A 72089-nucleotide genomic window follows, 5' to 3' on the forward strand; every position below is an offset into this window, starting at 1 on the left:
CATGAAATGGCTTGAGTTGGAAGGGACCTTAAAGATCATGTAGTTCCAACCCCTCCACCATAGGCAGGCATGCCACCCACTAGATCTTGTTGCTCAGGGTCTTATGCAACTTGGCCTTGAACGCTTCCAGGGACAGGGCATCCACAACTTCTCTGGGCAACCTGTTCCAGTGCCTCATCACCCTCAGAGTAAAGAATTTATTGAACCCATTTGCCCTTGTCCTACCACTATCTGCCTGTGTAAAAAGTCACTGTCCTTTTTTATAAGCTACCTATAAGTACTGGAAGGCTGCAATGAGGTCTTCCTGGAGCCTTCTATTCAGGGTGAACAACCCCAACTCTTTCAGCCTGTCTTCATAGGAGAGGTGTTCCAGCCCTCCAATCATCCTTGTGGCCTTCCTCTGGACCCACTCTAACAGGTCCACATCTTTTTTGTGCTGAGGATTCCAGACCTGGACACAGTACTCCAGGTGGGGTCTCACTAGGGCAGAGTAGAGGTGGAGAATCACCTCCCTCAACTGGGTGGCCATGCTTCTTTTGATGTAGGCCAGGATGCGGTTAGTATTCTGGGCTGCAAGCAAACTACTGGCTCATGCCCAGCTTTTCATCCACCTTTCAAGTCCTTCTCCATAGGCCTGCTCTCAATGAATTAATCTCCCAGTCTCTACTCATGTCTGTGACTGCCCCAACTCAGGTGCAGGACCTTGCACCTGCACTTCTTGAACTTCATGAAGTTCCCATGGGCCCACTTCTCATGTTTGTCCAGGTCCCCTCGATGGCATCCTATCCTGTTGTGTCAACTGCACTGCTCAGTTTAGTGCCATTTGCAAACTTGCTGAGGGTGCACTCAATCTCACTATCCATGTCATTGATAAGGTGTCATGGTTTGACACTGGTGCAATGCCAGTGCCCCCATGAAAATATATTCTCCCCCGTGGCTGCTGTGAGATGTGACCAGAAAGAGAGCAAAGGAGGCTCAAGGAAAAAAACTTTATTAACCTACAACTATATGTAAAAAGGAACACACTCATAACTCAGAATGAAAACTTTCCAAAACATTCCTCCTCCTCCCCCCCCAATTTCCACCACAGCTTGAAATGAAACCTTATATTCTCAATCCAGTTACCACCCCTTTAGATGATCAACTCCCAGTTCATCACCACTCCTCAGATAATCAACTCTTAGTTCATCAAGGAGAGAGGAGTCCCTCTTGTACCATAGGCTTCCCAAGGAAACACAGTTGAAAACTCTTGTGTTTCCATGTCACACGTGGCACCGCCCAGAGAACATTTGCCCTCGTGACCTCTTCCTTCCATGTCCAGTGCTCTCACCACTGCGCATGGACCAGAACTGCTTCTAGGGTTTCCCTTTTAAGGATGCTTTGTCCAGTTCCAAAAAAGCAACAGTCTCTCACTTTTGGGACACCAGTTCCCCCCAAATTCACCCCCTGGGGCCGAGGGGTTTCAAGAACAGAGATCTTCTTCTTCTTCACTGAAGACAGAGGGCACCACCACACCCTCCTCACCCATCGTCTCTGTTCATGCCACTCCTTCACATAACATCACTGCATTCTCTTGGCTCCAAGACATCACCTCTCCCCAAATGCAGTCTCTGTGTTACAGGAAAAAAAAAAGAGGTTATGTCCATGGCTATACAAGAAAAGTCCAGCCAAAGGCCACTCCATCATCTCCTCTCACCTAGGATTCTTCCCCATCTTCTTCTGACATCCTTAATTTGTTCAGACCTCCAGCACACTCACCCATTTCCTTCTTGTCGCAGACATCTTTTGTGAAAAATCTTTTCTTGGGATTTTTCTCCCTTCCGAGAAGCTGGGGCTTCAGAAACAAGATGTAAACAATGGTTATCTGCTGCCGTGGAATGCAACAGGTGGATTTTTGATTGGGCCATCTTGAATGTTTATAATTAATGGCCAATCAAGACGGAGCTATCTCAGACAGAGTCCAAGAGAGCTGCCTTTTGTTGTCATTCTTTTCTTTTCTATTCTTAGCTAGCTTCTGAGGAAACCTTTTCTTCTATTCCTTTTTAGTATAGTTATAATGTAATATATATATCATAAAATAATCAAGCCTTCTGAACACGGAGTCAACATTCTCATCTCTCCCCTCATTCAAGAACCCCTGTGACCACTGTCACACCTTCTATTTCATGTCTGTCTCTCTTCTTGTTCAAATTAAGGAGGACTAGTGTTTTGTAAAGTTTTCGTTGTCCCAGGAAAGGGTTAAAATCTCGGGCTCTGCTGGCCCAGAACTCCCCCCTTCTCCTTCTTGGCCGGCTGTGCTGCCAGCACATGATATCAAATTTCAAGGTAGCATAGGCACAGGTTCTCTCTCCCTCTCTCTTTACCGAAAGTGGGGGGGGGTTGGGGGCTGCCTGATGCCTCTCAGTGTTCCTCCACGCTTCCATCCTGCAGGGGCCTTCATCCCCCTTCTCTGTCCAAGGCCCAACCTACTTCAGCCCTGGCCACATGGTTTCCCCTCCCCCACCCAGCCTGTGGCTGGGCAGGGGAGATCAACCTCCAACCTACTGGAACCAAGAGTTCCCCTGGGAGTTCTCTCCTTTTAACCCCCTGTGTTCTCAGAGGCGTATCCATGTCTTCAGTGGCCACACCAGGTGCCAATATTCAAATCTGAGCACTGATTGGTTTGACCACAACCTCCCAAAAAACTCACTTCCTTATCAAACCAGGACCTAAGGATATTAAGGAGTGCTGGTCCCAAGACAGAGGCCTGAGGGACACCACTCATCACCAGCCTCCATCTGGATATAGAGCCATTGACCAGAACTCTGGCTACATCCAGCCAACCAATTCCTTATTCACTGGATAGCCCACCCTTAAAATTCATGTGTATTTAATTTAGAAATAAGGATGTCTGTTGCAGACAGGTAAAGAGATTATAAAAGGGAGCCTTGTGGAGTCAGAGCTTGGGCCTGTTACTTCTTCTAAGTACAGATAAGCATCTAGCAATAGCTTTCAAGTTCCCAAGTGAAACAATCTTGGGAATGAAAGTCAGTTAATAACAAACTATTCCTGTGTGAAAAACAGGTTGCACCTGTATTAGCAAAAGATCTGTTCCCTGAGAATCAGTAGAAAAAGTATGTAAGCTAACTAAAAATAAAGCTTGACAGCTATGCAAAATACCATGTACCAACCAATGAACTAAGTGTGACTGTATTGCTAACCAATTAGATCTGATGCAGTGCCTTCTGATAATCCTATAAAATATGTCCTAAACTGTTGTTGTTCTATTTCTAGAGTCCCATACCTCCTTGGTGTGTTCTTATAGCTGCAGATCTTCACAGTACAGACTCCTTCTTCTGCATATTGTTCTCTCTCAGTTCAGTACTCCTTCAAGGCTCTCCCTGACTGGCTAACCCGCCCCCTTTTTATCCCAGTTATCTTCATTGGCCACAGCTGCAGCCCAATTAAGGACATCGCAGCTGCAGCCCATCAAGGACAACCAGGACCTCCCAGGGCAAAGCCTACATACAGATATTCAAGTACAATACATTTCCTCTACTATACTATACAATAAAGATTTGGCTTTTTTGCATGAGAAAATGGAGTCCTGGCTGATCTATTACAACAGATGTCATGTAAGACCATGTCAATCACCTTACAGAATTATAGGTAGATGACATCAGTTGGTGTACCCTTGTCAACCATTGCAGTCACTCCATCATAGAAGGCCACCAGATTGGTCAGGCATGACTTGCCCTTAGTGAAGCCATGCTGGCTGTCTCAGATCACCTCCTTGTCTTGTATGTTCCTTAACATTTCTTCCAGGAGGATCTGTTCCATTATCTTCCCAGACACAGAAATGAGGCTCACCAGTCTATAGTTCCCCAAATCTTCCTTTCTCCCCTTTTTAACAACAGGAGTGATGTTTCCCTTTTTCCAGTCACTGGAGACTTTACCTGACTGCCATGACTTTTCAAATATGATGGAGAATGGCTTGGCAACAATATCAGCCAGTTACCTCAGGACCCTGGGATGCATCTCATTGGGTCCCATAGACTTGTGGCTATTCAGTTTCATCAAGTGGTCTCACCTGCTCTTTGCTTAGTGTGTGAGAGATTTTGTTCCGCCAACCCCCACCTAGAGGTTCAGGGATGTGAGCCTGACTGCCAGCGAAGACTGAGGCAAAGAAGTCATTGAGGACCTCAGCCTTCTCCATATCTATTAATACAAGTTCTCCTTTCTTGTTTATTGGGGCTGGTGGTGGTGGTGTACACTCTCCTTGGCCTTTCTTTTCTGGCCTATGTGCTTATCGTGGCAGGACATCCCCCCCTACCACAAAAGAGCTTATCTGCTCTGTCCATCAGCTGGTGCGATAGCTCTGGACATTCTCCCCCTCATCTCTGGTACCAGGGGTAGAATTCCCAACAAACAACTGGGCTTGAGAACAAGATGTGGAGAGATAAGCTGGAATTCTTGACTGAGAGACACTACAAACTATAAAAGGTACACAAACTTTCACAGAGGCAGAAGCTTCCTACACACACCCTGAAAACGTGTAGGACTTTTCCCCGGAATTTGGATGCAAATTCCATGGATACATTCTTGAGAACTGAGTGAAAGAATTCTATGTGTATTCCATCACGAATTCGGTGGTAAGTTACACTGAATCCTAATCTGTACTATTTCTTTGCTAGCTGTAATATAGGTACCTTTATTGTGCACTGTATTTTTATCTACTAGTAGTTCTTTTTGTTTTATCCTGTGTAGTAAGTAGTCTATTTAAAGTCTTCCATCTGTTAATTTTGTGTCTATTCAATAAATAATTCATTTATAATAGACCTAATTGGCCATTATTAAGAACTTGCGAGCGAGAGCAATCTGGGGCACAGGTCGCCTCAAACAGAGCTACTGTCAGAAATCTGAGTCAAAGGCAGGACTTGCCCAAGCTCTCCTGTGGCGTATGAATGCGAGACTCACAAGCAGAGAGCAAAATGAATCTGTTTATTGCAGAGTTAAGACAGTACTTATACACTTAGTATGAGAATCTTTGTTCAGTCCTTTGCATGCAACCCGGTGGCAGGCCTGTAATAAATCTGTCAGCCTGACAGTTTGTTTGCTTTCTCAAGGTTTGCAGGCTTTCGAAGAAACAGGACACCTTTCCTGTTCTCAGATAATGTATTATCAAAATTCTTCTGTGCTTCCCAGGAATTTTCTGAATTTTCTGCAGTGCCAGGCTTTGCTGTTTCCTCACATCTCCCCCCTTTATTTTAATTTGGGTCATAGATAAGGCTAAGGTAACCATGACTTGTTTTTGCATGCTTTTAATAGCTCTGATTATGTTATAAAGGACAAGACAGAAGATTAAAAAGAATATCATTGCCAGACAACTCAGTCCAATGAAAACCCAGACTTGTAAATTTATCCCAGAGAACCAATTTTTCAGATTTAGCCAAGACAGACCATTTTTCAGATCTGTCAACACCTTTTGTTCCTGCAGTTTGTAAAGTTCTGAGTTGATCCTTTACTTGAGCATGAAGTGACTGTATATTTTGTTGTAAGGATTTATCAAAGGCCCCTTGGAGGTGGTTTTTAACCGCCTCCCAATTCTGTTCCGTGTCATTCCATGGAAAGGGTGTGACACACAAGGAATTATGAATTTGTTCCAAATCACAGTGCAGGGATAGACAATTTCTTGGGCCTCAACTCTCTTGCCTACCCATATAAGAGCAATTTCCAAGGCATCTAATCTAGCAATTATTTCTTTATCAATGTTTGTAATTCTTTTGTGATATTAGTTAAAGCCTGTTCCACAGTATGGGCAGTTTGAATGGAATGAGTTAGGGCAACGACAGCCACAGAGGCTGTGGTTAATATTATTACGGCAGAAACAACAGCAAAGATTAACCAACACAAATTTGTGAACTTGTTTTTGGAAGGAGAAGGAATTGCAAGCAACCTCACCCCTGATGAGTCACAGCTGTGCTAATTACCAAAGAGGAGGAACAGCCTTGCCCTTAATGGGACACAGCTATGTCCAATGAGGATGGGTGTTATAAACAGTAGGTTAGCTAGTCAAGAGAGGACATTCAGAGAAGGTGCAAAGAAGAGGCACACACAGAGATGGTATAGAGGCTTTTGGTTTTTTTTTATTGGTCCCGCTGTGAGGGGCTGCTGTTGGAGCCTGCTGGAGTAAGAGTGCTAGGAAAAGCCTGCAGTCAGAGTCTGTGGGGAGTTGGAGCCTGCTGGCAGTGCTATCTATTGCAACAGTTTTTTACTCGTTTGGATTTCCTCTTGGACTATTCAAGTCACTTGTGAGAGACCATCTTGTCCTTCCCAGGCCTGAGTACAGTTTACAGGTACCCAAATTTCAGATCTTCTTTTAAATGGAAGAAGGACAGAATAGTCATGCATGTCTCCATAGGTTATACCTGATTTGAAAACAAAAGAATCAGCAGATAAAAAATACAAACCACTTCTATAATCTAACGAAAAATCATTAGCTAAAGTAAAAACATATGGGTGTGAAGTACAAGTTATTAGTAATTGTTCTTGCAGTGTTAAAGTAGCAATTGTAGCATTCTTATCTAATTTTACTTGGTACGTCTTATTGCCAAAAGCAGGTAACAACATTTTCCACAACTGTTTGTGCACACGGGACTGATTATTACCTAAATGATATTGAATTTATGATCCAGCCATTCCACCATCATGCCAAACAATACTGTGGTTTGCCTTTTGGGATGGGAGAATGGTTGTATTGGTCCCACTTTCTTTAAAGATACCATGCGGTCCCCAATCACTTACCCTCCCATACTGGAAGAATTGTTGTTGTGGCTGTTGTCCTATATGTGATGTCTATTCCAAATGCTGTATATTGGAGATAGGTGTAAAGTAACAGTTCAGGAAATTGGGTGGAGAGGCATCCACAGATTTGTTGGTGGTAGACAGAATAACTGGCAGTGTAATAGCAGTTAATTTTCTTGCATTGTCTGAGTGTACATATATTAAATGTAATTGCATAGAAAAGTTAGCACAAGGTAAAAAGGTACTTGTTTGATTCCATATTAAGCATATAGGCAGTATATCAGTAACAAAAGTAGTGTTAGTTCTATATGTATCTACAATATCCCAATCCAGGGGAGGAAGCCAAGTTCCTCCTACCCATTCCATTCACATTGTTGGTGAGGGGTGGGTCTGGATCCCACCAAGTCAGAGACTGAAACAGTGGATGTTGAATGATGTGGGCCCAGTAGATTCTCCCTTCCACCATTTGATGACAGTACAGCAGAAGAAAGACAACAAGGTTCATTGTTGTCGTCCTTGGCTGGGTTTGATGTATCTCGCTGGGAGCCAATATGGTCCTGCAGGTAACGAAACACATCCATAACCTCTCCTCCAAGCTAACAGTAGAACTGGACCTTTCCACTGACCACTATGTACATCCTTGTATGTAACTTCTGGGTAAACTCCTTCTCCATCAGCAGTCTGACCCAAGAGCCTTTTATGTGTGGTTAAGTAATAAAGCCTCTGATCGGCCTTATCATAAAGCAGAGCAATAGGGCTCAGGAGCTCAGTCCCTGAGTAGGGACTGGGTGCCCGAAGCTAGCTCGCTCATGCCAACGCCACGGGGCTACCATCTAGCAAGCATGGTGATTTTCAGCTCTATAGTGATTAGCAAGCTCTCAGGATTTCAGCTTTGCTTGCTAGGTAGTGGTGCCCCGGGCTTGAGGCTGCAGCAGATGGAGAGAGAGGAGAAGGTGCAGGCTGTTCCACGGAGATGGCTTTATTTGGGGAGGTTTCTGAAGGGTCTCTGCTCTTCTAACTAATGGGGTACAGTATGCTTCTTTTATAGGGTTGGAAAGGATCCAAGCTTGACCAATGGTAAGGGGTTAACATGACATTGCCTTATAGGGTTACAGAGATAGGTTAAGGGTGGAGGACAGGGAAACAGGAATTTTCTTTTGCTGTTTCAGCATTCCTATTGTTCATATTCTCCATGGTGCTTTTCCCAAACTTATGGGGTTTACTACAGTTAAGTCATCTCTACTGGAGAGGTTAAAACAACTTAAAATACACATTGCTTTGTCAAGCTGCTCTTGAGGGAGCATGCTTATTGGATTTCCCCTCTTTTGTTTTTGTAGCATGCTTTCCAACATGTAATGTGCCCTTTTGACTATAGCTTGCCCTGTTGGGAAATGGGCAATACCTGTGACGTGTTTGATACCCCAAGAGTGGAAGAATTCTTGTGTTTTATGAGATGTATCTGTGGGTCCATTATCTGTTGGGACACTCCCATTGTGCTGAAGGTACGGAGCCAATGTTGGGTGGCATCTCTTGATTTCTCACCCTTGTGTGTTGTTGCTACTATGAATCCTGAAAAGGTATCAATAGAAACATGGACATATTTAAAAGTCCCAAACCTCAATGTGTGTTATATCTGTTTGCCAAATGTCATTAGGTTTCAATCCTCGTGGGTTTGTACCTAATGTTTGTGGCAAAGAAAGAGTCTGCTGACATTGTGAGCAAGTATTCACTACATCCTGTGCTTGTGGCAAAGTCAGAGCAAATTGTTTTGCCAGTGCTCAGGCATTTTGATGGTAAAAATCATGAGAAAGTTTTGCCTGCCCTAACTTTTGTGGTATAGTGACTGTCATGGTGAGGGTATCCGCCCTTGCATTACCTTCCACTATAGGTCCAGGCAGAGTGGTGTGTGACCTAAGGTGCAGAATGTAATATTCATGAGACCTGTGAAGTAAAAAGTTGTACAGAGTGGTTAATAACGCAAAAAGATCTTTGTTAGAGAATTCCCTCAGGAATGAGTGCTCAATTCTCTCGACAATTCCTGTAACATAAGGAGAATCACAAACAATGCTGATAAGTTCCTGTGAAAAAAGGTGAAATGCTTCTACCACAGCTGCCAGTTCTACTACCTGGGTAGATCCAGGTTGAAAGGTTATCAAATGTTCCCACTGTCCCTTATCATTTCTCCACAGGGTGACAGCTTTTTGTGTCTTTGCTGATCTCTCAGTGAAAATAGTTTTTGCATCAAGGATTGGAGTTTTTGCTTGCAGTCGTCGTTATTGAAAGTGGAGTTCCTTGAAGGATTGTAGCAGGGTATGTTGAGGCATTGTGTGAAAAAATTGTCCATTAAAGTCTGCAAGAGCAATTTGAAATGACAGTGAATCCCTGAAAAGATTCTCTAATTCCGCTGCAGCAATAGGGAGATGTGCGACTGCAAAATCATATCCTGTCGGGTTCTGGCCACTTCCAGCTGCTGGGCTATTGCAGCAGCAATCAGTTCTGCTTTGAATTGTCCCGAGCCAATATCAGCACATTTTGATATAATGAGAAAGTTCCACATCAGCACGATTATGAATTGGATCCAGGGCTTTTTTACAGTCACTGTTAGCATTTTCATAAGCAAGAGATTTTAAGACAGCATAAGCTGCTTCCTGCATATCAATTTGCCATCTAACAGTAGATTGTAATCAATCAATAAAGGTAATATATGGTTCATGAGGCCCCTGCCTCACAGCAGCAAAACCAGACTCCAACTTTTTTTTTATCAGGTATCTTTTGTAGTGCCCTCACAGCAATAACAGTAGACTGATCCCACGCTTGGGGGGAAAGTCTTAACTGAGCCTGAGCAGTAGCAAATGCATCTGTGCCAGAGAGCTGTGACACAGTGATATTAATGGATGGTTGTGACTGTGGTCACAAGGGTTTTCAGGATGAAGAAGAGACGAGAATGTTGACTCCATGATCAGAAGGCTTGATTTATTATTTTATGATATATGTTACATTAAGACTATACTAAAAAGAAATAGAAAGGAAAAGGTTTCTTCAGCAGCTAGCTAAGCTAAGAATAGAAAAGAATGAATAACAAAGATCTGTGTCTCAGAGCAAGAGCCAGCTCTGCCATGAGTGGTCAGGAAATCCAAACATCTACAGGAGACCAATCACAGGTCTACCTGTTGCATTCCACAGCAGCAGATAACCATTGTTTACTTTTGGTTGCTGAAACTGCAGCTTCTCACAAGGAAAAATCCTAAGAAAGGATTTTTCATGAAAGATGTCTGCGACAGATGGTCACTGATTACCATTATTCAATGCCTGAGTCTGAGCCAAATCTACAAATTCCATCCACCAGACAGAGTATTGTCTTCCTGTCAAAATTGTCTTTAAAAGAGATTTCCAATCCACTGGTAACATAGTATGTCCTTCTGCAATTGCCTCCAATAAATTCATAGTAAAGGAGGAATGCAAACCATTTTCTTTCACCGATCTCCTCAATTCCTTTACCATCTCATATGACAATTGTTTGTAATGTGGGTTTTGATTATGATATACAACAGGCATTGCTTGAAAAAATTCAATATCACCCTCCTCCAGTGCTCACCTCCAGCATCTTTGTATAAACCTTTCTGGCTCAGGTCCTATAGGTGGTATTCTTTCATCATCATAGTCACTAGAGGAATGAGGCAAGGTATAAGAAGGTGGTCAAATTTGTGAAATATTTACTTTTTGCACGCTGTTTGTAGTATTTCTTCTGTGCTGGGAGCAGCTGCTGCCATAGCACATACTGGGGCTAAAGGAGGATATAGATCTGTTTTTTGTCCAGGTTCAATAGGACCCAGATCAAACGGATTCTTTTTCTCTGGATCATTATCCTCAGATGATGTTTCATTAATAAAAATATCAGAATCTGACAGCGATGCAGGTGGAGCATCTGCAAGGACGCGACCTGCTTCCTTAAATTGTTGCAAAGCTGAGTATACCACACGCGAAGTACTAATGTCATCAGGGTGGACATTGTGATGAGAAATTTGTCGGGTTTGTAAACTTTCACCGACCTTTTGCCAGTGAGTAAGATCACAGGAACCATCTGATGGATACCAGGGACAAAGAAGTTTGACCCATATAAGTAATTGGATGAGGCTTTGGGGTTGGAGTTTATAACTCTGTCCCCTGGTGATGCACAACAGACAGTCTTTATGCAGTTTTTGGAATTTTGTTGCGCCTTGCCCCATTATAAAAATGCTGCCCGACCGTTTGCAAAAAGCTAACCTGTTCTATAGCTAGCAATGAGAGGAGCTCCTTTGAGATCAGCTGAACACACACACGCTTAATTTGGTCAGGGTATGCCACCGGACTGGATCACATCAGTAGTAATGAAGGCCCTGTAGAATCAGGAGACATTTGTGGCGTATGAATGCAAGACTCACAAGCAGAGAGCAAAATGAATCTGTTTATTGCAGAGTTAAGACAGTACTTATACACTTAGTATGAGAATCTTTGTTCAGTCCTTTGCACGCAACCCGTTTGCGGGTTTGTAATAAATCCGTCAGCCTGACAGTTTGTTCATTTTCTCAAGGTTTGCAGGCTTTCGAAGAAACAGGATGCCTTTCCTGTTCTCAGATAGTGTGTTATCGAAGTTCTTCCATGCTTCCCAGGAATTTTCCCAGGCTTTGCTGTTTCCTCACATCTCTCCTCTCATTCCTAACACTTATAGAATCCTTTCTTATTTTTCACATCCCTTGCCAAGTCCCATTTCATCCATGCCTTAGCTTTCCTGATCCCATCCCTACAAATGCAGACTGCTTTCCTGTACTCTTCCCAGGACACATGTTCCTGCTTCCACTGGCTGTTTATCTCCTTCTTACTCCTCAATTTGAGGAACAGGTCTTTGCTCAGCCATGCTGGTTTCCTGCCTGCCTTGCCTGATTTCTTACACACCAGGATGGAGAGCTCTTGCAGTCTAGGAAAAGTGTCCTTAAAGAGTTGCCAGTTCTAGTCAGCTCCTCTGTCCCTAAGGACAGTTTCCCAGGGGATCTCATTCACTAACTCATAAACATCTGGAAGGAGACTCTTCCAAAGTTCAGGGTCCTGACTTTGCTCTTTGCCAGGGTCCCATTCCTCGAGACCACAAACTCAAACAGGGCATCGTCACAACAGCCCAGGCTGCCTCCAATCTTAACCTCCTTAATGACTTGTCCTAGGTTACAATATAAAGATGTATTCTATCCCCATCTTCAAGAGCTGTTGAAACCAGGAGGTGCATTGTTTTTCCTTATCTCCTGTTAATGGACCCATCAATGCCTTGCCACATGACTCAGAGATAACTCCCTTCAGGAGCCATTTCTGTTTAATGGGCAATCAAGGACCCACCGCATGACTCATAGAATGATATCAGCCCATTGTGAGATGCTCCACCCGGGGGGGGGGGAGCTAAGCATCCCCACCTGGATATAATCTGGGGTTTGGGACAGAGCAAGCTGCCCTTACCCACTGGTTTCCAGAGGACAAGAGCTACCAGATCTTTTCTATAGGATCACCACTTCAACAAGACAATTTCATCTGGACTGCTACCACCACCCTAACTAGCAGGGTGTCAGGTTGTATTCTGACTTTGTCAGTGGTTTTTCTTTTGTATTATTGCATGTATTTTGGTGGGTTTTTTTTTTTTCCTTTTCTTAATAAATTGTATTTCTGACTTGGAGTCTCTCACTGGTTTTGCTTTCAAACCAGAACACCCTTTCCTGGTGAGCTTGTGTGTGTGAACTTTCTAGGTGCAGGGAACGGTATTCCCTGTGAGACCTGGTGTTTGAGTATAACCAGTCTCTCATCAGCACTTTGTGTTTGGGTTTTAACTGATGCTTTACCTGCGAGACTTGGGAGGCAAGGGACAGACGCTGTAACATGGTGCCTTTGTGATCCTTCTCCTTGTGGAGCTTGTAAAGTTGCTCTGTTAGAACTGTAGTAGAGACATCTTGCTATAGTTGACTCTCGTGAATTTGAGATGGGGGGTGGGTCTGTGTTTGGGGGCATATCAGAGTTTTTACTGTAACAGGGACAGCCTTTTGCAAGGCAGCAAAGTGAGTGTCAGTGGAAACAATGCTTTAATTGAAAACTGGATTGTGTGGGAAGATAACTGGAGAAGACTGAGATTTTGTAAAGCAGAGTTTAGGTGGAGGAGACCAAGACAGGCACTTTGCCATTTGTGTTATTCTAAAGAAACATAGGCTACTCAGAGAGCTATAAGGATTTTAGTAGCAACCGGTCACAAGAAGCAAAGAAGTAATAGGGTGTTTGAATTATTAGACAAGAGAGTTTCAAGTAATTTAAGAAACCCAGCAGAAGTAATTAAAGCTGAGTGTGCTCAGCCTATTTTTTATACCTCAAGATTTTTGAATTAAGACAAAGAGTTGGGATGGAGTAGAAAAATGGGGACTAAGAAAATGGAATTTTTAGTAGACACAGGGGCAACATACTCAGTGTTAAATAAAGTCTCAATGCCTATAACAGATGATTATGTTATGGTAAGGAGGCAACTAGCCAATCTGAAAAAGCATACTTTGCAAACCATCAAAATATTCATAGGTTTTTGTATCTGCCCAACTCTCCAAAGGCAGTGTGGGGTAGGGATTTGTTGGAGCAGCTGGAAGCAAAGATCACATTTAAAGATGGGGAGATTATTTTGGAGGTAAAGGATCAACAATATGTAGACATACTAAGCTTAATTTTGACAATTAGTGAGATCAAAATTGAAAATAAGGATGAAATTAATGGATCGGGTGTTTTCTGCGGTATGGACCTCTAACATACCAGGGAGGGCAAAGAACGCACCTCCTGTGCAAGTTAAGGAAAACAACCAGTTAGGGTCAGACAGTAAAAGCCTGATCTGCAACCAGTGGTGGCAAATCCATGCACATTGCTAACATGTTTGACACCTGAACTAACCTGGTTTAACGTTTTAGATTTGAAGGATGCCTTCTTTTGCCTCCCTGTCCATTGAAGCCAGACAGAAGATTTTTGCTTTCGAATGGGAGAATCCCAAGAGTGGGCGTAAAACTCAGCTCACATAGATGGTATTGCCCCAAAGTTTAACAATAGCCCCAAGATATTCAGAGAACAACCTGCAAGAGATCTATAGTCCTGGGAAGCTCCATCAGAGGAAGGACAGCTGCTGCAGTTACAGACAACATCCTGATAACTACCTGAACCCAAGAGGCATGTGTGGATTAGACGGTAAGCCTCCTGAACTTTTTTTGGGTTTACAAGGGTATAGAGTACCTCAGAAAAAGGTTCAGACAGTGAATCCAACAATCACCTATCTGGGTTATGAGATCAATGCTAGGCAAAGGACTCTAAGGCAAGACCAAAATGAAGGACGCAAGTTCACCCTAGGCCAGAAGATGACTCTGCTAGGGTCCCATACAGTGTCTGCAGTGCTGGAAGTAAAAGGCGGACACTGGCTTTCCCCACAAAGGTTCCTGAAGTACCAAGCCATAATGGTAGAACAAGATGATGTAGAGATTATAGTTACTAATTTTGTGAACCCAACTTCTTTTCTCACTGGGATACAGGAGAACCAGTGATTCATAATTGCCTGGAAGCTATCAAGGCCACCTAATCCAACCGTCTGGATTTGAAGGATACCCCCTTTGATAATGCAGAGACCTGGTTCACCGATGGGAGTAGTTATGTCATCAGCGGAAAGAAACATGTTAGGTATGCTGTCACCACTTGCAGAGAGGTAACAGAGTCTAGACTGCTATCAACAAACACCTCTGCACAAAAGAGAACTGGCAAACTCAAGGTGTGCATTTGAGGTTGTACATGCACACGGAGCAATTTGGATGCACAAGAAAGAATAAAACTGTTAGAAGCTGTCCAGCTACCTGAGAATGCATATCAAGGCATACCAGAAAGTGAGCTTGGAATTGGAGGAAGGAAATGGTCTGGCAGACAGAGAGGCAAAAGAAGCAGCGAAAGGTGAGATTCCCACTGAGGGAGCCCTAATTCCAGATGACCCTTGAAGGTAAGCCAGAATAAAAACAGAAAGTTAATCCAAGATCAAGAAGGGATATATGACAAAGAGGGGTGGGCTACTATTAACAAGAAGCTAGTAATCCCTTTCCATTTGTTGTGGTCACTAATAAGGGAGAAGCACCAGAAAGTACACTGGGGAGTTGATGCCCTGAACACCTATCTGATTGAAAGAATCGTTACCAGGAATTTATATGCCACTATTACTCAAGTGACACAACAGTGTGATCTTTGCCTCCAGACTAACCCCAAGAATACCCCCACGCCAAAACTTGGTCAGATTGGGAAGGGCCATGGACTGGGACAGCAGTGGTAAATTGACTTTTCAGAACTCCCAAGGAAAGGGGGGTATCGGTATTTATTAGTATTGACAGATACATTTTCAGGGTGGCCAGAAGCATTCCCCACCAGGACTACCAAGGCTCGGGAGGTAACCAGGGTATTATCACAAGAAATAATACTATGCTTCAGAGTTCCAGCCATGATGTCCTCAGATAGAGGATCACATTTCATTTCCAAAATAGTGCAACAAATTAGAAGGCATCTAGGCATGGATTGAGAACTTCAAACTCCATACCACCCCCAATCGAGTGGCCAGGTGGAAAAAATGAACCATTTGATTAAGCAACAAATTGGCCCCAAGCTCTTCCACTGGCATTGTTGTGAATTCAAACTAAACCTAGAGCCAAAGAAAGGTTGAGTCCCTTTAAAATGCTTTATGGAAGACTATATGGTATACAAAAGGGGATGTCTACACACATCAGAGAGGTGACATTGGCCACATACATGGTGGCTTTAAGTAAAATTGAAAAACATGTGGCTGGAACTCGGAGCAGGGAGCTAGATGGACCAGTATATAACATACAACCTGGAGATTATGTATATGCTAAGTTTCTTACAGAAAAGACTTTGGAACCACAGTGGGAAGGGCCATTCCAGGTGCTTCTCACCATTTTCACCACGATTAAGATCAAGGAGCAGACTGCCTGGATCCACTACTCTCGAGTGAAGAAGGCCCCAGAAGCCCCTTGGAAAGTGACGCTGGGAGACAATGAACTGAAACTGAAACTTACTTGGGCAAAATGAGTATATTGCGGCCAGGAGTAATTTCATTTGCAGAATTGTTCTGTGTGTAATTGCAATTGAAGTCTTAGAATTAGAAGGTACCTCTATCCAAAACAATGTTGAATAGCCTTGGTTCCAAGCTTTTATTTGGTACACTAGATCCATGTGAAAACATTCTGATGTAAGAGATTTAAACCTATCAACTGTGGTAATGCATGGGAGTCGGGTATATGGGGGAAGCAGGAGTAGCAAGAATGGAGACTGTGAACACTTCAAGGGGTCAAAGGAAAAGAAATCAGGGTAGGATGCCAGATGATCAATGGGACCATAAGAGAGCAAATCAAATTAGTGTTTCAGCTTTTCCTACATGCATACATAAACCAAGAGGTTTATAATGGCCCAAGTAAATCAGGCTGTTGGTATAATTTCACATTAATACAGCCTGTAGAGGTGACCTGTCTCTGGGCTCATAATATTATTGGGCTCTCATTCAAATTTAAAATAGATGAGATTAAAAATAGATTAAGATCTCTTACAACAACAGAACCTTATACAACTCACACCAGTACTCAAGCAACTCAAACCCAAACCAAACTTGAAACTAACGTCTATGAAATAGGCCCATACATAATAAAGAATATGGGTCAACAACAACTGTTGTTTAATCCAGAGTGGTCTCTCAAACATGTCAAATTACTGATACAAATCAACATATCAGAAATCCAACCATCCTGTTCCTCTTTCCTGAGTGTGGAGAGCTTTGTGGATAATTGGCTAGCTGAGAAAGGCCACTTTGATGTGATACCGTTGGATAAGGTTAGGAGAAACAAGCTGGGGATTAAGTAGTCAGTGTCCAATCACTGACAAGGGTCATGGTGACCTTTGCTGCAACATGAAGATGGGGAGAAAATCTTTTGCCAGAAAAATGAAGATAGCCTAGGTAGAATAGCCACAGGAATGTAAACATAGAAACAAAATAATCATTAGAGCATAGAAGCAGGTGTGGTTGATTTAGGTGTGTTTTAACCAATAATGAGCTCAGCTTTTGCAATATGTATAAGCTTCATTAACACCAATATAAATATGTGTGAGCTATCAATAAACTTTGAGATTTGTTGTTCGCGCATATTGTGTGCTGCAATTCTTCCGCCGATCCTGACACCTGAGGACATCCTTTGAGGGCTGGACAATGAGGTTACAAATACCCCTCAGGAACAGAATAAGAAGGGATTTAACTGAGATATTATAGACAGGATTGGGAGTTTTAAACAGAATTTACTCAGAAATATTAATGAACAAGCTGGCCACTGCAACAAGTGATCTAACAAAACTAAAACAGCCCCTGCAGTCATCTTTATTGGCATTAGGAACTAGTCAGTGGCAAATTTCAAAAGTGCTACCAAAATGAGAAAAGGATAGGGACCAAGACCACAAGTTGATAGTAGAGGCACTTAGTATAGTTCAAGATAACATGTCTTTAGCTTTCAGTTGTATACAAGCACAGTTATGGATGCAAGCAACAGCAGCCTTGATCATATGGGAAGAGGGTGAAGGTGATTTTCCAGTTGAGATCCGAAATATTGTTTGGGATAATGTGATTAATTTTGAAAGAAAGTTCCAATCTTGGTGGACTATGGTAAATTTTACCTACGATTCTGCTTCTAATGTAGCCACTGCCTTTGTACTTACTCTACATAATGCCACCGTTTATGTTATTCACCCCATCGTTGCACTAGGATTAAACCATGAGAAAATGGTGATTTATCCTTCGGAACATAGAGTGTGGGCATGAAAGATGAATAAGAAGTGGCAAACAGTAAACTTAAAATCTTGTGTTACCCGGGAACAACTAGGATTCATCTGTGAAAGCAACACTATTGATGCTCAAGATGTGTGTCTTGACACTGAACAAAGTATTTGCCACTTCAAGATTCATCCAGTCACTAATCAGAAAACTGTGTTTGTATACACTGGTAAAAGTTGTGTATGCTTAAGGACTGCTTGTACTTTTGTAGAAATCGATAACAACAGTGTAGTTTTACCTAGTAAAAATCATTCTAGTTTTTGTATTTGTAATTTTGTTAAGATTATCAGGTGTGATTTTTCATATTTGGCACCAGTGAAATCCCACCAGCTGATCAGAAACAATTACACAATGTATCACAGGCTATCACCTACTCCTATTGGAATGGACCTTACATTAGTAAGACAATTAATTAAACACCAAGACCTAATTGAGACTTTGAAGAAGATCCAGAAAAGCAGAGAAAATACTCTAATTACAGTCTATCATAAGGCAAAAGAAAAAAGCAGAATTCTGCAAAAAATAAAACAAGATGCAGATCATAATTGGTGGGATGTAATCTTTGGATGGTCACCAACTGCAACTGGGATTTTCAATACGTTGTGCCACCCCATTGTAGTTTTACTGATATTAGCTGGGGTGAGTTTATAGTGCTAATTTGGAATTGGAGAATGCTACAACAAATAGCGGTGTTGACGTCCTTATCAAATGTACATGGCAAAGCATTAAGAGACATCTATTATCGTAGAAATTTGTACTAAGTAGATTTTGGATTTTTTTTGTTTAGTCTTTTACCTTGGGTGCTCACAAAAAGGCCTGCAGAGAGAACAAAGGAGATGCAAGGCTACTTGAAAGGAATGCAACCATCCAAGCTGAAGAGAGATAAGAAGCCCCTCCCGCCCCCTGCCTCTCGCTGACCTCGAGACTGAAGCAGACAGAAAAACTGAATCTGGGTTATAAACACCACATTACAACTACGTGACTGAAGAACTGCACAGGCTCATAAAATTTATAAGACAGTTTAATGCATATGTCTTTTATGCGTATGCAACAGGTTAGGGGATAAAGTAGTGTCACAATCCGTCCTTACAAACGGGTTTCGTGATGGTTCGTGGGGTGATCTCAGGGTGCAAAAGAACCGACACGGTACAAGGGGGTTTGCAGTGATAATCAAAACAAATGCACCTTTATTGAAATAACCACAGCAAAAATGTGTTGGGGAGGAATCGGGGAAAAAGGGAGAAAATAAGGGAAAAGAGGGAGGAAAAAGAATGGGTATATAGCTACCAAAAGTAGTACGCCGGAGTCCTTCGGTGTCCAGCCAATGGAGTTCACCAGGCCACGTCTGGGGAGATCTCAGAGGCGCAGTTCATCTGGACCCCAATTATACTCTTTTTTGATGGGGGAAGGGGGAATGGATTTTGCAACCGAATCAAAGGTAGTTATTGTATCTTCGGGAGGAAAGAATGGTCTTTGGAAAAGGGGTACACACAGTCCATGTTTTGCAGTGGGCGAGAGCTTTAGGTCTGGGACTGTGCGAAATAACAGTCGGGGCCACTAGTTCCCGCGGCTACCCCACCCCACGTGGGCACTGTGAAAAATGTTTTTGTGATTCGTGTCAATTGGCAATGGAATCAGCAAATTCTTGTATCTGTTGTGTCGAAAGTGGACACATTCCCTGGGATAACTACAAAGAACAGTTTTGAAACTTTCTGACCGAAAAGCCAAATAAAGCATTGAACAAAAAAAAAAAAGTATAGTAGAGTCAAGAGATGAGGTGGCAAAAACGACTAATGCTTAGAATAAAATAGAGGAAGCTGTGGTAAAGCTAAGGGATATTGCGACAAAGTGACTAAATGCTTATGTATAACAAAAAGCTTGATGCACTTGTACGAGACTAAAATTATTTAGCAGACACTGGTGAAGGGCCTCCCTCCAGACTACAAGCAGGACCGGAAGCCAACAACCACCTGGAAAGATTATGAAATTGCTGATCCCAGCTTATTGATATTTGCTGATTTGGACTAACACAAGCACACTGGAAAATGCTTTGTAGGCTTAAAAACAGTATATATACTTTACCGAACTTGTAAGTGGTGTGTGCCGTGAGTGGAGCGGTGACTCCCCGGCCACCTAGCGCTGTTTGCTTGCTTTCTTTAAAATAAAAGATATAGAAATAAAATTCGGTTTGGCTGTTGAAATTTTATATCAGCACTACCTGCTCCCCTGCGAAGAGAGCTAGCGACACGGAAGCGGGCCGATCCTAGGGGAAGTAGCCCCCCTGCCCCCTCCCCCCGCCGTTCCCAGGCCCAACCCGGCTGGCTGCGGCGCCTCACGGCAACGTCACCCACCCCCAACGGCCGCTACCCACCCGCAGCCATACGGTGCTGACACACGCACACATCCCATACTACAACTCTCAGGATGCTCCGAGCAATCGAACCACGTCCCTCACTACCTGCGCACCCCGTCGTGTGAAAGGTGGCCCTATCGTCACTTCCGCACGCTGTGCAAGCCGGGAATGCGAGTAGCGATTGGCCGGCGCCTGCCCTGCTTTTCACCGTGTAGGGGAGCAGGAAGCGGTAACGGCAAAGCAAGCGCGGCAGGGTGAGGGGCTCCTTACGGTGAGTTACCCAGCAGAACTGCCTCCAGAGTGTGACCCAGCCGGGAATTGAAAAGGAATCGATTTAATGCGCCCTTTGATGACGTAATAACGACTAATGAGGTGGCGGTGTGCTAAACGCATGGTTCGGGCCGGCACTGGTTGGGTCTCTTCTTCAGGGGAGCCCTTGTGGGATACTTGCGCCTGCCGGTGGTTGCGCACACCTCTCTCTGAATGCCCGTGCCCGTGCCCGGCAGGCACTTAGCACCGATTAGGCCTTCTGCCGCTTCTGTGACTCGGCGGACGCACATTTGCTTCTCCGCCTGAGGCGGGCTCTGCTGCCGCCTTACGATTGGCGGGGTTCGCGCAGACTACTGTCAGCGCCCGCCAGTGGGGCTGCGGCGGTCCGCGGGGCTGTGAGGGGCTTTGACAGGGCTGGGCCTCGGCCTCGCTTTCGAGAGTTTCGCGCTGACTCGAGCCAGCGGGAACTACAAGGGGTTTTGGCGGCGGGTCGCAGTTCTGCCTCTCAGCTGCTATGGACAACGTGAGGCTTCTGCCCGTTGAAAGTGCGACACCCCAATGTATGCCCTGCCCTACTTGTCAGGGCGTGGGTGCCTTGGTCACCTCTGTCTTAGCGATAGCGAGGCCTTGTATGTGATTGAGAGGGAACTGAGGGGCTGGCTTGTGTCCTTGCTCTGTGGTTGCTATCTTTGAAGAAAAATAAATAGAAAAGCGCACAAGAAATTCTCATGTCTGTGTTATTTTCAAGCAACTACTGCTGTTACCGACCAAACACCCCTCATTTTCTTTTCCTGATGTGGCTACAATGAGATGGCAGGGGTTTGGCCAGTGCTCAGTCTGCTGTTCTGTGTTGTCTGCTTTGCCTGCCTGCATTTGCATACAATACATATAAACAAAGAAAACAAATATCTTGTGCCTGGAATAAGAGGAATTCCTGTTGAAGTCCAGGAGGGTGGAAGTAATAAGATGGCTTTATTGAGGTAGATTTATAAGAAAAAAATTGCTAATTGTGTGCATATTGTGAGATGCATCTAGTGTCAGAAGTTAATAAGGTTAAGTCAGTAGTCAACTGGGTCTACTGAAAAATCCACGTAAATAATGGAATTAATCCAGTTTTCATCACTCATAAATGAATCTGCATCTAAGTGTCTACTTGGATCGCTTCTGTCTGCCTTCCTTGGTATCTTGTTTTTTCACTGAGGACTGCATTTCATTTCTTGCTCCAAAGTAGTCATGCTCTCATTGAACATATGCTGTTCTGTTGGGCTTTCTTCTGCAATACCACTGAGTTTGAAATGAGAAGATTCAATGAATGCTGCAACTGTATTTAGATGGGCAATAAATTAACTTTTTTTTACTAGTCTTGTGTTAATTCAGGACAAATTATCTATCATAAGTTGTTTTTTATTTGTGATTTTTAGTGTTCTGAGAGACTGAAACTTTTAAAAATTTTTTTGATTGGGGGCTTGCTCTGTTATTTTGGGGGTGTAAGATCTCCCTATAAACACAATTTGGAAGTAAATTCTGGACAGGTGGAAAAAATGAGATTTGAGCTTGAAATTTTGTTTGGTTTAACTTTTAGGGAATTACACTTTTAACTGCAAGTCATCTATCAATGTACAATATGTCAAAAGTGGGCAAGAAAATTAAACAGTGAAGTAAATGGCTCACAACTTTCTACATGAAACTTTATGGAATGATGGATGGAAGAAAGATGCTGATCATCTGTCTTAGAGCCATCATTAAAGATGATGTGAAGGCAGCAGCAGCATTCTTTTCCTTCAGCCTCACTTTCTCTTTTGCCCTCACAAGATCCTGATATGTATTTCAGCATCTGCTTGGCAAAGCAGTGATAGCAGATAAAACTAGACTTCCATAAGCTGTTGCTTCTGCTCTTTTCCATCTCTTGGCAAAATGATTTCTCCATGGGACAGTTTTTCTGAGATGCAAGAAAGTGTGTTTTGTGGTAAAAATAGGAATTCCACAATTTATTTTACCTGATGTCGTACAATAACTTTGCTTTTATCATAACCAGGTAATTCCTCTTCAGTATGTGTTTGTTGGAAGCAAGGTAGAATTTACACATCTGCTCAGGGGCGTTATCAAGCATGGTGGCATCAGCTCAGGACTTTTCAATTCCAGTCACATACAAAAATCTGTACAAGTTAGGGAACACTTGCTATCCAGTTTCTTGTAGTGGTCTAAAGAAAACTGCTTCTTAGCCACACCTTAATTTTCCATCTCTATATTCAATGTTTGGTTTGATACTAGCAGCTCTCCTAACTTTCTTCCTTTTGTCCATACTAAGTACAAAAATAAGGGAATTTGAGACATACCCTTCACTATAAAAGTCATTCAAGCCTAATGATCATCTTCTTTCAGAAACCATATGTTCTTCAAAGTGAGTTAGACTATGACAAGAAACAAAGTTTCTGCATTAATGTGACTTTGAAATGTCTTTGCTTTTTCTGTGGCATTCTCAGTGTGAGCCATGTGAATGTGGAAGTTGAAGATAAGTGCTGCTGCACAGATCTGAAGTAATTTTTCCCAGAGTTAATTTGTAAAATGCTTTCATTGAAGCATTTGAACTCTCTCCAGAGATTCTTTTGCATCAGCAGCACACCCTCTGTGTCTCATCCACAGGCACAGACTTCTGCTAAACTTTTTGAAGTTTGAGGATCTCTGCAACTCCCACCTCCAGCTATGTTTGTTGTATAAGTAAGGGAGGAATAGCCATGAGATTACAAGCCTTTATGTCTCTTTAAAAGTTGGCAAAGAATATTTCACCTTGTAGGGGGAGAAGTGTAAGAAGCCTGGGTGAATAAGAAGCTCTTTGCTCCCAGGTGTGACAACACATTAAATCCCTGGACACTCCTCTGTACCCAGAAGCTGAAAAGTGTTGTTTTATTACATCCTTATTTAAAGGAAGTAAACATCTTGCGTTTACTAGATACAAAATGTGACTTAAGTACGAAAAATTTTAGAACCATTCTTTCACAAAGAGGATTGATAAAATTGCAAGAAGTAACTATAAAGATTATGACATTATGTTGCCAATATGGAGAATAGTTAGCTGTGGAGATGTTACACCCCTGCAGTATTTGCTTTGAGGGAGGTGGGTCCTTGCTGAATTTGTAGAATAAAGAAATGCATTTACGAACTTTGACTGTTTTTTCATGCTGTCGTGGTTTGAGACAAGTTAGGAGGAAACATTCTGAAATTGTCTCCTCTGAAGAAGGCAGGTCTTGGCACTCCCTCCCCCCAACGAAAGGAATTTCTTGGAGGAAAGTGAAAAAAACTGTTTATAAGCTGCATATAAATAAAGCCATACTTCATTAACCCTCATGTTTCCTACCTAACAGCTAAAATCAGGTAAACCTGTTACCAAGACAGTTTGATGTTTCCATTGGTTTTTTAGTTTCTGAAAAGTGCTAGTTAGTTCATGTCTATATAATAAGCTGACTGTGCATAGTACTTTCTAAGTGGCACAGTATTCTTACTGTCCTACCACATCTTTTGCAGACTAATCCTTTTGCCATGGAAGCTGAAGAAATTATGGAATGTATCCAGGAATTCCCTGAACACTATAAAGTTATTTTGGATAGACTCAATGAACAACGTGAGCAAGACCAGTTTACAGATATCACACTGATTGTTGATGGTATGTATACACTTGAGAACCAGTTGGTACCCACAGAATTCTGAAAGCTGTGCTGGGAAGCTGTTTGGTTTGTCATGGGTCAACTGTCAAACTGGGCTGCTAACATTCTTGGCTCTGTATTGGTGTGTGAGTTGCTTGCAGTTTCAGTTATTAATCTTGGGCTGAACAGTCTCCAGCAGAGATTAATAATTTTGCTTCTGCTTTTAATAGAATCCCAGAATGGCCTGGGCTAAAAGGGACCTTAAAGCTCATCTGGTTCTAACCCCCTGCCATGGGCAGGGACACCTTCCATTAGACCAGGTTGCTTCCAGCCCATCCAGCCTAGCCTTGAACACTTCAGGGATGGGACAGCCAGTTTCTCTGGTCAACCTGTGCCAGGGCCTCACCACTCTTGCAAGGAAGAATTTCTTCCTGACATCTAATCTAAATCTCCCCTCTTTTAGTTTAAAACCATTTCCACTTGTCCTATCACTATCTGCCCATGTAAAAAGTCACTCTTTTTTTAAGCCCCCTTTAGGCATTGGAAGGTGCTCTAAGGTCTCCTCAAAGCATTTTCTTCTCCAGGCTGAATAGCTCCAATTCTCTCTGCCTGTCTTCATAGGAGAGGTGTTTCAGCCCTATGAGCATCTTTGTGGCCTCCTCTGGACCTGCTATAACAAGTCCACATTATTCTTGTTCTTGTGCTGAGGACTCTAGACCTGGATGCAGTGCTCCAGGTGGGGTTTCATGAGAGCAGAGTAGAGGGGGAGAGTAGGGAGCCCCTTCCGAACAAGGGGCTGAAGTTGTACAAATATTGGTTGATTATTTAAAAAGAAAAAAAAAAAAAAAAGAAAAACCATCTTGAAATAAGGTTGACTTCTTGCTTCTTGGATATCTGCCTACTATTTTAATCTATAGTTAAAATAGGGTAGAACAACTCACTTATCTTTTTCTGTGTGTTCTAAAGACATAAGTATTAGTTTAAAGGGAAGATGGAGATGCAAATGCTTATTATCTCATTAGAAAAGGTGGTGTCTGATAGGTCACCTAAGATTGCTTCTTATCCCAAGCATGTTTTAGAATGGATGAGCACTTCAGTGAAGATAGGCAGTGTCCACTAGGACAGACCTAGCTAAAGGAGTACCACCTGATCCTTACAAGGATAGCAAGAATTCACTTGAAAGAAAAGGGACCTACAGAGCCTGGATTAGAAAAACTAAGCAAATGAAGAAAAAAATCATTATTTGGAATCACCATAGTTTCACTGACAGCACTTGCACAAAACTTATCCTGAATATTTGTTCCTGCTCTAGTATTACCAAATTCATGTATTGAGCTCAAAACTGTTTTCTTGTGCAGCTGTGTAGTTCTAATACATGTTGGTTCTCCTTCCTCCGTCCCATGGAACCTTCTGGATGTTCATGCCTGGACCAGGGAGAAGGCAACACCATGATGGGAATAAACAGTCTGGAAAACAGGAAGAATAGAGCTAAACCAATTTTGTTTTTCAGGGATCTTTATGATGGCAGAAATGATGATTAAATACATCCATATGTAAGAGCAGCAAAATCTGAGGAGAGCTTTGTGTTGATTTCGCACAGCCTAGATTTTGGTAGCAGAGGAGGGCCACAGAAGTAGCTTCCGTGAGAAGCTGCTAGAAGCTTCCACCATGTCCGACAGAGCCAATCTCTGATGGCTCTGAAGATGGACATGCTGCTGGCCCAATTAGAGAAGTTGGTAATGCCTCTGTGATGACATATTTGTGAAGAAAATCAAAACAGTGTGTGTGCAGTTTTTCCAGGGGTGGTGAGGTGCCGTGGCCGCTGCCATCTTGGTGCAGCCTGTGGTGAGACTTGCCTGCCTGGCCGCCCCTAGCTGGCCCCCCGTAGCTAGCTGTGCCTCGGGAAGAAGGGTAGGGGTGGCGGCAGTGGCTTCTTCCCGGCGCCCCGCATGAAGAGAGGTGTTAAATAGCGCCAGTGCCGTAGCAGTTGCCACTGCCCACATAGTGGCAGCAGAGCCTCCTGGCCTCAAACATGGCGAGCAACTCCCCAGTGCAGAACCTAAACAAGATTGACCTTTTGGCGCTGTGGGATCCTGCAGGAATCTTTGAATTGGTGGAACTTGTTGGCAATGGTACTTACGGACAGCAGTTTTTCTTCTAGTCAAAGAAGAGGAGGAAGTGAGGACATGTGAGGGAAAACAATATGGCGGTACCAAGGTCAGTGGAAAAAAAGAGGGGGAGGAGGTGCTCCAAGCCCCAGAGCCAAGATTCCTCTGCAGGCTGTGGTGAGGACTGGTAATCTGTTCCTCTGCAGCCCATGAAGTACACGGGGGATGCAGAGATCCACTCACAGCCCATGAAAGAAGTACTCACGCTGGAGCGGGTGGATGCTGGAGAAAGCTGTGATCTAGTAGGAGACCTGAATAGAGTGGGCCCGTGCTTCCACAGATAAAGAGAGAGAAGGCTCTTGCTTCCAAACTAGAGCAGCCTATCCTTGGAAGACTGAACCCTGTGAATTAGTGACCCATGCTGCAACAGTTTCAGAAAGACTGTTTGCCTCTGACAGGGACTAAAATTGCAGCAATTTTGGCAGGACTGCTGCTCGTGAGATTGGAGCCATGCTGGAGAAGTTCACAGAGAACTGCCTCCCGTGGAAGGGACCCCATGGCATAGCAGAGGAAAGACTCCTCTCCCCGAGTGAACAGAAAAAGGTCTTGGGTGACGAACTGACCAAAATCCCCACGCCCTGTCTCCCTGCACTGTTGGTGGGAAAGAGGGAGGGGTTGGGAGGGAAAAAAGGTGTTTCAAAGTCTTATTTTACTTCTCATTGTCCTCCTCTGACTCTGTTAATAATAAATTTACCTTATACCTTTAAATTTGAATCTGTTTTGCCCTTGGAATGTTTTCTCCCAATCCTCATCTGTAGTGGATTGACACTGGCCCAACGCCAGGCAACCATGAGAGTCACTCACTCACCCTCTGCTGACACAGCTGAGCAGAGGAGAGAAAAAGAATTAATGAAGGGTTCATGAGTTGAGATAAGGACAAGGAGAAAAACACTTCAAGGGCAAAACAGGCTCAGCTTAGAGGTACAAAGTGAATTTATTACTAACAGAATCAGAGGAGGATAATGAGAAGTAAAATAAGCCCTTAAAACACCTTTTCCCCCCAGCCCCTTCCTACTGACAGTGCAGAGAGACAGGGCATGGGGGTTTTTGGGTCAGTTCATTATAGAGACTTTCTCCTGCTGCTCTGGGAGAGGAGTCCTTCCCCTGTGAGATCATGGGGTCCCTCCCACGGGAGACAGTTCTCCATTAACTTCTCCAGCATGGGTCCACTCTCATGGGCAGCAGTCACACCGCACCTGCTGCAATGTGAATTCCCCCCACGGGCAATCAATCCTCCCAAAACTGCTGTGACGTGGGTCACTCTTCACAGGGCGCAGTCCTCCAAAGACAGGCTGCTCCAGCCTGGAAGCAAGGGCCCCCTCTCTCCACTGGGTCTTCCACTGGATCACAGCCTCCTCCAGGCATCCACCCACTCTGGTGTGAGCACCTCCTCCATGAGCTGCAGGTGGATCTCTGCATCCCCCATGGACGCATGGGCTGCAGGGGGACAGCCTGCATCACCATGGTCTTCACCACAGCCTGCAGAGGAATCTTGGCTCCGGTGCCTGGAGCACCGCCTCCCCCTCCTTCTCCACTGACCTTGGTGTCACCATGTTGTTTTCCCTCACATGTTCTCACCTCCTCCTCTTCTCTGACTAGAAGAAAAACTGTGTGACTTTGCTTTGATTATCTTCTTAAATATGTCATCATAGAGGCATTACCAACCTCTCACATTGGCCCAGTTTTGGCCAGCAGCATGTCCATCTTCAGAGCTATCAGGGATTGGTTCTGCTGGACATGGTGAGAGCTTCCTGCAGCTTCCCACAGGAGCCACCTCTGTGGCCCCCCCTGCTACCAAAAACCAGGTCATGCAAAACCAATACATCATCTCAACTCATGAGCCCTTTGTTAATTTTTTTCCCTCTCCTCTGCCCAACTGAGAGCAAGAGAAGATGAGCGAACAGCTTTCATGGGTGCTTGGCATTTGGCCCGTGTCAAACCACAACAAGCTTGGATAAAATCTGAGAGCTGAGCCCAAGACACAGAGGAAAAAGTTTGAGCAGGAATTTCCCACAACTTAAATATTTGAAAAGAGAAACACTCTTGAGTGAGTCCTTTAGCTGACTGAAGAGCTTCAACAAGGTCACTGATGTCAGCAAGGATCTGCATAAGAGGACAGGCTAGCTGCAGTGGTATCCCATGTTACAAAGAGACATGCTGAGTAACTATGAGCTGCTGGAATAGATTTGTAGACTAGGTGATTCTGCAGCTGTTCTCTGCATCTGCACTTTTTCTGCACTATGAGTGAAGAAGGTGTTATCCTAAACCAAATTTTTTCTCTCTCTTTGTAGGTCACCATTTCAAAGCTCATAAGGCTGTTCTTGCTGCCTGTAGCCAGTTCTTCTACAAATTCTTCCAAGATTTCACTCAGGAGCCCTTGGTGGAGATTGAAGGTAGTCTGATTCATGCAAATTAAAACCTTCAGAGTTGTGTGCTCATGCTCAAAATGAATGTAGTATCACTGGTATGGGCTTAAATGCATGCTTGATCATATCGATTAGTTTTCTATATATCAGCTCTTGAGTTGTGAGGTAATGTTGTGGTTTAACCCTGACTGGCAACTAAGCACCACAGAGCCAGGCTGGCTCATTTTCCACCAGTGGGATGGGGGGAGAATCAGAAGTGTAAAAGTGAGAAAGGAACTTGTGGATTGAGATAAAACCAGTTTAATAATTAAAAATAAATAGTAATTTTGTGAAAATTATAAGTAAAAGAGAAAAAAAGAGGGGAGAAACCCAAGGAAGACAAGTGATGCAAATTAAAACAGTTGCTTGCCACCAACTGACCAATGCCCAGCCAATCCCCTAGCAGTGGCCCCTCCACCTGCCTCCCACACACATTTTATATACTGAACATGATGTCATATGGTTTGGAATATTCCTTTGGTCAGTTGGAGTCACCTGTCCTGGCTGTGTCTCCTACCAACTGCCCACACACCCCCAGTCCGCTCACTGTCAGGCCAGTGGGAGAAGCAGAAAAGGCCTTGGATCTGTGTAAGCGTTGCTCAGCAGTAACTGAAACAGCAGTGTGTTATCAACACTGTTTCAGCACAGGAAGGACATCGACCTCTTGGAGCAAGTCCAGAGGAGGTCACCAAGACGATCAGAGGGCTGGAGCACCTCTGCTATGAGGAAAGGCTAGGAGAATTGGGATTGTTCAGCCTGGAGAAGAAAAGCTTCAGGGTGACCTAATTGGGGCCTTCCACTACCTGAAGGGAGTCTATGGGAAAGATGGAGAGAGACTATTTGCAAAGGTCTGGAGTGACAAGACAAGAAGGAATGGCTTCACACTGACAGACAGTAGGTTTAGATTAGATATTAGGAAAAAATTCTTTCCTGTGAGGGTAACAAGACCCTGCACAGGTTGCCCAGAGAAGTTGTGGATTTTTCATCCCTGGAAGTGTTCAAGCCCAGGTTGGATGGAGTTTGGAACAACCTGGTTTAGTGGAAGGTATCTCTGCCCATGGCAGAGGGTTGAAACGAGATGATCTTTAAGGTCCCTTCCAACCCAAACCATTCTATGATTGAGCACAGATCCAAAACATAGCCCCATGCTAGCTACAATGAAGAAATTTAAATCTGTCCCAACCAAAACCAGTACAGGTATCTATTGCCACTGGGAAAAAAAACTTCCCCTGAAGAAAAATTTAAAATAAAAAGATACCTTTGCTGGGATGCAAGAACAGGATAGATGTGGAGCAATACCTTCCTAGTAGGTAAGAAATTTCCTGGAGCAACGCAACTTCTAATAACTTGCTGCTCAGAGATCTCTTGAGAGAGATCATATTTTTATGTTTAAATTTGAACTTTTTTATTTTATACAAGTAGCTTTTTGTCCATCTTATCCTTTTTATCGTTGTCATGGAATGACTGTAGTTGTTCCACATTCACCTGTTTTTATACTAGACTTTTTATTCCAATGTGAGCCTTTCAAGGGTGACATCTTCTTGAAACTGGCTATTGGAGTACTGTGAACAGGCAAGTGTGAAAGACTGAGGAATTGTTAAAAGAGACTGTTTTTCTTGCTTGTAAACAGGTGTAAGTAACATGGCATTTCGTCACCTAATTGAGTTCACCTATACAGCAAAACTAATGGTCCAAGGTGAGGAAGAAGCAAATGATGTTTGGAAAGCAGCTGAGTATCTACAGATGTTAGAAGCTATCAAAGCACTTGAAATCAGGTAAACACATAAGCCTTTTTCTTCCCAACACTGAAATGTAGAGTCTTAAGAATCCTTGTATGAGAGCTGCCAGTATTTTCCAGTGCTCTTCTTTATCCTGAAACCTCCTAAACTCATGTGGTATTGTATACTCTTCTACTATAAGATAGGGGTCAGAATTATACAAGCTAAACAAATGAATGTCACATTCTTTGGGCTAGAACTCGATGACAAGTGACATGGCTGGTAAATGTTGCAGACATTGTAGGGCTGTGACTTTGTGATAACTAATACCAGGCTTCTATACTGACTGCCTGCACCTGATTGACAGCTGGCTGTACAGTGATGATATCTCTCAGGTAATTAGACCACATTAACAAGTTTGAACTACTCCTTTGATTTAATGCAGCTTTCTGCTTTCAAGAGAATAGGCAGTGATTTTAAAGGTTATTGTTGCAAATTTAGTGTCTCAAACTTCTTGAACAAATGTAGTTGTTATAATTGGTTTTATATGGGATCAGTACTTAATCAAATGTTGCTCTAGCACCTTTTATCCAGTACAAGGAACTGTAATTCATTACCAAACTCCAACCTGAGAAAAGCAGGTGCCATTCCCATCATGCTATTTTTCTTCCTCTTCCTTCTCTTTCACAAAGTGCTGTCACGTTCTCATTTCTTCTGTATGCTATACTGTTCTTCTGTCATGAAGCAGGAGGAGTGGCAATAAATAACTCCCAGCATTACAGTTATCCTTGCTTTCTCTTCTAGAATGCTGAAAGGTCTTTGTGTTCAGGCTAAGGAAAGACTGTTGTTTCTTCTTTATCTACCCATAGACACACTAAGCTAAGGAGAATGGCTCTGACACGGAGTTCCTCTAGTAGCCAAACAAACAAAACCTCCATGACATGGTACCCTGGAAACTTGTTTTTCAACATCAGTGTTTTTTTTGTTTTTTGGAATCAAGTTATTCTGTTGATTGGTAGCAGAGCTGAATAACTATGTTGTGTTTTTTTGATAGAAAATATAGGTTTGTGCATTTCTAGTTCTACTCTCCAACCCCAACAATACCCTTTTTTGACATTGAGATTAAACATGGTATCACCAAAAGAACTAAGAACTTTTTTTTTTTCATTTAGGGAAAAGCAGACCATTGCTGTCTGTTTGAGAAATTTAAGACACTTGAAATCGAAAAACTGTGTTCTAATTGGTATCACTTTGAGTCTCTGTACACTGGTAGAGCTGTTTAACCAGGATTCAGATCAGTCCATCAAGCTAAACTGTCTAGTCTGCAATTAATTCCCACTAATGTATAATGTTTGTTGGTTATGCAGCACTAGTAAATGCTGTAATTCTTATGTTACAAGGAAATAAATGTTTGGCTTAACACACACATGGTGCAAGCCAGTCTATTCTTAGAATTATTTCCATTGTTCATAGATTTTTGGGTGGGTGTCTTCAGTTAGAAAAACAAACTTGAGTACCACTCAGTCTCAGTTCTCTCCATAGTAGGAAGGGGACAAATTGCAATACAGTGCCTCTAGCTGAACTTTGATTAAAAGGGGCAAGCATCAGAAACTTCAGCTAAAGTAGAGGTTATTATAAAACTAACCATTTGTGTAATGCATCAGAGTTGCACAGCACATAATCTAGACATGAAAGAAAACAACTATCTGTTATTCCTTGAGGTACAGTGTATTGTATGTGTGTATCCTCATTCAGTTCCACACCTGAGCCACACAATGTACTCAAGGACAGTAGTCTCCTCTTTGCTGAGCAGATTATTATTTTTGTATGTGTTCCTGGAGCTCCTTGCAGTAATGTGCAAAGTAACTGTCACATTCTAGGCATCAGAAATATGTCCTAGATGAAACTTAAGTTTAGCTGCTGTGTCTTCCTGTGTCTGAATATAGTAAAGTGCAGTTTAATAAGCTGTATCCTGCATTAGGTCATTAGCCACACATCTCTACTGTATGACATACCAAAACTGGAGGAAAACCTTATCACCCCTATTGCTAGAAAACCTGAAAGTGATAGGGAGTAGGTTACATAAAAGGATTTATCAGGCTGCAAAGGAAGGTAAAGGTACAAAGTACTCTGATTGCAGTCTGATTTGAGGGGAAGATAGCCACTCATTTTCAAAACTGATAATCAGTAGATAAACCTCCAGCACGTAAGTGCTGTGGATAATCATGAATGTGTGACTTGAAAGCATTGCCCCAGTGTCTTGGGGTGATTTTATGATGATGCTTTATTCCCTGTCTGCTTTATGCCCAGAAAACAACTTCTGTAGTTTTAAGATGGACTCAGAGGGTGGGGCAGGAAGCCTTGGGCTCATGCGCGGCGCTCTGTTCAAGCTATCTCTCTCAGAAGTGGTTGGTGCCTACACGGATTGTTACTTAATCGACTTGTTTGCTGGATTAATTTTCGCCAACTTAGGCAAGAAGCTTCTGGGTTTTTTTCTGTTTTTTTCTCCTTCCCCTGGCCTGGAGGCTTTTCACTGGCAAATCCTTTTGGCAGTTTTTTTTTGGGTTTGTGTTTTGGTTTTTTTTCTCCTGCCTGAGGAGCCTGTGGGGTGGCCCTGGCTGGTCTGAACCCCAGAAAGACCGAGACAGCCAAAGAAGGGACATTAAACTCCACCAACTTCGCCGGCTGAGAGGAGAAGACCCACACCAGAAATCCAGCATGTTCCCTGCTGCTTTGTGAACTCTTTTCTCCTCCACTGACAAAGGGCAGTCGCCATCGTTGCCTCTCAGCCACGCAGCAAGGTGGGAGTGGGGTGTAAAGTTCAATTTTCTTTTTTTTTCCTGTGCTTTGTGGGTATCTTGCTTTGTTAATAAACAGTTTTCCGGGTTTTTTTCACTTTCATCCCCTGGTATCCATTTCTCTCATTGGTAGAAGAAATGGGAGTTATTGAAGCCCTCTCTTTTTAGAGAGAAAAACTCATTTTACAGCATTTTTCTCCTAGAATTTGTCTCCAAACTGAGACACCCAGTCAGCTCTGTCCATGTTTGAGATGGGATGCTATCTCTGACATCTTGGAGGAAGGGGGTTCTGTATTTATGGTGCAAGGAAAAGAAGAACAGAGCTGGAAGCTGTGCTTAAGCCCAGATAAATTAAATTAAAATACTCTTTTCACATCCCAGTGACGTTTTTCTTTTTTACTTCAACTGTTAGCTGTGTGTTTTCCTAAAGTACAAGGTGTTATAATAATCATTGTGTGAAGTCACAGCTGTAGTGTTTTGTAAGAAGCTCTAAGTGCTTCAGGCAGTTTCATGCACTCCAGAGCTTGAGAGGTGAATAGTGTAGGAAGAACTTGAATCTTATTTCTGAGTAGGCAGGCCAAAATACAGCATTTTGCATTTCTTGTATAAACCTATGTCATTAGGCTAACTGGCCTTTCTTCTTGATAGGTGCTTTGTATCATTCAAATTGAGCCATTTAAAACACTTTAATAACCTTATGTTAAAGGCTCCACAACTTTAACTGTGCTGTTCTACAGCTCTACGGAGTATAGATTAAGGACAAATTAACATCTGAAATGGGTGCAGGTTATGTGGCCACTCATCATTCAGCTTCTTTGAGAAACATCTAGCTAGTGTTTAATGCAGAAGCTCAGCGTCAGGCAGGAATTGTTATGTAAGTGCTTATGGATCTTAACTATGTTTATGTAAATGTTTTGCAGGAACAAAGAAAATTCATCACCCTTAGAATCAAATCAAAGACAAGGTAAAAATAAAGCAAAAAAGAGGAAGATTGCTGAAACATCTAATGTTATCACAGAAGCACTGCCATCTGCAGAATCAGAGCCTGTTGAAATTGAGGTTGAGATTGCTGAAGGGACGATTGAAGTGGAAGATGACAGCATTGAAACACTTGAAGTAGCTTCTGCAGAGCAATCTATAAAGTACATACATACAACAGGAACATCAGATGAATCTGCTTTGGCTCTTTTGGCAGATATCACCAGTAAGTATCGTCAAGGAGAGACAAAATGCCGGATTCAAGAAGAAGGTGGTGCAACTGATCCCTCATGCAAACAGGTAGAAGATATTGAACTTGTGGAACTTCAAGTGTCGCATGTGAAGAATTTATTCCACTGTGAAAAATGTAACCGTTCATTTAAATTGTTTTACCATTTTAAGGAACACACGAAAACACACTCTGCTGAGAGTTACAAGTGTGATCTATGCAATAAAAGCTACCTACGAGAGAGTGCTTTGAAACAACACCTCACCTGTCACCACCTTGATGAAGGTGGTGCTAGCAAGAAGCAAAGACCTGGCAAGAAAATACATATATGCCAATACTGTGATAAGCAGTTTGATCACTTTGGACATTTTAAAGAGCACCTCCGAAAGCACACAGGTAAGAACACTGATATGGTCCTGTTCTTGTGGCTTTGGGTCTAGCATTTTGAGGTTTTACATATTTTGGGGAAATAGAAGATATGCTAAAGAAAATGCATGAGTCCTGAGTGCTAGAAATACTCGGCTTGTAGTTGCAACTAAAATGCTGGTTTGGTTTTTGTTTTTTTGTTTGTTTGTTTTACGTTGATATAAACTTTGAGGAATTGAGGGGGTTAAAAATAGATGCCTAAAACCAGAAAGCTTCTCTTTTCAGTCTATTAAATCCTAAAATATTACTTTCAAAATAATTTCTTAAAGCATGTTTTTTTCTTGAAAAGTACCAAACTGAGGAGCTGCCATGACATGCTCTTGTTTTCACAATTCTACTAGTAAATGTTTCTGTTGAAATATGATCTAAACCATGAGCTTCTCAGTGGAATATATATTTTAAAGAGTTTCTTTTACTAACAGAACATATGAGCAAATGCCTAATAATGCATTAGGCATAAAGTACCCCCTTCCTCTTGACATCTCATCTGATTTCATTTTTTTTGTTAATTAGCTCAGCAAAACATTTCTTGTGACTATAGTAGACTTGTTACTGTAAAATCTGCCTCTTTGAACAGTATCTTTTGAGTCCAAAATTGCTTGTGTTTCTTCTATGTAATATGGGAGGTTAAGACACTATTTCTTCATGTCACTGAAAAGTCTGTACTATCTGAATAGGCACTGAATATTATATAGATAGCTCTCTGAATGTAAAATATATGTTGTCCTGATCTTTCAGACATATTTTTTTGATACATCAGTAAGAATTTAATAGAGGGTAGCAGTCTTATTTCTTTTCCAGCTTGCTGTTGCAAAAGCCTTTTAATTGGAACTTCTTTGTATCTGTATATGACACTGCATCAAATGTACTCCAAATAGCCCCTTAAAAGTTGCATTTATGAAAACTCTTTGGCAAATCCTTCTTCCCTATGAAGCCCGGAGTGTTTCTCCATTATGACCAAGCCAAATGCAAGCTACCTAACAAAAGTCTTTTCAGAGAAGTTTGTGGAGGATTGGATTAACAGAATAAGCCAAATATAACAGTATATTCATTGTTGTTGTGACAGAAGGATTTTAGGGATGAAGCAACTTAGCATATCACAAGAGGTGCAGAGTACATTCTAAATATGTATTGATGCAAGTATCACACATGGAATCTAATTACTTCCCGTTCCAGTGATGGGCTTGAAGCAGCCAAATTAATCAGCCCATGTCTGAAAACTCTGTAATTGAAGTAATTTGTATTCAGATTATACAAACTTCTTGAGAAAAATTCATCAAGGTCTTTGTCATTCCTCATGAATGCAAAATATGTTTCACAGGTAGTGTACTTTGAACTGCAAATAACATCTTCCATGGGAGTGAATAAATGGACTCTATTTACATACCATGAATAAATGATCCCAAGAAGTTCATTTGATAAATGCCTGCCTTTGTGTTTCTGGGGGAGAAAAAAAGAAAGACACCCAAACAAAAAATCCCAACAACCTTACTATATCTCTCTAAACCAAATCTAAACAATGATATGGCAGCTTTATGGTTATGGGTGAATTCCCTGGTATTTCTTACATATTGGGCAAATAGAAGTCACTGTGTTATTATGAATGTCTTTGGGTTAAAAAATATTTATTTTGGGCAATCCCCTTCCTGTGGCTACAGGATTATAAAGGTCCAACAAAATATTAGACTATCTTAGATCAGAATTTCTGTCCTGTGAGTTACTTATGATTGGCAAGTGAAATCTGGCCTGTTCTCATAAATGGAAAAAAATTAATTGTTAGATCAGGTCAAGAACCCTCCCTCTTTAGTCTTATCTAAGTGAGATTTTATAAACTCATAGTTTAATGACATCCCAGGGGAAGAGAAGCAAGTTGTCACCTTTAGCAGAGGAGTTCAGTTACCAGCTCACCAGTGTACTTCTGAAGCTAGAGGCAGGCTGATACGCTCTCTGTTTTCCATTGCTGCTGCTGAAGTCACTGCATTGATTTGTACTGTGCAAGAAGTCACTCAATGTCTTTTTGGCCTTTGGATATTGCCACTGCTGTCTTTGAATTGTCAGTTTCAGATACTTTAGGCAGAATATGAAGATTGTTGAAGAATTTGGGTAAAAATAGAATAAATCTGTCCTTAACTGGGCAGTGCCTTGCTTCAAGTAACTCTTTAAATGTGATGAGATTGCAGAGCAGGTGAAGGTTTGTGGTGTGTTTTGTTCTGTAATATTCATAAAATCATAGAATGGCCTGGATTGGAAGAGACCTTAAAGCTCATCTCATTCCAGCCCTTCCTGCCATGAGTGCCTTCCACTAGACCAGGTTGTTCCAAGCCCTGTCCAACCTGGCCTTGAACACTTCCAGGGATGGGACAGCCACAGCTTCTCTGGGCAACCTGTGCCAGGGCCTCACCCTCCTTACAGCAAAGAGTTTTTCCTAATATCTAATCTAAACCTACTTATTTTCAATTTTAAGCCATTCCCCCTTGTCCTCTCACTCCAGGCCCTTGAAAATAGTCTCTCTCCATCTTTCTTGTCAGCTCCCTTTAGGACCTGGAAGGTCACAGTTAGGTCATGCTGGAGCCTCTCTTCTCCAGGCTGAACAATCCCAATTCTCTCAGCTTTTCATAGCCAAGTGTCTCAGTTTAAAAGACAGATGTCTGCCAAGGAAGATGGGAATCTTCATGGAATGGAAAAGATGATCCCCTTCCTCCAAATTATCACTTCAAAATACAGGGTTTCCAGGCAAAATTGTGGGGAAAGGAATAACATTTCTTTACTGGCAAATTAACTATAAATAGAAATCAGAACAAACAACAAAAACAATAGCAAGTTTTCCTGCCTGGTAATTTTTCCCTTGGGTGTAGTTACAACCACAACCGGCAGGGGGCAGTGTTTGCTTCTAGCAGGGCGGAGAGGCTGCCCTCTGTGGCTTCAGGGGGCGCTCTGACACAAGCTTGGCAACATCTTCAGGTGGTGGTGGTGGGAGCTCGAGCAAAGAGGAGGACAGGAGATTGCTCCTTTTGCAAAGCTCACGGGCAGCAGTTGGTTCTGGTACCCCCACTGTCAGCTGGCACACTCTGGGGAGGTGGGCAGGGCTTGGTAGCAATGTCGGGCTACTGTGCAGAGAAGTGGCCCGGTGGGGGCAGCCCCAGTCCTGGCAGCACCCCACACGTTGGCTCTGGACCCCCAAATGGCTGAGAAACAGGGAAAAAACGAGCAGGCTTGCAGTGTAGAATCTGCAGCAAAACGAAGTCCTGGAGCCTAACACACAGGAGTAGCCACAGACACCACACTGCAGGCCAGGGTCCGGTGAGGCATGGTCCCAGTCCCAGGTGGCACCACATGCGCCGGCTCTGGGCTCCCGAACAACAGGGAAGCGGTGCTGGGAAAAAAAACAGAGGGCAACAATATTTCAAGTCAGATGTACTCACTGTGTCTCCTTGTGGCCACCACCTCAATCCTGAACCAGAAGAGAGCGAGAGAGCCCCAAGCCCCACACCCCACCCCCCCTAGGTCCCAGGCCAAGCTTACACCTCTCACGATATCCCCTGAGCCACAGAAAACCTGGACAGCAAGGCTTTTAAAAAAGCCTGCACCGAAACAGGGGCTCTCCCCACCCCCAGCCCCACACACATCCAGTCCCTTGCCTTAAAGATACAGCAACCATTTTTTGGGCACAAAGCAGAGGATCAGGAAATATACTATCGTAATAATTCACTCCAAGACAGAAAGATGCTCCATCCCTCTGATCAACTTGGTGCCTCCTCTGAACTCGCTCTAACAGGTCTATGTCCTTTCTGTGCTGGGGACCCCAGAGCTGGAGGCAGAACTGCAGGTCGGGTCTTACCAGAGCAGAGGGGAAGAATTCCCTCCTCCCCTGCTGCCCACACTGTGGAATCAGCCCAGCACACGGGATTTCTGGGTGCCAGTGCACACAGCCAGGGCATGTCCAGCCTCTCACCCACCAGTACCCCCAGGTCCTTCTCCCCAGGGCTGCTCTTGATCTGTTCATCCCTCAGCCTGGATTGATCCTGGGGATTGCCACAACCCAGGTGCAGCACCAGCACCTGGTCTTGTTAAACCTCATGAGATTCCCATGGGCCACTTCTTGAGCTTGTCCAGGTCCCTCTGGATGGCCCTGTCCTTCAGGTGTGTCACCTGCACCAATGAGCTTGGTGTCATCTGCAAACCTGCTGAGGGTGCCCTCGACCCCTTTGTGTGTGTCATTAATGGAGATATTAAGTAACACTGTGTAGCGGGTTGACCCTGGCTGGGTGCCAGGTGCCCATTCAGTCACTCTTTCCTACTGGGACAGGGAAGAGAAAAAGATGGAGAACAACCAGCAGGGTGAGATAAGCCGGTTTTGTTATAGTAAAAGAAAGAAATAAGCAGAGATCTGCGTGCACATGGCCTAAAGAGAAAAAAGGTCAGTCTCTACTTCCCATCAGCAGCGATGTTCGGACACTTCCTGGAAAGCAGGGCTTCAGCATGTGTAATGGTTCCTCCGGAAGCCAAACATTAAAAAGTCATGAATTGTCCCCCCCGCTTCCTCCTCTCTTCCTTAGCTTATATATCTGAGCTGATGTCATATGGTATGGAATATCCCTTTGGCCAATTTGGGTTAGCTGGCCTGGTTGTGTCCCCTTCCAGGATCTTGCCCACTCCCATCCCCTTTGATGGGGGAAGGAATATCAGAGGGACAGCGCTGCTCGGCAGTAGCCAAAACACTGGTCTGTTATCAACACCCTTCCAGCTACCAATGCAAAGCATAGCACTGTAAGGGCTGCTATGAACTTTACCTTGGTCAGACCCAATACAATCTCTACCCCTTATTCCATACCATTTGCGTCATGCTCAGATCCCATATAATATATATGCTCTCATTACTAGGATGCTTAAACTATCTCTATACCAAACATACATTTTATTAACAACTATTGCCTATCCTTTCACATCCCTCCAGGTGGTCTCCATTCCATCAGGATGTGGGGTCAGGACAGGAAAAATAGTACACTTGATGGTTCATGGTTGGGCACTGCCACCATCCCTGTTCATCATCGCATTCCTCTTGCTCCTTGCAAAATTCATTCTTTGTCAGTTCATGTCCCTCCTGCTGCTTTACCTTCTGTAACATGCAACTTACACTATAGGTTATTCTTACCCAAAGGTTGAATCTCCTTGAGGTACACACTGAGTCTCCCCATCCTCCTGCATCGCCCACCAAGTACACCCAGGTCCTTGGACAAAGACAATCCCACAAATGGGTTTGCCTTTTCCCATGGGGGAAGAAATCCACACTGACTTCCCCAGCCACTTCCCTGTGTGTAGTGCAGGGACTTTGTCTCCTCCCACAGTGTCTAAGGGCTTAGTTTGGGCAGGACAAGGGCAGTTAGCAGATCCCCTAGTGTTGACTAACCAAGTGGCTTCTGCCAAGTTTGCATCCCAGTGCTTCCATATCCCATTACCTAACACCCCTAACATAGTTTTTAGCAGCCTGTTATAGCTTTCAATCTTCCCAGAGGCCTGTGGATGATAGGGAATGTGATATATCCACTTAATTCCATGTCTCTTTGCCTAGGGTTTATAAGATTATTTTGAAAATGAGTCCCATTGTCTGACCAAATTCTATCTGGGGTTCCATGTCACCACAAAATGTGCCTTTCAAGACCTGAAATCATGTTCTGGGTGGTGGCATGGTTTACTGGGTACATTTCCAGCCAGCCAGTTGTGGCCTCTACCATGGTGAGGATATAACTCTTGCCTTGGTGTGTCCGTGGCAATGGCCCAATGTAATCAATTTGCCAGGCTTCACCATACTGGAAGCCCAGCCAATGCACTCCACTCCAAGGAGGCTTCACTTGTGTGGCTCACTTGATGGCAGCATGTTTCACACTGATGGATAACCTGTGAAATAGCCTCCATGGTCAGGTCTACCCCTCGATCACGAGCCCATCCATGTTGCATCCCTTCCAAGATGCCCTGATGTTTCAGAGGCCCATAGGGCTATAAATAGCTCACCCTTTCTTTCCAAATCTAGGTCCACCTGAGCTATTCCGATTTTGGTGGCCTTATCTACCCGTTCATTGTTTTGATGCTCCTCAGTGGCACAACTTCTGTGCATCTACATGATGTACTTTCAGAGTTATGTTTTCTATTCATGCAGCAATGTCCTGCCATAATGCGGCAGCCCAGATGGGTTTACCCCTGCATTGCCAATTGCTTTTCTTCCACTGCTGCAGCCATCTCCATAGGGCATTAACCACCATCCAGGAGTCTGTATAAAGTATGGGCCACTTTTCTCTCTCAGCAATCTCTAGGGCTAGTTGAATGGCTTTCACCTCTGCAAAATGTCTTGATTTACCTTCCCCTTCAGCAGCCTAAATGACTTGTTGTGTACGACTCCACACAGCAACTATCCACTTCTGATGGTTTTCTATCACTCGGCAGGATCCATCAGTAAATAAAGCATAGCTTCTTTTGTTTTCTGGTAACTCATTATATGGTGGTGCTTCTTGGGCACAAGTCACCTTCTCAGGCAATGCTCCAAAATCTCTGGCTTCTGGCCAATCCAAAATCTCTTCTAGGATTCCTGGGAAATTGGGTTTTCCCATTCGGGCTCGTTGTGTAATTAATGCTACCCACTTACTCCATGTAACGCTGGTTGCATGATGTGTTGAGGGAATGTTTCCTCTGAACATCCAGTGTAGCATGGGCAATTGTGGTGCTAGGAGGAGACACACTTCTGTCCAAACAACTTCTGAGGCGGCTTGAACCCCCTCGTAAGCTGCTAGTATCTCTTTTTCAGTTGGAGTATAGTGGGCTTCTGATCCTTGATAATTCCAGCTCCAAAACCCTAGTGGTTGACTTCAGGTTTCTCCTGCGGTTCTTTGCCAGAGGCTTCAGGTGAGGCCCTGCTCCCCAGCTGCAGTGGAGAGTATATTTTGCACATCTGGTCCTGTCTGAACAGGCCCAAGAGCTACCGCACGAGCTATTTTCTGTCTGATCTGCTCAAAAGCCTGTTGTTGGTCAAGGCCCCACTCGAAGTGGTTCTTCTTCTGGGTCACTTGATAGAGGGGGCCCACAAGCTGACTATAACCTGGAATGTGCATTCTCCAGAACCCCACAAAGCCCAGGAAAGCTTGTGTTTCCTTGTTATTAGCTGGTGGAGACATAGTTGCAATTTTGTCAACCACCTCTGTAGGCACATGGCAGCATCCATCCTGCCATTTTGTTCCCAAGAACTGCATCTCCTGTGCAGGTTCCTTTGCCTTACTTTGTTTTGACAAGACCAGCTTTAAAAAGAATTTGGATCATTTTATTTCCTTTCTCAAAAACTTCTGCTATATCACCCCACACAATATCATCAATATATTGTAGGTCTCCTGGAGCTCCAGCCTGTTCCAGGGCAGTCTGGATCAGGCCATGGCAGATGATGGGACTGTGTTTCCACCCCTGGGGCAGTCGGTGTCAGGTGTATTGGACACCCCTCCAGGTAAAAGCAAATTTTGGTCTGCACTCTGCCACCAGAGAGACTGAGAAAAATGCATTAGCAATGTCAGTTGTGGCATACCATTTGGCTGTTTTTGACTCCAGCTCATATTGGAGTTCCAACATGTCTGGTACAGCAGCACTTATAGATGGCGTGACTTTGTTCAGGCCCCAATAGTCTACTGTTAGCCTCCATTCCCCATTTGACTTCCACGCAGGCCATATGAGGCTGTTGAAGGGTTAGCAGGTTCTGCTGATTACTCCTTGGCTCTCCAGTCAACAAATTAGTTCATGGATAGGAGTTATAGAGTCTCAGTTTGTGCGATATTGCCACTGATGCACTGTCCTGGTAGCAATTGGTACTTGTGAGTCTTCCACCTGCAGCAATCCTACAGTGAAGGGATCTTCTGAGAGGCCAGGCAGGGTAGATAACTGTTTCATCTTCTCTGTATTCACTGTAGCTATACCAAAAGCCCATCAATAGCCTTTTGGATCCTTAAAGTACCCTCTCCTGAGGTAATCGATGCCAAGGATACAAGGGGCCTCTGGGCCAGTCACAATGGGGTGCTTTTGCTATCTGTCCCCTGTTAAGCTCACCTCAGCCTCTATTACAGGCAACTCTTGGCATCCCCCTGTCACTCCAGAGATCCAGACAGGTTCTGCACTCTTGTGCCTTGATGGCATCAGTGCACCAGTATCTACTAAAGCTTTATACTTCTGTAGATTGGATGTGCCAGGCCATCAAATCCACAAAGTCCAGTATACCCAGTCATCTCTTTCTGCCTCCTGGCCGAAGGCAGGGACCCTCTATTCCTGTTCCTGGTCAGAGTATTCACTATCTGACCTTTGCAATGCTAGATCAGAAGTGCCCTCATCAGGACTGTAGGAAATGGTTTTAGTTCTCTTATATCTGGGAGATGGCTGATTGTCTTCTGGTCTCTCTGTGGCAACTACACTGACAGTCTTCTTGGGCGGCCCCTTCTTAACAGGTCTCTTCCCTCTCAGTTCATGGACACAGGCTTTCAGCTTAAAGGTGGGTTCACCATCCCACTTCCTCATATCCTCCCCCTGGTCATGCAGAAAGAACCAGAGTTCATTACATGGCCTGTTCTTGGGGCTTCCCTTCGTTCTGACCGGGGTTTGAGAGGCGCAATCTCTTGGGCTGCCCCTAAAAGTTGGGGTACTGGCTCATCGAGATGAGGGAGTAGCTAGAGTTTCTTCTACATTTCGGAGCCAGGAGGACACCACCTCTACAGTTGGTGTATCCATTTGCGGATAATACAGTGCTACCAATCTGCTGGAATATGATGCTGGGGCACCTTGAACCACCTTCCTCCACATGGCCAGTGTTCAAGGGACATCCTCTGGATCTTTAGAAACACTGTCATTCTTTAGATCACTATAGATGATTTCCAGCACTGCTAGTTCTCTCAAGTACTGGCTACCTTCATCTGCAGTGGTCCACTTCCCTGGGGATTTCACAAGTTCTTCCTTACATGGATATCTTGCCCTCACACTTGAGAAGAGCCATTTCCAAAAGCTGCAAATGGCTCCTTCCTTTCCAATTCATCTTTCAATTTCCTGCGGGCAAAAGGACAGGGGCGGTATCTTCTCCTTCCTGGTGCCCTACCTGAAGAAAGGCATTAAATAGTGCCAGCGCTGCAGCGGCCACCACTGCCCATGTGGTGTCAGCAGGGTCACATGGCCGATGGCAAAAACATGGTGGACGACTCCCTGATGCGGAACCTGGACGAAATCAACTTCTTGCCGCTGCAGGATCCTTCAGGAATCTTTGAATTAGTGAAACTTGTTGTTAATGGTACCCACAAGCAGCAATTTTTCTTCTAGTCAGAGAAGAGGAGGAAGTGAGGACATATAAGGAAGAAACATGGCAGCACCAAGGTTAGTGGAAAAGAAAGAGGGGGAGGAGGTGCTCCAAGCATCGGAGCCGAAATTCCTCTACAAGCCATAGTGAGGACTATGGTGAAACAAACTGTCTCCCTGTAATGCATGTCATCCATGGGAGATGCAGAATCCACTCGCAGCTCATGAGAAAAGTGCTCACGCTGGAGTGGGTGGATACCAGAGAAAACTGTTATCTAGTAAGAAACTTGAATAAAGAGAGAGGGCCCTTGCTTCCAGAGATAGAGCAAAAAGATCCTTGCTTCCAAACTAGAGCAACCTAGCCTTAAAAGACTGCACCCCATGGACAAGTGACCCACACCACAACAGTTTTGGGAAGACAGTTTGCCCACAGGAGGGGCCCCATGGCATAGCAGAGGAAAGACTCGTCTCCCTGAGTGAACAAAAAAAAAGACCTCAAATGACAAACTCACCAAGACCCCCATGCCCTGTCTCCCTGCGCTATTGGTGGAAAAGAGAGAAGGACTAGGGGGAAAAAGTGTTTTAAAGGCTTATTTTACATCTCATTATCCTCCTCTGACTGTTAATAATAAATTTACTTTATACCTTTAAATTTGAACCTGTGTTGCCCTTAGAGTGTTTTTCTCCCAGTCCTTATCTCAACTCATGAACCCTTCGTTAATTTTTTCCCCTCTCCTCTGCCCAACTGTAGCAAGAAAAGGTAAGTGAATGACTTTCGTGGGTACCTGGTGTTTGGCCAGTGTCAAACCACAACCATCCAACCACTTTGTTACCCATCTAAGAGTCCACCCATTGAATCTCTCTCTCCAATTTACAGAGAAAGATGTTGTGGGGGCTCCATGTCAAAGGCTTTACAGAAGTCCACAGAAAGGACATCTCTAGCCTTTCCCTTGTCCACTGATGGAGTCACTCCATCAGAGGAGGCCACTGGGTTGGTCAGGCAGAACTTGCCCTTGGTGAAGCCATGCTGGTTGTCCTGAATCACCTCCCTGCCCTCCATGTGCCTTTGCAGAACTTTCCCAGAGGATCTGTTCCATGATTTTCCCAGGCACAGAGGTAAAGCTGACAGAGCAGTGGTTCCCAGGGTCCTTTCCAGATGGGCTCCATCTCTCTGTTAATGGTAGAAGGTTTTTAGCTTGTGAACTGGCAGAACTTGTGTAGAGGGCTTTAAACTAGGTTTGAAGGAGGAAGGGGATGCTGTTGGGCTGTCTGGAAGCAGGCCCAAGGGTGGTAAGCCTGAGACAGGAGTGAAATCAGCAGCCCAGCTGAGGTGCATGTATACTAATGCACATAGCATGGGTAACAAACAAGAAGAGCTGGAGGCCATGGTGCAACAGCAGAGCTATGATGTAATTCCCATCACGGAAACATGGTGGGATGACTCACATAGTTGGAGCACTGCACTGGGTGGCTACAAGCTCTTCAGAAGAGACAGAAAAGGGAGAAGAGGTGGAGGGGTGGCCCTTTATATTAGGGAGGCTTTGGATGCCATAGGTATTGAAACTAATAATGATGAAGTTGAATGCCTATGGGTAAGAATTAGGTGGAAGGCCAATAAGGCTGACATCCTACTGGGAGTCTGTTATCATCCACCCAACCAGGAAGAAGAGGTGGACAATTCATTCTATAAGCAGCTAGAGAATGTTTCTGAATCATCAGCCCTTGGTCTCGTTGGCAATTTCAACCTGCCGGACATTTGCTGGGAACTCAATATAGCTGAAAAAAGGCAGTCCAGGAAATTTTTGGAGTTTGCGGAGGACAACTTTTTGTCGCAGCTGGTGGGTGAGCCCACCAGGGGAGGGACTATGTTAGATCTGTTATTTGCAAATAGAGATGGGTTGGTGGGAAATGTGATGGTTGAGGCCGCTAGGGGCATAGTGATCATGAAATTATAAAATTCTCAATATTTGGTGAAGTCAAGAGGAACATTAGTAAGACTTTTACATTGGACTTTTGGAGGGCAGACTTTGGCCTGTTCAGGAGACTTATTCAGAGAGTTCCTTGGGAAGTAGTCCCTAAAAATAAACGAGTTCAGGAAGGGTGGGCATGCTTCAAAATGGAGATCTTGAGGGCACAGGGACAGACTGTCCATGTGTGCCAAAAGATGAGTCGACGAGGCAAATGTCCAGCCTGGATAGGCAAGGAGATTTTGGAGGAACTCAGGAATAAAAAACCCTATGTATTATCTTTGGAAGGAGGGTCAGGTCTCTCAGGTAGTATTTCAGAGGGTTGCTAGAGTATGTAAAAAAAATTAGGGAGGCTAAAGCTCAGTTTGAACTTAAAATGGTGACTTTTGTAAAGGATAATAAAAAAATGTTTTTATAAATATATTAATGGTAAAAGGAAGAGAAAGACTTACTTTTGTTCTTTATTAGATACAGAAGGGAACTTTGTAACTGCAGATGAGGAGAAGGCAGAGGTGTTTAACGCCTTCTTTGTCTCAGTTTTTAGTGAGAAGACTTGCCTTTACAGGATAACTGTCCTCTTGGGTTGTTTGATGATATCAGGGAGCAGAATGGTCCCCCCATTATCCAAGAGGAGGCAGTCAGAGAACTGCTGAGCTGCTTGGACATTCATAAATCCTTGGGGCCAGATGGGATCCATCCCAGGGTGATGAGGGAGGTGGCAGATGAGCTTGTGAAGCCACTCTCCATCATTTACCAGCAGTCCTGGCTCACTGGTGAGGTTCCAGATGACTGAAAGCTGGCCAATGTGACGCCCATTCATAAAAAGTGTGGGAAGGAGGATCCTGGCAATTATAGGCCAGTTAGCCTGACCTCTATACCAGGTAAGGCTATGGAATGGTTTATATTGTGTCATCACACAGAACTTACAGGATGGCCAGGGTATCAGACCCAGCCAGAATGGGTTTAGGAGGGGTAGGTCGTGTTTGACCAACCTGATCTCCTTTTATGAACAAGTGACCCGCCTGGTGGATGCAGGAAAGGCTGTTAATGTTGTGTACCTGAACTTCAGCAAGGCCTTTGACACTGTCTCCCACAGCATACTCCTGGAGAAGCTGGCAGCCCATGGCTTGGAAGGGAGCACTCTTCGATGGGTTAGGAACTGGCTGGATGTCCGGGCTCAGAGAGTGGTGGTGAACGGTGCAGCATCCAGCTGGCAGCCAGGCACCAGTGGTGTCCTTCAGGAGTCTGTGCTGGGACCAGTTCTATTTAATATCTTTATTGATGACATGGATGAAGGGATTGAGTTTTTCATTAGTAAGTTTGCGAGTGACACTAAGCTGGGATCATGTCTCGATCTGTTGGAGGGTAGGAGGGCTCTGCAGAGAGACTTGGAACGGTTGAATGGATGGGCAGAGTCTAACAGGATGAAGTTTAATAAATCCAAGTGCCGAGTCCTGCTTTTTGGCCACAATAACCCCCTGCAACGCTATAGGCTGGGGACAGTGTGGCTGGACAGTGGAAAAGGTGGAAAAGGACCTGGTGGCACTGGTCGACAGCTGGCTGAACAAGAGCCAGCAGTGTGTCCTGGCTGCCAAGAAGGCCAATGGCATCCTGGCCAGTATCAGGAATAGTGTGGCCAGCAGGACCAGGGAGGTCATCCTTCCCCTGTGCTCGGCACTGGTGAGGCCGCACCTTGAGTACTGTGTCCAGTTCTGGGCCCCTCAGTTTAGGAAGGATGTTAAGATGCTTGAGCACATCCAGAGGAGGGCAACGAGGTTAGTGAGGGGCTTGGAACACAAGCCCTATGAGGAACGGCTGAGGGAGCTGGGGTTGTTTAGCCTGGATAAAAAGAGACTCAGAGGCAACCTTATCACTCTCTACAACTTCCTGAAAGGTGGTTGTAGTCAGGTGGGGGTTGGTCTCTTTCACCAGGCAGCAACTGACAGAACCAGAGGACACAGTCTCAATCTGCGTCAAGGGAAATATAGGTTGAATATTAGGAAAAATTTTTTTACAGAAAGGGTGATAAAGTTCTGGAATGGTCTGCCCAGGGAGGTGGTGGAGTCACTATCCCTGAATGTGTTTAAAAATAGACTGGATGTGGCACTTGGTGCCATTGTTTAGTTGAGGTGTTAGGGCATGGGTTGGACTCAATGATCTTGAAGGTCTTTTCCAACCTAGTCATTCTGTGAATTCTACCCTTTTTAAAGATGGGGACGATGTTTCTCTTTTTCCAGTCTCCTGGGACTTCACCTGACTGCCATGGCTTTTCAAATATCGTGGAGAGTTGCTTGGCAACTGTATCAGCCAATTCTTTCAGGACTCTGGGATGCATTTTATCAGGTCCCATGGACTTATGTGCATTCAGGTTCCTCAGGTGGTCATGAGCCTGATCTTAGAGTGGGAAGGACTTTGCTCCCCCAGTCCCCATCCTGCTGTCCATCCATTCGACAGGTGTGTGAAGAGAGGTTGGCATTGAAGATTGAGTCAAAATAGTTGAGTACCTCAACCTTCTCTTTGTCTATTGTTACCAGTTTTCCAGCATTGTTTATCAGGGGGTAATACTTTATTTGACCTTCCTTTTCTGGCTGACAGACCTGTAGAAGCCCTTCCTGTTATTCTTTGTGTCCCTTGCCAGGTTCGGTTCAAGTTTCACCTTGGCCTTCCTCATCCCATCTCTACCACAACCAAACTCCATCTCTATACTCTTCTCAGGATAGCTGTCCTTGTTCCCACTACCTGTGCATTTCCTTCTTTCCCTTTAGTTTGACCAGCAGTTCCCCACTCAGCCATGCCAGTCTCTTGCCTTCCTTGTCTGTGGAGGAATGGCTACGTGACAGGGGCCACGTTCTAGACCAAGAATTGGGAAGATGCAGCTAATCTGGGTCTTTGCACCTGCAAAGCACTTTGTCCTTGAGTATAGCTGTGATACAATAACAAGTAGTTAGAGAGACATGAGAAAAGAAAGATGTAATCCCTAAGGTATGAGGAAGAGCTAATATTGTAGTATAGCAAATAGATTGCTTAGCTTGCAGAATATGTATGAGCTTATTACTTGTTGTGCATAAAAGTCTGATGCTCTCTTCAATAAACAAAGCTTGCTAAACACTCATATTGAGCGTCCAAGTTTCCCTCACCACGACACTTGTCCAGTTTTTTACTCCTGGAGATCACCTCCTGGGTCATTCTTTAGGCTCACCAATGTATTTGGTTGCTCGTGCAATGTCTGTGATTTTTGATCTGCGAGACAGATGGTAGTTCAGCATACTCTGCATTACCTGTACGAAAGTTTCCAAAAGTGTAGCCTTTTTTAAGCATTAAGGGGAATGTTCCCTCCATTTAATGTTTTTCCGTGGCCTTTGAGTGTATAAGTGAGAATTATAGGCTACTTATGGATTTCTTTTGAAAAGTTAGATGGTGCTGAATATCTTTATTTCTCAAAATACAGGTTTATTTGCTTTCCATCTCAGTTGTCAATAATTACTATATCCCTGAAAATGTAGGCTTTTAAACTGAATTGAGCTAGAATAGATTCTTATGTTACTCAATGAAATGTCTCAGCATCTTTTGGAGTTCATTAAATAGTTTGTTTCAATAGTGATGTTGGTATCAGTACCTCCACAGATTAATTATCAGACTTAGAAGAAACACACTGATACCAATTTTTTGTACTTTAATTTCCTTGAATTTCATTGTATTTCTGCATGATGAAATTAGTAAACAGAAACAGCAGCTGCTCTTTGTTACTATTTGATGATGCTAATAACAGTATACTACTTTGAATTAAAATTTCTGGGCTTGGTTTGTTTTAATACCAATGCATTGTTACTTCATGGTCATTCTGTGCCAACTTCTTTTTCTGGAGCTTAGTTTCAGCTCTCAAGCATAAGCTGTCATTGTTCTTGAAAATAAAACTTTGTATTATTTAAATACCTCTTTCTTTAATGTGTCACTTTGTATATACCAATGTTGAGTCTTTAACTGTTATTATCAGGTGAAAAGAAAGAAATAGCTCCTTTTTCTTTAAGATATTTCATCAGAATAATAGCCTAACTTTCATAAAAACCTGCATATACCTTAAATGACACTGGGAATTGTGTTACTTTATCATGTCTGTGGGTTTTATTTTATTTTGTCCAGTTTGTTTTGTTTTTATAAATGAGAGTTATGACTCCACATTTGGTTTTTGCAATTTTATTTACATAAAATTTACATAGAATGTCTTTTTCTTCTGTAGAATAGTCCAGTTGGCCACATCTTTACAGCATATTTATCAACCTACACAAAAGGAAGAGCTGACCAAAAACTGGCTGGTTTTATACACTTACAAATCCCCGTGTTTGTCTTAACAGGTGAAAAACCATTTGAATGTCCAAACTGCCATGAGCATTTTGCTAGGAATAGTACACTCAAATGTCACCTGACAGCCTGTCAGTCTGGCGCTGGAGCTAAAAAGGGAAGAAAGAAGCTGTACGAATGTCAGGTGGGTAATAGAAGTAGCAGAGTTTGAGGCTAGACACCTTCCTGTGCTGAGGGAGGGAGTGTGAGAGTACTGAGCAGGAAAGGCATAGAGAGTGGACTTTTGTATCCAAGAACTATTTTTAACAAAATAAATTATAAAGGCTGCATTCAACCATGACATGAAGGTAAATTCTTATATCTAAGTAGTTCCATTTAAAATATTGAATTATTGATATGGAGCTTCATAATAGTTAATCAGTTAGATTCTTGTGAGTAGGTAAGTGTTCATCTGCATCTTACTAATCTTTCTGCTTCTTGATGCACAGACCTAGGCCTTTCCTGCTCGTGAGCATGCTTCACTAAAGTCCAAAATACAAAGTACTATTTTATTTCCTGTGATGGTAGCTCTGTAGTCAGAGACAGAGAAAGCTATAGCTAAGTTTTCCTAGAATCGGCCTGGGAAGCTTTAGGGAGCTGGAGATAAACATTGATAGCAAAATATTAACCTGCGAAATGTATTGATTAAATGACCAATCAGGTCCACCCATAGCGAACTAAGCTATAAAAGAAGAGAGGATGGAATAAACAAGGCCTTTGCTACTTTGCCTTCTGACTGAACTGTGTGTCATCTCTGACTCAATGGCGACAATTTCCTAATTTATTTTTTTTCTGTTTAATACCAATATACTGACTGGCTAGGAAGTCATTTCAACTTATGATGACAATCTGTAATGTCTTTTAAGCAAATATAAATGCTGTAGATGGATAGCTAGGGTACTTGGTTACTACGCAACTGACGTGAAAAGCTGTTCAGAAGACTATTACTTAGCTTTTAAAAGTTGATTCTGAAAAGCTAGAAAATATGAGAGCTGAGGTTGGTTGTAGCATTTTTATTTGCCATTTTGCTGCCCCACTGCTGTGACAGTCTCAAATAAGGCTCTCACCTTATTCAGCTCACAGAATTGCTGTGGTTTGAGGTTAAATTGGGTCATATAGTAAAGAAAACTGTTGGATATTGGCTTTATTTTGAAAAAAAAGAGTGATCTTATTCAAAGAAAGCAGAAAATACTGCAGGAGGTGAATAAATTCATCATTTAATCCAAGTTTTACCCATGCTGTGGCATTGCTTAGTTGTTATACTAGACTAAAGTTAATTCTTGGGAGCATGCCTTTGTCTTAAAAGATAAGTTTGTTTTGAACGTGAGAACTACTATATAACACAAAATTGTACCTAGTAGCTTCACTGAAGATTCTGTTTTGTCTTTGTGAGCCTTTGGTTTAATTACTTCACCTTGTAGCTTTCTGTTACGGATAACTGTGAATGTGGGTTAGTGTTATTTCAGCCCTCAGCAACTACAAGAATTCTTGCACAAATTCTTGATTTATTTTTCTGTTTAAAACTGAATTTGAATGGTGTTCAATAAATAAAATCTTGGCTCACTGAACAAGAAAGAAAAAACAAAATTGCACTTGCTTCATGAGCACTTTGGATGCTCTTCAGTGAATGCCGTGAGAACTGAATTAGGCTCCACATGGCAAGAACAGTAATTATGTGCTTGGGCATTACTGATAGTCATTACCTTTATGTATGACTAATTAATTTTGAGTACTTATCTATAAGGTTAGTGTCATGGTTTGACACTGGCACAATGCCAGTGCCCCCATGAGGATACCCTCTCCCTGGTTTCTGCTGTGAGATGTGACCAGGAATAAGCAAAGCAGGCTCCCACTTAGAAATAAAGAAAACAGAACTTTATTAACTACACTACAACTATATATAAAAAGGAACACACACAGGGAAAATGAAAACCTTACAAATACATTTCCTCCTCCCCCCACTAAATTTCCAATACAATACATCTATTCCCCAAAATCACCGACTCTTGGTCCAGCACCAGCCTTCAGACAATCAATCCTCAGTTCATCAAGAGGAGAGGAGTCCTTCTTGTACCATGGGCTTCCCCTGGAAACACAGTTGAAGCCTCGTGTGTTTCCGTGTCACTCGTGGCACCGCCCGGAGTACATCTGCCGTTGTGACCTCTTCCTTTCACGTCCAGTGCTCTCACCACTGAACATGGACCAGAGCTGCTTCTAGGGTTGTCTTTTTAAGGATGCTTTGTCCCGATCCAAAAAAGGCACAGTCTCTCCTTTGGGACACCTGTCCCCCCCCATATTTCACCCCCTGGGGCCGAGGGGTACCAACACTGAACCCTCTTGGTTCTGAGGCATTGCCTCCCCCTAGATGCAGTCTCTGTATCACAAGGAACATGGTTCTGTCCATGGCTATACAAAAAGAGTCCAGCAAAAGCCACTCCATCATCTCTTCCCACTAAGATTCTTCTCTATTCTTCCAACATCTCTCACTTGCCCAGACCTCTCTCACACTTGCCCATTTCCTTCCTCATCTTCCACTCTATCTCTCTTCTAGGAAAGGTCAATGTTCTGTAAAGTTTTCATTGTCCGAAAAGGGGTTAAAAGCTCCTACAAGTGGCCGGCTGCACCCCCCCCCCCCCCCCCGCCCCTTCTTCTCCTTCTCAGCCATGCTGCCAGCACAGGCAGCTTGATAAACAATCAAGTTTCAAGGTAACAGTCCCAGGCACTGGCTCTCTCTCTCTCTCTCTCTCTCTCTCTGTCTCCCGGGGGGGGCTGCCCGATGGCTCCCGGTGTCTCTCTCTCTCTTCCACCCTTCCACCCCTGGGGTCAGGCCTACCTCTCCCGGCCACATGGCTTTTCCCCTCCCCCTGCCCAGCCAGCAGCTGGGCGGGGGGAGAGACCCGAACTCTTTCCCGCCTGAAACCCAAGAGAGCCTCCCAGGGGAGAGCTCTGCTTTTAACCCCATGTTCTCAGAGGTGTGACCAATGTCCCAATGGCCACATTAGATGCCAATATTAAAATCTGAACATCCATTGGCCTAACCACAGCATCCCAGAAAACACATTTCCTGTCAAACCACCACAGTTAGTATTTTAAGAAGTCTGTGTGTGCAACTTCTTTCTAAAGCATGAGCCATGGGGACACACATATACAAAAAGCATGTTGCTAGCATCACAAATGTGATTTTAAGATTTCAACAGCAAAATGGGGATATTCAGCTGCATTACATAGACCCATTCCTTGAGTTAATCCCTGTCAGATACTCCATCATCCTTTTGTGCTGTTGCTGTACATTGAGGAGATGGAACATTCTGTTTCCAAATTATTTGCCAACAGTGAAGGGGTTCCAACGGTGAAATGCATGTTCTTTGCTTCTTTCTGAAGCCAAGAGCACTTGTATGGACAGAAATCCCTGACCCTGTTTCTTTACTCCAAGCCTGATTCTACCCCACTCTTCTCTCTTCTACCCTGGCACCTCATTCATTTCTGCAGTCTTTGTGTATTGTTTTCAAGCTACTTACCTCACTGCCAGCTGAAGGGAAGTGTGCTCATGTGCTTTATGAAAATAGTGTGTCTGCAGTCAAAGCAGTACTTTTAGCTGGAAGAAACTTAAAAAGATGGAGTTTTAAGAGATTTTTATCTGCTAAAATCGCTCAAATATTGTTTTTTGAAATGGCAAAATGTGAGAGTTTAGTCTATACAGCTAAATCTTACAATGCCATGAACAAATGAAAACTGATAAATAAAAGTAGGCTATTAGTACTGCATCTAGAACTTCAGTAAAAGGACAGTTTGAATTGCACTTTGATCATATGATATTACATAAATAGATTTCCACTCAAAATTCTAGCATCAGACATTTATTGGGGTGTAAATCTGTATGTGGATTTCACATAAAGTTAAAATAGGAAAGCTTTACATGCTGTACTGGCTGATTAATTTTGTAGGTATCCTCTGTATGCACAACTCAAAATGGCACACTGTATCTTAAAAATAAATAAATACCAGGTCTTCTGTTCATTTGAAGCTGATTTCTCTGCTTTTACCTCTAACATACATGGTGGGGTTTTTTAATCCAAGTAGCAAGAAGCTATGCTATGTGAAGCCATGATCTGAAATAGGTACTATACTTTGTTATATTTCTGTTGGCACTGTTTAACACACTGTATTTTTTGTTTCAGGTTTGTAACAGTGTGTTTAACAGCTGGGATCAATTTAAAAATCATTTGGTAATACATACAGGTGTCAAACCCAACCACTGTACCTTATGTGATTTGTGGTTTATGCAAGGCAGTGAGCTAAGAAGGCATCTCAAAGACATGCACAATATTTCAGAACAAATAGTGACAGAAGAGATCCTTCCAGTGGAAGCTATGGAAGCTGAACCAGTAACATCAATGACTATAATAGAACAAGTGGAGCAAGTCCATGTCCTACCAGTAATTCAGGTACAAGTGGATCCTGCACAGGTAACTGTGGAACAGATGCACCAGGATCTCATACAGGACAATCAAGTGAAAGGCACACAGATGGAGGAACTTCAAGAACAGGTGCAAATTAGTTATTTAGAAGTTGAACACATTCAGACTGAACAAGGTGCTGAAGTGCATGTGGAGCAATTACATGTTGGGCGTGTAAGTCGAATACAGATGGAAGAAGTACAGGCAGAACTTATAGATGGAACAGACCTTGAACAAGTAGAATATGAAAGTGTTGATCAAGGAGAAGCAGAAGAAAATGAAACCAGTCAAGTAGATGATGCAGATATGGAAGATCATGAACAAGCTGAAGACTTAAAAACTCAACAATTAGTGGACACACAGAATGAAAAGGTGGATAACTAGGACAAATGACCACACTGTGCAGCTTTAGGAATTAAGTACCCAATTATTTTTGTTAGTTTTTACATTGGTTTTTGAACCAATGGTCTGTGGTCACCTTTCCAATATGCTGTCCTTAGGAAGCTGGACAAGTGGACCAAAGTTAGTTTTCTTCATGTAGAACTAAACCTCTCCTATGTGAAAAATAACTTTACCATTCATGTAGTGCCATGGAACAGAAACCACCACAGCTTTGTTAGGATTTTAATAATGAACAGCTTGTATCATTTACATCATCCCTAGGTATATGTAAGAGTAACTTTGCCTCTTTTCTTCTTGCTATAGAAGCAAACTCTTGTTATAGATTTGCAGGGTGTTTTTAGCAGAAGAATCAGTAAAATCTGGTGGGTTCTAATGTAAGTGGATAATCAGGTACCTGTGAATTTTCTGGGCAGACTGTTTGTTTGCTGTTTCCTAACAGCAGTCCCTAACTTTCAGGCTGGGGAAAAAACATTGTTGCTGGAGGTCTCAGAGCACAAAAATACTGTGCCTTTTCAACAGGAGTGAAATTTCCACAAAGCTCCTAGAGAGAGTGTTCAACCTAGTTCAATAAAAGGCAATGTGGATAATGTTATATAGTGCTTTATATTTTTACTTAAAATTGTCAGCTGCTGATTTAGGGGTTTTTTTCATTAAATTTAGGAGGAGATGAGGGAGGAAACATTCCATGTGGAGGCAGCAGGACACTTTAAAAAGGACACTTTAAATTAGGAAAAGCTCAGTAGAATCTGTGGTAAACATGAGCTGGAAGAAAGCTACCAGCAGACACTTCTTTTATAAATTGTCGTTTTTGAAAAGGAATATTTTTAAACATATAGAGAAGGCTTATCTATATGGTATCAGGTTCCTAACTTATTTTAATGAAATTCTGACACGTGACACAAAGACATTGTACTAAAAGTAAAAGCCATAGGTATGAATGCTAAAATGTGAATTGAAAAGTAGGAGTGCAAATATTTAATCAGTATTAGACAACAAAACAATAGCATCTATGAAATATTGCATTATTTTCTTAATCCAATAAATTAGGAACAACTGAGTGACTGTCAATTACAGTGCCAGATCCCAGTGACAAGAATCAATATAATTTTAATAACTTTACAGTAATGACCTATTAATCTTAAGTTTGTTTAGAAAATATTGTCTGGCTCTATGTTTAAGGATGATAAGGACTTCCAATGCTCAATTATTGCCTTGAGATTAGATGTGCCTCCCTATTTCTGAAAAACTTTGTTTTCAAAGCCCTAAGTAAAGGGAGGAATTTTTGCAAGGATGTTCCCTAATGCTCTTGGTATTCCTGTAGATCTTGCTTAAAATCAGGCTTTTCTATTCAGTCTTCTCCAAATGCAAAATTATTTCTTGAGATTTTTGCTTTTATTTAGTATCGTTCAAAATGATTCTTGTGTTTCATCATAGCTAGCCTTGGAGAAACTGTTGCAAAACAAACATGAATCTCAATTAAAATTTCAAACCATTTAATTAATGTAATTTGCATTCTTTTTTTGTGATGTTTTGTGTCATGGTGTGTTGGGAGACTGAGAGATGACACGACATTGAGGTTTCATGCAGCAGAGAGCCTTTATTGGTGTACACAGCCCTTTTTATAGGCTATTCAAAAGACTCCGCGTTCGACTCTGGTTACAACCCAGCTATTGACCAACAGCTACCTGCTTGCGTTCATATAATGGACTAGCTCTCTGTAGCCAAATCCCTCCTCCTCTTATGAGGCATACAGTCCATCTTATGTCATGATAGTTTTGTGTGGTGTTACATTTTAGTTAAATGGTATGCTCTGTCTCACCCCTCGAAAATGTACGGTTTATTCCAAGCCTGTGATCCTCCCCTGAAGTATCATGTATTTGTAATCCCATTGGCCCAAGTCTTATTCCGCGCCCATTTTGAATCTCCCTGTTAAACTGTGAGAGGGAGACGAGATGCTCTCTTGGCCCTTTGCTCTCTTAGCCCTTCTCTCCCTAGGCTCTCACTCTCTCCCCTTCCCATCCTTCTCCCTCAGAAGCTATGCTGCTCCCGGGGGTGGGACCCCCAATAAACCCTCATCTAATTAGCACCCTCAGAAGCCGTGTGGAGTATCCTTGCCTGCCTGCTGCTACCAGTGAACATACAGCTTAGGGGGCCCCCCGGGGACTCCCTCTAAACGAACTGCGACAAATGGCTCCCAACGTGCGGTTCGAGTACCGACAACCCTAAGACGAAAATGGACCTTCATCGCCCCGCCGGCACAGCGCAGAACCCCATGGAGCACCGCTTCTGCGCCGCCTCCAGCATCGCGGGGCGGCCGCGCCGGGCCGCAGCCGCGACCCCGGGCGGCCCCGCCACCACCGCGCAGACGCCCCGCGAGACACCGCGCCGCCATTGCACCATCGCAGCCCGCGCGGCTTTTCAGATCACCGCCAGCAGCTGCCGGCTCCCCTGCGCCAACGTGGCCACCACGTGGCTGCTCGGAACCGCCGCTCGCCGCTCGCCGAGCCCGCTGCCCCCTGCCCGGAGGCGGCGGGGGAGGGCCCCGCAGAGCGGGCGGGCCGTGCGGATCGTCGAACCCGAGCAGCCGCTGCCCTGGACCACAGCAGCGGCGAAAGAAGAAACCAAAGCCCACCAGTTTCCGCGGGGGAGCCACCAGACGAGCAAGAAGCAGTTTTCAGCTTTGCCCGAGCCCCGCACCTCCCCCCCCCCCCCCCCCCCAAAACTGCTGTCGTCAGTTTTGTGACCTCTTTCCTCGGTTTTACTCTCTCCCCCCCTCGCTGCTCTTTCTCCCTAACTCCATCCCTAACCTGCCTTCCCCTTAACAAACCCCCAGGAGTCCACTCCGTCCTGCTAAGCCCGGCACAGCAGCCACACGGCTAAGCCTCAACATTTTGTTGAATTGAAAATTCTACTTTATGATCTCCTTCCCCTGTTACTCCAGGAGCAGAATAATATCCTTCTCTGCAATCCATACCCCTTTTTTCCTTATTTTGGGTAGTTCGCCGGGAGCAAACTGCTCGAAGGCGCAGGGTACCCCGAAAAGGTTTTTCTTTCGCAGAGTCCCTGGCTCCCCATAACCTCCCCAATTCCCAATCCCTATCCACTTGTTCTAGCTGAAAAGAGCTCGTCAGCTAGAACTTTTATCCTAAAACCCTCTAACCTTTTTATCATTCTGATCCAATACCTGTCTTCTCTCCATTTCCCTCCCATTCCCATGAAGTAGTTTTTATAATTATGCGTTTCTAGTTTAAATGCGTGTTCATATTGCAGATTGTCATATTTTCAGTTTTAGAAAGCAAGGGCCTGTCAGGTCACAAGGGTAGATCCAACGAGAAGCAGTTTTCGATTGTTTCTTTAATAGCAAGTGTTCAGATAGTATTAGACTGCTGAATCAAAATCGCTGTTGGGTTTATGCTGTCTTTAGTAGGTTCTTAGGGTGACTGATAACATAAAATGGTGTCTGGGAAAGTATTTTGACGGTTTTGTGGTGAATGCTCCCTGAGTATAGGTAGTAGCTGAAGCCGAATTTCTTTTTTTTTCTTTTTGTTTTTCTTTTAATGACCTAAAACTGGGAGGTCTTCTGGGTTAAACCAGTTGGAAGGTGAAAGCAGCGGTAAAGCTCAGATCCAAGGGTGAGAATCTGAGGCCACAAACCTGCCTGTAGTCTGGGGGGTGCCAGATGATTCCCTGTCCCTGAGAGGGGGAGCAGAAGTCGTCACCACAGCCTAAACTGGGGGCTGTGGTGGTCCGAAAAGCCAGTTGGAAAAAGTTAGACATCATTGGGCCAGTCACGCTGAAAAGGCCAATCCCAAAACTCTCATATGAGTTTAGTGTATAAGGCTAAAGCCCTTTAAGCACTTGCCCATGCTTTAAATTCGTTTAAAATCTGCAATATGGACCCACATAACCCGTTTATTACAATTAAATGCTCATTTTATCTTTAATACCTACCACCAAAGGCAAACATCAGGTCAAATTGACTGTTTAAAACATAATCCTCACTGGAATTGTATTTATTTTTATGCTGTGAAACTGTGTAATTACTGCTTCATTTTTTAAATTGTTGTCATATTTCTCTTTATCTTTTCTTTCTAACGAAAAAAGAGTGAATTGTGGTGTTACATTTTAGTTACATGGTATGCTCTGTCTCACCCCTCGAAAATGTACGGTTTATTCCAAGCCTGTGATCCTCCCCTGAAGTATCATGTATCTGTAATCCCATTGGCCCAAGTCTTATTCCGCGCTCACTTTGAATCTCCCTGTTAAGCTGTGAGAGGGAGACTAGATGCTCTCTTGACCCTTTGCTCTCTCTTAGCCCTTCTCTCCCTAGGTTCTCACTCTCCCCCTCCTCCTCCCTCCCGCTTCTCCCCCTTCTCCCTCAGAAACGATGCTGCTCCCGGGGGTGGGACCCCCAATAAACCCTCATCTAATTAGCACCCTCAGAAGCCGTGTGGAGTCTCCTTGCCTGCCTGCTGCTACCAGTAAACATACAGCTTAGGGGGCCCCCCGGGGACTCCCCGGGGAGCCTCCCCCGAAATGAACGGCAACAGTTTTGTATGTTCTAAGATGCAAATAATATGGGATGAGATTCTGTGCAGAGAAAAGAATGTGGCCTGATGTTAATCATGAAAGTAAAAGATAGCTATTGGATTTATACCTGGCTTCTGATAAGAAGCCTGTCTTTTTAAACATGGAGGGGGTGTAATATGCTTAGCTGCATAACTCTAAATTTTTAGGCATTTAGGCATATAGACACCAGATCTGTATCAGTGGAATTAAAGGAACAATCTGGTTGTGTCTAATTAATGAAACTAATTTAGGCAATTTAAGTCCAATGTAAAATGAGCAGTTAGGTGATATTGATAGCAGGGCTCTAATTTGGTAAGCACAGTTGAGCTATTTTTTTGTTCTGTTTGATCTCTCCTTTTTAAGAACAGCCTGCAAATTTGGTAGGAGAGAAATGATGCTTTGTTGTTGTGCCCAGTGCTGCCTCTATACAGACTTCTGTTGAGCCTGGGTGGAAATGCAGTGGGGGTATGACCAAACCTCTCCTCACTGAGGGACAGGGTGAAAGGCTCTTAAATAATAACTCCACTGGAAAGCGTTTCCCTTTGCAATCCCCTCTTCCCTAGAATTTCCTTCTCAAATTGCTTCTACCAGTGGAGTCCCCCATGCCTCCTTACTGCAACTGCAGGAGTGATGATTGACTTGGAGAGTCAAGTTCTGGATGCCCTCTATTACAGCCAACTTGCCATCCTCTTTCTGCCACAAATGTCTGTATAGACCTACAGACCTCTCCAAACTATATACCTATGCACCACTGGAGGAGTTTTTTCCTTTAAATAAGTATATACTGCTGGTTCCCAGAGTGCCCTGTGTTATGCAGGTACTGGTCTGTAGCTTGCAATGAGGCAGCATGCAGCTGCACTTTTTGCCTGGTGCCTGCAGTGGGCTGTGTCACATGAAGGGAATGCTTGAATTTATGCTGAATGAAACTAATTGGCCTAAAGCACTGAGGTCTAGGCAGTGAGAAATGGAAAAGGTGGAATGAACAAAAACCTGTGAGGTGTGTCTGGATACAAAATAAAAAGTGAACATTAAATTGAGACTTGTGGATTTATATACAATATTCATGAGAGGCCACTGTAGCAGGCACAGGGCCTGCAATGCCTCCATGGCATTCAGCAGCCTAAGAAATGCCATGTCATGATGACCAGACCTAAGATGCCCCTCTTCCGCCTTTGGACCCTTGCTTATCTCTCTGTAAGACTATAGGTCACATTCGCCTTGGCATTTACTATTGAACAATTTCTAAAACTCCTGTATACTATAAAAACCCCTACTTTTGCCCAGTTTGACAGAAGAGCTGTCCCTGAGAACCTTCGCAGAAGACTTCAATAAAGACATCTCTGTGGAACCTTACACAGCCTTCTCCTCTCTCTCCCTGCGTCTGCCTAAGGCACTTAGCAAGCTAAAGAGCTGAAATCATAAATGAGCTGATCATCACTAAAAAGCGGATCTCACTTAAGAGCTGAGCTTGCTAAGGTAACCTGTGGCTGGGAGCTGCCTGGGAGCCTAGGCAGGCTGTGCTGAACAGGACTGCGCTATCCGGACCTGCGACAGCCAGCCGGGGATACCCCGAAACCCAGCCAAGGCACGCATTAAGTCGGCCACAAGCTACTTCTGAAAGAAGGGCAGGGAGAGGAAAGGGTGCTGATCAATAGTTTGAGATTTGCCAAGTTATTCACACAATATTAAAAAGGATTAGCTGCTTTTTTTGAAAACAGTTGCAAAAGGATGTTTCATCTGCAGGCTTATGAGGATGGAATTGGATGTCAGTCCTGTGTGAGATGGTCACTAGAGGAGGATCATGCAGCTTCTACTGTTTCATGCTTGCAGTGGAATTTTTAATTAGCTAATGGTGCAGAATATGGTAGTCTCTTACACCAATTCTGTAACAGTATTATTTCGAATGAGGAAGCATTTAAATAGATATTTAATTTGGTTGTTTACTTTTACGGACCAAAGTATGTGTTCTATAGGGACTATTGTGAAAATGTAACATGCAGTCAGAAATTTTTTTTGTTATTTCTAACAACTTCCTTCTTAAACTGTAGTGTTTGCTTCTAGAAAATAATTTTTAAATTAAAGCAACCTGTTTACAATGAAAATACAAATAATTTGTAGCTTGTTAAACACTTAGCAGCTCAGGCAGGTACAACAGAACCTGGAGCTCACTAGCTCAGATCTTGTAAAGCTTTAGCCATGGTTAGACCTAACTGTGGGAGCATGCCTGTGTTTGCATCCTGCCCACAGCTTTGTGTGTGGCATGAGTAATGCTCTCACAGCTCCCTCATACTTCTTTCCCTGACTGACATCTATAAACGTCTCTGCTGGGACTTGTCTTTCCGATTCCTTTGAGAGTTTGGTGGCCTGTTGAGGAAATAATTTTTACCATTAAAAGATCTGACACTAGAAAGGGAGGTGCAGCATGTAAATCCTAGGGTAAGGGTCTCTAACATGGGGTACAATGACCCGAAGGGTGTAAGTGGTGTGCAGGGGGCTGTGCCTGGCAGGTGATAGCCAGTCGTGGGATTGCAGCTCATCGCCGCCAGAGTTGTCCAAGGTTTTGTAACAAAGATGGCTGCAGTGGCTGACTAGCCTGGAATGCAAGCCCTCTCAGCTGGGGTGTTGGGAGTTGGGCAAGCAGGGGATGTGGTGAGGCAAGGAGGTCTGTCCCCATCTCATGAGGAGAAGAGTGATGGCAGGTGGTTGGCAGGAACTGCAGCAGTGCTGAGGCCCACAATCCCAGGTAGGCCTCCTGTGCCCAGAGTTAGCCTTCTGAAAGGTTGAAAGAGGCAGTGAAGCACTGCAAAGCCAAGGCTGGAGGCAATGGGGAGGGAGCCAATTTTCAGGTACAGCAGTGGAACCACAGCATCAGTGGTGGCCAGCTATGTCCCCTGCTCGGGTGGAGATCTGGCCCCTGGAGGTGGCACTGCCTCAGCCAAGTGTCCCAGGCTGCTCCTTGTCAGATTCTGCCAATGGATTGTTGTGGGAAAGGAAGGCTGAGCCACTGCATGTTGCCAGCTTGCTGTGAACATGCATGGACTCCTCACACCCGTATGTGCTGAGTTTTATAATTTTGGTGCTCTTCCAGCACAACTGGGTCTTAAAGCTTTTGTCAAGGTGTTATGGGTTGACCCTGGCTGAACAGATGCCCACCAAGCCACTTTATCACTCCACTCTTCAAGTGGGCATGGGAGAGAAAATACAATGAAAGACTCATAAGGTCAGGGGGAGATCACTCACCAAATACCGTCATGGGCAAAACAACTCAATTTGAGGAAACTAGCTTCATTTATTATCAATCAAATCAAAATAGGATAGCGAGAAAATAAAAACTAAATCTTAAAACACCTTCCCCTAACCCTTCCTTTCTTTCTGGGCCTAACTTTAAACCCAAATTCTTTACCTCCCCCCCCTCATCAGTGCAAGAGGACAGGGAATGGGGCTGCAGTCAGTTCACACACTCTCTCTGCTGCTCCTTCTTCCTCAGGGGAGGACTCTTCCCCTACTCCAATGCGGGTCCCTTTCCACGAGGTCAGTCCTTCTGGCACAGCCTGCTCCAGCATGGGCTCCTTCAGTGGCTGCAGGTGGATCTCTGCTCCCCCATGGACTGCAGGGGCACAGCTGCCTCATCATGGGCTGCACCACAGGCTGCAGGGGAATCTCAACTCTGGCACCTGAAGCACCTCCTGCCCCTCCTTCTGCACTGACCTGGGTGTCTGCAGTTGTTCCTCTCACATATTCTCACCCTGCTCTCCCAGCTGCTGGTGTTTCACAATTTTTCTTCCCTTCTTAAATATGTTATCCCAGAGGCACTGCCCCTGGAGAAGTTTTAATAATTTCAGTAGTATTTGTTGCTGCTGTTTAAATTTGTATGCTAATTTGCTTAGAGAAAGTATACTGGCTAAAGGGAACTTTTTTCTTCATAAAGTTATGGTATAAGATCCCACATTTTTCTAATGCTGACTTTTCTTTAACATATTTTAAGCAAAATTAGGTGTTTCCAATTGTTCCCTTCAGCTGGAGGTCTAATTCTGCATATCCTTTGCTGGGGCTGTAATCTGATTCATGAAAATGCTGTCATATCCTGGTGCTTTGTTCTGAAAAAGGAGCACAGAAACCCACTGGCTTTCAGGGGTCATGCTGCAAGAATGGTGGTTCATGGGCAGACTTGCCTAGGGGGCACACAAATGAACTACACAGAGGTGAGGGGAGAAGAGGGGTTTTTGCTGTTAAAATTGAATAAACAAGGCACAGTGCCAATGTGTTTTTAAATTGTTATTTACATGCAGATTATTTGAAAGACATGTATTTTTTCTGACACCTTCTTCTTATGCTAGGGCTAATTGGAGCCTGAAACCAAAACATTTTCCGTCTAAGAAATCCCATACTGTATTTAACATAAGAAGCATATGAGTAATTCTATGGAAGAAACCAGAACATGCTTCCTTGTTTTCTGGATTGGGTTATTATTCCTTATACAGTGTACTGTTCATATAGCTTTAGAGTGGCTGGCACAGTTATTGATAAACAGAATAGCATGTGTCACAAGAAATTTGTAGTTTCAGGGCTTTCTCCTTTAAGGATATATGCGGTAACCGTGACTTTAAAGTTCCTGCCTGCCAGCAGACGGAGTTGGGGGGGGGGTGCACGGTTTCTCGGTTCGGCACGCGGGAGCCGCTCCATCGACAGGCGCGCGCTGGATCGGCTGTCAGCTCTGCCAGAGGCAGACAAAAAGGGATGGAGAGCATCCCTCCGACCAGGGCCAGTCCAGGTTTTATTCCAGAACGCGGAGCAACACCCAGGGGAAGCCGCCGGACCAAAGGGCGGCGGGGGGAGGGAATACACGTGTTATATAGGAGAGACGGGAGGGGGAGAGCTCAGACAGGCAGCGAATGGGAACCCACGGTGAGCGCGGGCTTTTCAGAGAGACAGGACGGGAAGCCAACCGAGAGAGCTCAAAGGTGGGACCCTGGTCCCCGGCCCAATAATTCCATATATAACACCGAAGTTTCTGGATAAAAGGGGGGCTTTTGGGGGTGACAGAAAGGGCGCGGGTTTCCAGGGTAACTGGTGATTGACAGATAACTGGGAAAGAGGGGGAATTCCAGACAGAACCATTATACAGAAAAAGGGGGTAACAGAACATTCCAGCTTAAACCGGGGGAGCATAATGACACAACACAACAGATATAGACTGATATTTCAGCTGATTCACACCAAATAGATTTGTTGAAGTCATGAGTATGCATATATGTTACAGCATGTTTAGATTGCCCCCCTCCACAATTAAGGAGGGAAATACAGTAAACTAAAAATTGGTACTGTGGTGGTTTCAGTTCAAAACCAGGCAGAAATACCAATTTCGTGTAGTGGTTTTGGTTCGCAAATCTGAAATTTCACCAATTTTGAGATTTCCTGGCCAATGCACTAAAGAGTGTGGCAGGTTCGGTGCTGGCCAATCACCAGTGCACTCACTTCCTGCTGTGAGATAGGATTAGGAGAAAGGCAAAACAGGCTCAAAACTTTAAAAGGGTGTAAAGAAAATTTTATTAACAGTAACTAAAAGGAAAAAAAGTAGTAGGAATCAAAAGAAACCCTTCAGAACACTTCTCCTTACCCCACAACCTTTTCCACTGACAATGTAAAGAAACTGTTATAAATGATCAATCGAGAAGCCAAATTATCAAAAATGAGAAAAGATTTTATTTATCTTTTTCCGCGACCAAAATACGGTCCTCAAAACCACCACAGCCAAAGAGACAACGTCGAGCCTGGGTTCGGCGCTGGGTGAACCTGGATCTGACCTCTATCGCATCGGACCCTTCCCTGTTCATGAGAGCTGCTTCTAGCGGGGTTGCTTTATACAGTTTATTATGCCCGAGGAAGAGGAGTCCCAGTTTCTTTTGTAACTCTGCATATTCATAGCTGTTTCTTTCACTGTGCAGAGCTGGACGATTGCTGTTTCCTGGTTGACAGCCGGTGTTGATCGAGTCTGGGGAAGTCGTGTATTCACATGTATCTTTCTGGTGACTTCAGCTATCTTGTTCGATATTATCAACAGGGCGATGATTGCTCTTAGGTGTCTTCCGATGACTCGGGATATCGGTGATCATCGCACTGGGTACGTCTATTCATAAGTGTCAAGGTTTGACACTGGCACAATGCCAGTGCCCCCATGAAGATACCTTCTCCCTGGTTTCTGCTGTGAGATGTGACCAGGAATAAGCAAAGCAGGCTCTTACTTAAAGAAAAAAAAAAAAACAGAACTTTATTAACTACTCTACAACTACAGATAAAAAGGAACACACACACAGGGAAAATGAAAACCTCACAAATGCATTTCCTCCTCCCCCCACCAAATTTCCAACCCAATACATTTGTTCCTCAAATCACTAACTCTCGGTCCAGCACCACCTTTTAGACAATCAATCCTCAGTTCATCAAGAGGAGAGGAGTCCTTCTTGTACCATGGGCTTCCCCTGGAAACACAGCTGAAGCCTCGTGTGTTTCTGTGTCACTTGTGGCACTGCCTGGAGAACATCTGCCATCGTGACTTCTTCCTTTTCATGTCCAGTGCTCTCACCACTGAACACGGACCAGAACTGCTTCTAGGGTTGTCTTTTAAGGATGCTCTGTCTCGATCCAAAAAAGGCACAGTCTCTCCTTTGGGACACCTGTCCCCACAATCTCTCCTTTGGGACACCTGTCCCCCCCATATTTTTCACCCCCTGGGGCCGAGGGGCATCAACACTGAGCAGTCTCTGTATCACAAACAATCTCTCTTTTGGGACACCTGTCCCCCCCATATTTTCACCCCCTGGGGCCGAGGGGCATCAACACTGAACCCTCTTGGTTCTGAGGCCATTGCCTCCCCCTAGAATGCAGTCTCTGTATCACAAGGAACATGGTTTTGTCCATGGCTATACAAAAAGAGTCCAGCAAAAGCCACTCCATCATCTCTTCCCACTAGGATTCTTCTCACTCGCCCAGACCTCTCTCACACTGGCCCATTTCTTTCTTCATTTTCCACTCTATCTTCCAGGAGAGGTCAATGATCTGTAAAGTTCTCATTCTCCAAAAAGGGGTTAAAAGCTCCTACAAGCGGCCGGCTGAACCCCCCCCTCTTCTCCGTCCCAGCCGTGCTGCCGGCACAGGCCCATGTTTATCAAGCCTCAAGGTTACAGTCCCAGGCAGCGGCCCTCCCTCTCTCTCTCTGTGTCTCTCAGGGGGGGCTGCCCGGTGGCTCCCAGTGTCTCTCTCTCTCTCTCTCTCTCTCTCTGTGTCTCTCAGGGGGGGCTGCCCGGTGGCTCCCGGTCTCTCTCTCTTCCACCCTTCCACCCCGGGGCTCAGGCCTACCTCTCCCGGCCACATGGCTTTCCCCTCCCCCTGCCCAGCCAGCAGCTGGGCCGGGGGAGAGACCCGAACTCTTTCCCACCGGAAACCCAAGAGGACCCTCCCAGGGGAGAGCTCTGCTTTTAACTCCGTGTTCTCAGAGGCGTGTCCATGTCTCAATGGTCAGGTTAAATGCCAATATTAAAGTCTGAATATCCATTGGCCAAAAACACAGCATCCCAAAAAACACATTTCCTGTCAAACCACCACAATAAGTTAACTGCCAATTGTTCTCCTGCTGCCTCCAGGAATCTCGGAATTCGAATAGACATCTGCCTCTTGGGCTGCTTGTGGTCAGAGACTCGTTTGGATTTCACAATCTTTATAAAATACATTCTTTTATAGCATGAATTATTTCCCAAAATGTATTACAATCCCTCCCCTTCAATATAAACACATTAGTTCATGCTCCCACTACAACTCATATTGATAGTGGAGCCCTGGAAAATGTTAAAAATAGTCTTTGAAAATATTAGGCTTTGTGTTTTCTCAGATCACTGCACCTGCGTAAGCAGTATGATAAAAGATAGAATTGTTAGATGTGATGATTGTTTAGTAATTAAATATAATTATTATATAACCATAAGAAGAATCGTGAGAAACTATGTTGGAAACTTAAAGGGGGCTATGTTTAGCTGAAATCTGTTTATACAATAGAACAATATAAGTTTAATAATTAACATGAAAGTTATGTAATGATAGAGTATAAAACACGTTTGTCGGGTTCGGCTGTCTGTCTCTGCCCCGACACGGGTAGAGTGGTTCTTGGGTGGCACGCGTTTCAAAGGACGAGTCTGGACTCTTCAGCTTTTCGATCTTCAGATTGCTTATTATTTCTTATCTACAAAATTTTCTGTCTGCTCAACAGAGGTCTGATCTGCAAGCAGTCACAGGCACTCTCTGACCACCCACGGGGCAGTCATGTCCTTTTATACTAATATCTACGTATGTCTCAGTCTCTCTGCGAGCCTCTCAGGAACCCTGGGCCAGTCCCGAGTCGGCAGACACCGGGGAGGGCAGCCCCGACACGGCCGACAGCAGGGAGACACTCTCTGTGCCCCGAGGGTACTGAGGGCACCTGGGCTGGGCGCCTGTGCAGCACAAGAGATACCAGAGACATCGGTAGAAGAAAAAGGGGCCGACTCTCAGCAGGGGTTAGTCCAAGGTTTTATTAAGAGTCCCGGAGGAACTCCTGCACCTCAGGGGCCTCCTGCCGAGAGCCCCGGGGGATGTCCGGAGTTCACATTTAAAGGGGGGAGGAAACCAAAAGCAGATAACATTTACTGACCAATAGGTATCTCTGGGGGATAGATACTGGGGGATAGACATATAGGGCAGCGTATGGGACTAGGCCTGGGGGGCTGACCCCTGGCCTCTGGCAAATCACTCGACAACTTGGACCGAAACTTCTGGATGGGGGGCTGGGATGCTGAGTGATAGACAGAGAGCCAGGGTGGGGGTTTAGGGAATGATCTCATCCCAGGAGAGGGATAACACAGATAAAGGGAGGGGAGTACAGTCTGGGATAAACCATTTGGGAAAAATATTGGAATACAAAACAAAACTACTTCAAAGTATTACAAAATATAAAAACACACTACAACATACGTACATAATATTTACCTTTATTTTCCAATACTTTTCACCCATGTTAGCAAGTGCACCTTCACCATAAACCAATCCCCAAGTGCCAACATCACCACAGGAGATGGAGGACAAGAAGAAGAAAGAAGAAGGATGAGACACACCCTGATCCCTCCATCTTGTCTCCATAACCCCCCTGTACCAAAAACCTTAAAGTCTATATTTCACCCTCTAAATGTGTACCTTTTACACCCTTCACTCTAAAGTGATTCTCATGTCCTCAAATTCTTGTCACTTCTGTGGATGGATCAAAATCAAGCCACCAAACACTCTTGGCAACATTCCAGGATTTCCGAGACCCCCAAGGGTTCTCCTGGCATCTCTGGACATCGGGAACGATGTGCTGAGATCCCACACACGTTCACCTCAAATGTATGGTCGGAATCAGATTTGGGTGGAAACTACCCCGATTCCCAGAGCTCTTAAATAAAAAGCACCGCATATAATCGCTTATGTGATTATGTGTTTTTGAATGCTAACAATATAACTATCATCTATATAATTTCTACATCTACCCTCCACCTCCAAGGATCTCCTACAAAGAGAAGGCTTTATTTAAATTCTTATCATGCCCTGCTCTCCTTACGGGATTCCTTGATAGCCGTTATAATTGTTCTCGTTGCGTTTGACCTGTTTCTCAAATTTTGCCAAGACTTTGGCAGCACTGCTTGTACACTTTCCCTCTCCCAGGCTCATGATTTTGGACACGCTGTTTCCAGAAGCCAGCTCCGGGTCCATGGGTACTACTGCTATCTGCATACCTTGTACCACAGAGTGTAACAGTCTAATAAAGCAAGGTATTAGACATGGGAGGAATATGACCCCAGCTACTGAAAACATTGCAAAAAACATTCTTTTGTTCCACCAGGCCCCGTCGAATAATCTGTCCCACCAAGATGATTGCAAAATGGAATTCCAGTTCTGAACTGGGACATGGGCCACCTTCTTTATTTTGGCTGCTAAACCCCTTATGGTTTCTCCATAATCATCAATTTCAATGCAACATTCCGACTCGTTGAATTTTCCACACACTCCCCCTTCCTTAGCCAACAAATAGTCTAAAGCTATTTGATTTTGGTACACAAAAGCCCACACCTGAGTGTGCTGCCGGCTTAATAAGTCCAGGGCCTCCAAGGTGTGGTTTGACACAATTTCCACCACTGCCTGCAGCCTGATCAATCAATTCAGCAGATAGATTGGGGTCCTATATCCATAGCTTCCGTCCTGAGCCCACGCGGCCAGCCCAAAATAATCAATTATCCTTGCCGCTGGCCATTCCTCCTCTCCCCAAGTTTGCCTGCCACTTATGACAGGTATCATTTTCTTCAAGCTTCTCCTTTCCCTGTTCAGGGTCTCATATAAGGGGGCCCCTAGCAGGTTACTTTTCGTCCAGGGAAGAGTGAAGAATACAGGTCGGATCATGCCCAAAGTGCATGATCCCTTCCATCTGGGAGGTAATTCGCTGTACGCCTTTTTCCCACAAATCCAATAAATTCCATCTGGGGCTTTCCACTTGATATTAGTTTTCCCTGGGTCTCCCCAATATTCTTTCAGTCCCCCCAATGACTGGTAAGGGTTAGCTCCGGGACTCTTGACACAGCAAAGTCCCATCTGACCATTCCATTCGCAATTTGTCTCATTTTTCTGACTCCAATATCCTGTAGGAGGTTCTGGTTGCCAGATTTTGCTCCTACTATTTTAATTTATCGTCAAAGTGGATATACACGGGGTATACCCCACCATTTCGGTATATTTCTTTCCCTGTTGACTGATGCAAATAGTTCCAATCACTTGCTGGTCCAACTCCCATCCCTCAGGTCTCTGTGCTAATTTTAAGACCCGTGGATTGTCCCACTTCAAAAGTTGTTCTGGAGCTAAACTCTCACCCTTCCAGGGCCATTTTTCATCAGACTTCAGCCCCCCACGAATCCAACAATTTGACAATCCCAATTCAGTTGCTATCTCCTGAACCAAGACAATGAATAGGTTTCAGTCTGGGGAAGGTAATCCCCCATCAGCATATTGTTTATCGAGCTGCTCGTACTGTTCACTCAGCGTTGTCATCCTTTCTTGCTCCACCCTTTTCTTTCTCAACTCTGACTCCCTTCTCTTCAGCTCCTGAGTAATTTACTTCATTTTCCCCTCAGGATCTATCCCATCTTTGTTCTTTGCAAAACAGACAGCCCTATCATACTTCAGACAAACTCTGTCATCGTTTGCCTGTACTAAATCCAGCATGATGGGCTCTCTATTTATGGTGAGCCTGCTATCAAATTTCAAATTCCTTCCAACCCAGTACGTTTTCCCACTCATTACACACATTCCCAATTTTGAATTATCATAACACAATGGATTAACTTGATGATACACTACAAAAATCGATTCCAACTTTCCCCCGACCCACATTGTCTGATTACATTGGCTACAAATGGGGATTGACATTGGTTCCACATTTCTTTTCAGTATTTGGTGGCTGAGCCTGTCTGACCACCTGTTCTTCATTCCAGCCTTTGGATCTAAGCACAACACCTCTTTGCCCATTTAGCACAATTTCACCCGAGTGCCGTTTATCGAACAGTACCTGCCTGGCTCCCTGATGCATTCCTCCGGGGCTTGGTATGCTGAGATCCCCCTGTCTCCTTGTCCAATCAGGACAATCTGCGTACACTCACTGCACTCATCTACGAGGTTTCAATTCCCGTCATGGATTGGGGTCTCAATGTGCAGACTTTGCGTCCCGCACATGGCTAGGCTCAGGCCAATCAGGATTCCCACCAGGCGTACTCCTCTGCCTTTGCCTCCGCCCCCTAGGGTGCCACCAGCGGCGAGGAAGACCATCTTCATGGCAGCAGGAGTACTCTTCAGGGAATGCATTCTCAGACTGTGCCACATACCTCCTCTTAAAGGCACCCCACCGTGAGACCTTGAAAGCATCTGAGCTGCACGGTACCTTGATTGATTTTCGGCACTCCACATCCAATATCTCTGCCTTTGATTTGAGTTTTCCACGTACCCCATTCTGGAAAATGTGGAACCACTCCTGCGAGTCCAATTCAATAATACCTAAATTTGTGGCTAGGGTTAGAATGCGGTCAGTCAGCTCAAGCTCTTCCTCCAAACACTGAGTGCACAATCCCTTTGGTCTCTGTCCCCTTCTACAATGCACAACAAAAACCCTTTGACAATATTCACACTTGAAGTGTACAAACGGATAGCATACACAGTCTGACAGTATACAACCTATCCGATCACCGTCAGTCATTTATGTGGACGATGAAGCTTGATCTTTAGGTCGCCTGGAGAAGAAGTGACCCTCCACTTGGGAGCCTCCTCCTGATGCTTGACCTTTTTCAC

The 72089-nt window shown here is 44.0% G+C and overlaps 1 protein-coding gene and 1 long non-coding RNA gene across 3 annotated transcripts; one reads left to right on the forward strand and one right to left on the reverse strand.

Moving 5' to 3' along the window:
- The first annotated feature begins 20217 nt into the window (after positions 1-20217).
- On the forward strand, positions 20218-56631 carry LOC118701552 (zinc finger protein 131-like). 2 transcript variants are annotated; one of them, XM_036406226.1, is made up of 8 exons: positions 20218-20301; positions 23823-23961; positions 28401-28502; positions 30145-30289; positions 33951-34308; positions 34411-34633; positions 50286-50416; positions 54450-56631. In XM_036406226.1, exons 2-8 carry the CDS (start codon positions 23838-23840, stop codon positions 55110-55112), a joined length of 1746 nt encoding a protein of 581 aa, XP_036262119.1. In that variant the 5' UTR covers positions 20218-20301; positions 23823-23837; the 3' UTR covers positions 55113-56631. The 2 variants fall into 2 exon arrangements, with proteins under 2 accessions (XP_036262119.1, XP_036262118.1); XM_036406225.1 differs by having other exon boundaries at positions 33951-34633.
- Positions 56632-65222: 8591 nt separating this feature from the next.
- Positions 65223-67297, reverse strand: LOC129047154 (uncharacterized). Its single transcript, XR_008509146.1, has 2 exons — positions 67056-67297; positions 65223-65940 (listed from the first exon to the last, which is right to left on the reverse strand). It is a non-coding gene; the product is annotated as an uncharacterized LOC129047154 (long non-coding RNA).
- Between the last annotated feature and the right edge of the window lie 4792 nt (positions 67298-72089).

Source organism: Molothrus ater (genome assembly GCF_012460135.2).
Source record: "Molothrus ater isolate BHLD 08-10-18 breed brown headed cowbird chromosome W unlocalized genomic scaffold, BPBGC_Mater_1.1 matW_random_MA34, whole genome shotgun sequence".
In the NCBI taxonomy this organism is placed as follows: domain Eukaryota; kingdom Metazoa; phylum Chordata; class Aves; order Passeriformes; family Icteridae; genus Molothrus; species Molothrus ater.

Bases quoted from the DNA above. Each gene is read 5' to 3' on its own strand.
- LOC118701552 (XM_036406225.1), top strand. From the start codon at position 23,838: ATGGAAGCTGAAGAAATTATGGAATGTATCCAGGAATTCCCTGAACAC. The intron at 23,962-28,400 runs GTATGTATACAC...CTCTCTTTGTAG, and splicing joins TATCACACTGATTGTTGATG to GTCACCATTTCAAAGCTCAT. The intron at 34,634-50,285 runs GTAAGAACACTG...TTGTCTTAACAG, and splicing joins GCACCTCCGAAAGCACACAG to GTGAAAAACCATTTGAATGT.